Raw genomic sequence first — 72089 nt, forward strand, 5'->3', positions numbered from 1 at the left:
AAAGGGCAACCCCAACATAGAAGATATCCCTGTAATTAACGAGTTTCCCGATGTGTTTCCAGATGAACTACCAGGCTTACCACCAGATCGACAGATCGAGTTCGAGATCAACCTTGCTCCAGGCATGGAACCAGTTTCAAAGGCCCAATATAGGATGGCACCAGCAGAAATGAAAGAGTTGGCGAGCCAGCTACAAGAATTGTTAGATAAAGGAGTGATACGGCCAAGTACGTCACCATGGGGAGCACCTGTTCTGTTTGTCAAGAAGAAAGATGGGAGTATGCGACTATCATTAGATTATCGAGAGTTGAATAAGGTAACGATCAAGAATCGCTACTCGCTACCAAGAATAGATGACCTTTTTGATCAGCTGAAAGGAGCAAAGTGCTTTTCAAAGATTGACTTGAGATCGAGATACCATCAATTAAAGATCAAAGAAGAAGATATTCCCAAGACAGCATTTAGGACCAGATATGGGCATTATGAATTCCTAGTAATGCCGTTTGGATTGACCAACGCCCCAGCCGCATTTATAGATCTGATGAATCGAGTATTTAAGAAGTATTTGGACAAGTTTGTCGTGGTATTCATTGATGACATCCTTATTTATTCTAAGTCGGAAGAAGAACATAAACAGCACCTCTGGATAGCATTGGAAATACTTCGTCAAGAGAAGTTGTATGCCAAGTTTACCAAATGTGAGTTTTGGTTAAAGGAAGTTCAATTTTTGGGGCATGTCATTGGAAATGAAGGAGTTAAAGTGGATCCGGCAAAGATTGAGGCAGTTATGAATTGGGAGAGGCCAAAGACTCCTACAGAAGTGCGAAGTTTTCTAGGGTTGGCAGGATACTATAGAAGGTTCGTCAAGGATTTTTCGAAAGTCGCCATGCCATTGACCAAGTTAACCAGAAAGAATCAAAAGTTTGAATGGAGTGCAGAATGTGAGGATGGTTTCAAGAGTTGAAGCAGAGATTGGTAACAGCTCCGGTGTTAGTACTTCCAGATGACCAAGGAAACTTTGTGATATTCAGCGACGCTTCACATAAGGGATTGGGTCGTGTGTTAATGCAACACAGTAAGGTGATCGCGTATGCGTCAAGACAGTTGAAACCGCATGAGATGAAGTACCCGACGCATGACTTGGAACTAGCCTCCATAGTGTTCGCACTTAAGATTTGGAGACATTACCTCTACGGAGAAAAGTGTGAAATCTACACGGATCACAAGAGTTTAAAGTACATTTTCACTCAGAAGGAGCTCAATATGAGGCAGAGGAGATGGCTGGAATTGATCAAGGACTATGACTGTTCGATAAATTACCATCCTGGAAAGGCGAATGTTGTGGCCGATGCTCTAAGTAGGAAGGAGAGACTGAATATGATGACAACATCAAAGGAATTATCTGAAGAAATCAAGAGATTTGAACTGGAACTTTGTGATTGTGGAAAAGTTGAAGAAGTTTGTCGTGCAATGACTTTTCAGCCAACACTAGTGGAAAAGATAAAGAAATGTCAAGAAGAATTAATGGAAAAAGAGAAGAATCAGTTATCTGGAGAGGAGATTAATACTCAAAGGGATGAGTAAGGGATACTAAGGTTTTCTTCCATAATATGGATTCCTCATGTACCTGAAATAAAGAATGAGATCCTACACGAAGCCCACAATTCGAAATTTTCAATCCACCCGGGAAGTACCAAGATGTATCGGGACTTAAAGAAAAACTTTTGGTGGCCAAATATGAAGCGAGACGTAGCGGAATGGGTTGCGAAGTGTTATACTTGTCAGAAAGTGAAGGCAGAACATCAACGACCAAACGGATTAATTCAGCACCTAAAGATTCCAGAATGGAAATGGGAAAATATCGCTATGGACTTTATAGTAGGACTACCGCGAACGAAATCCGGGCATGACGCTATATGGGTTATAGTTGACCGTCTTACAAAGTCAGCGCATTTCCTTCCAATTAACGAGAAGTCGTCATTAGACAAATTGGTTCATCTGTATGTGCGCGAAATCGTACTAAGGCATGGAGTACCTGTATCAATAGTTTCAGACAGAGATCCCCGATTTATTTTGGAAGCAATTTCAAGAATGTCTTGGCATGAAATTGAATATGAGCACGGCGTACCACCCGCAGACTGATGGACAAAGCGAAAGGACAATTCAAACAATCGAAGACATGTTGCGCAGTTGTGCAATCGATCTTGCAGGAAGTTGGGACGATCACTTGCCGTTGATTGAATTCTCTTACAACAATAGCTATCATTCCAGTATCGGCATGCCACCATACGAAGCTTTGTACGGGCGAAAATGTAGATCACCAACAAGTTGGGATAAAGTAGGAGAAGGAAGGATTCTCGGCTCGGAATTGGTACAACAATTGCATGACTCAGTCAAGTTAATTCAGAAAAGGCTACTTGCTACTCAAGATAGACAGAGGAAGTATGCGGATCTGGCACGTAAGGATGTTCAATTCCAAATTGGCGAAGCTGTTTTGTTGAAGGTGTCACCTAGAAAAGGGTTGTCTAGATTTGGCAAGAAAGGGAAGTTAGCACCTAGATACATAGGTCCTTTTGAAATTTTGAGTCAAGTAGGGAAGGTGGCCTACGAATTGGCCTTACCACCTCAGTATCAGCACATGCATAATGTGTTCCATGTGTCATTGCTTAAGAAGTACAATCCTGACGCTAGCCATGTAATAGAATATGAACCAGTAGAAATTCAGGCAGACCTGTCATTTGTGGAGCAACCAGTCAAAATACTCGACTGGCAAGAGAAGAGTCTTAGAAATAAGTCAGTAAAGTTAGTAAAAGTACTTTGGAGGAACCCTAAGGTCGAAGAATCGACTTGGTAGTTAAAGTCTGATATGCGTTCCCGGTATCCTCATCTGTTCTCTTAGATTCTGGGGACAGAATCCCTTAAGCGGGAGAGGATGTTACAACGGCATTTCTGTGTAATATTAATTATAAATTTAGTACAACTTTAAAAGCCGAATGCCAATATATGCAACTATTGTATGCTTGTGTGAATGAGAACTCTACGTCTTAAATTTTCGTTATGTGGTATATGAATTTTCAAAGCAAAAGTTTATTTATTTCTTTCATTTTTGATTTATAAGGAATATTTTAAACCTTGAATAAATTTCTCTTTAAAGGTTATTTTGTTCACAAATTTCAAAAGTAGTTTTATAAAGTTTCTAAAAATCTAAATTATTTTATGGTATAAATTTTATAATTTTTGAACTTGTGTTTTATTTTACAAAAATAAATCTTTATAAATGTTAATTGTTATAATTAGCAAATGACATAGTTGTCCTGGCATGCAAATCCTTTCTATTCAATCCAAAAGGGCTAAAGAGACAATTACCACCCCACTAACTCTTATTTTTCTAGCCAAATTCCTCCTTTAACCTTGCATGCAAAATGATCCAAGTATAAGTGAAAGAGTAGTCATGTCAATTCCTATTTCCACTCACATTTGTCAAAACAAAAACCATAAAACAAGTAAAAGACATGATCATTTCACACATCACCCACACCACACTCTTTCTTCTCTCCCTCCTCTCTCTCACTCTCGGCTCCTACCCCCTCACTCTCGGCTTTTCAGCCGAAACCACCCCTCCCCATTTTCTTTCTTTCTCAATCAAGTTCCCACCTCCTACACAAGTAAATGTTACTTCACATACCATGATCACATATATTTCAAAGAGTTTTGAGTAGAAAGTTTAAGTTTTAAGGTTGCATGTTAAGGTTTTAGTTGAAACTCAAAGTACAACCTTGATTCTTGTGAGTTTAAGGTTGTTTTTTAGAGGACTACAAGGAATGGTGAAGTGCCAAGTCTTGAGAAGGAAACTCTTGATGTTAAATGGCCATTCCCTCCCATTTCATTCAGCCATGACCATAGGGGAGCCGAATGAATGGTTCTTGAGACCATTCTTGTTGCTTTGTTCAATTTTTGCATGTTTATGTGATAATGGCTTGAATTTTGTAGTAAAAATTTGATGAAACTCCTTGCATGCTAAGTGATCATCTATATATAGCTCATGCTAGGCTTGCATGTAAATTTCTTGGTAAAACATATTTAGAAAACATGTTGTTTGGCTTGCAAAACTCGAAGACATGCATGCATGTGGATTCACTTAGAATGTTATAAGATTTTGATCATTTGGAAAGATTTTATTAGTAAGCTTTAATTTCAGTAGGAATAATGTGTTAATATTGATTAATGCTTCTTGATGCATGGTAATAAGTCGTGTATATCTTTTATAAAATGCATAACTTGTTATTTCAAAAACTTGATGATTTGTGAGTTGTGAAATGTGGTTTCTTTTGTTTTGCCATGATTGCACCTTAGATAAGGTTGATCTCCACCAAGATTATTTTGAGTATAAGAGAGTTAGTTTATTAGATCACCATATTTAAGTCTTGGTTTGGGTATTGGGTTGTTGGTGGTTGAGTTTATCAAGTCAAAACCTTGGAGAAAGGGGAGTTATAATTTCTGCAGAAAATCAGTTTAGTACCCTGAGGTTTAGAGTGAGTTTTGACCATGTCATTGATGTGCACTTTGAGGCCCAAGCCACCAGAAGTTAGTATTGGGAGTATATAAAAGGTTTTAGGTGTTGGTTGGAGGTTTGCATGTCATTTGGTTAGGTGCACAAGTAGAATAACAAAATCTGTCCACCAGGGGACAGTTTTGTTGCAACTTAGAAATAGGGAGATTTGACTATGTCATGGGTAGGCCCTCATTAGGCCCTGTTGGACCTTAGTTAGAGGGAGTTTCAGAGAAGTTTTTTCAACCATAGTTCATAGGATATGATTTGGAACCATGTGTCACAAGTTAATTCAAGTTAGGGTGTTGTCTGCCCAGGAAAACAGGGGAACCATGGATTTTGAGCTTAGGCCCAAGAAGGCCCAAGTCAGGCCCTTGAGCCACATCAAGTTTGGGAGATGCCCTTAGGTCAGGAGAGTCTTGTGTAAGAGTTTTGAAGGAAAAACTATAGTTTAAGGGTGTCAAATGCACTCAAGAAACCATATATGTCATTCTGAAATTTGCACCAGTGAACACTTTCACTCATCACATAGTTTTAGAATACTTAGGAGTGAGGTCTTGGTTAACCACCATAGTTGTAAGATAGTATAAGGTCAGTAGAATAAAAGGCACAAGTAAGGGTCAATAGGTCTTGGATAGTTTAGTAAAGGCACCTCGAGTTAGGAAGCCAAAATTAGAAGACTTTGTCTAGTTTAGCGACCAAGTGACTTAAGTTGGGGGATCGAGATCATCCAAGCCTAGTGTTGCATTATGGTGTATATTGTGTTATTTGGTATTAATATATAATATGTGATTATGTGGCTATGTGTGTACAACTATAAATTAAAGGTGAATATAAATTAAGTGCATATAGGCCTAAGTGCCATCCGTGTTTAAATTCGGGTTGTAAATAGGTTAAGTTGGTGAGGATATATTATAATAAGGATTATTATTATTTATGTAGGATCTCGAGACGAGGGAAAACTTGTCATAAAGGTCAAGTGAAGCTCCAGTTGCTCCTACCAGTCAGACCAGACCAGCCTTTCTCAAGGCAAGTGATTCAACTTGTCCTTCATATTTACTGCTAATAGTTCATACATTGCTGCAACTATCCTGTGTCATTTGATATAATAAATCAAGCGTATCTTATGTTTATCTTTGAATTATATAAAAATGCCATGAACCCTCGAGTACGTATTGCAAAGTGGTCTTGTCATGATAGTATATTAAAGTAATTCGAATGCCAGGATAAAAGAAAGGGTAGTTATAACTCTTGGTTGATTCTCTTGATTAACATGCTGATGATTTCTAAGTATTGATATCTCATCCTGATACTTGAACCCCTATAGAATATTACCTTAAACCCTAAAAGCCAGATACTTATCAAAGTGATTCCTCATTGATTGATACCCCTATTTCTTATCCTGAAGCTTGACAATTCTGATATATCCTGAGTTAAAGATCATTTCTGCATACCTTAACACCCTTAGTATTCATGAAGCTTATCTTCTTGATGATCCAACACTTGAACCTAGATGAGAAACCATTGCTTTAAGCCCAATTTGGCATTACCCTTTATAATATCTAATAGCCTCACTAAATCCCCTTGTCCAATCTTTGATATATGAAAACCATTCAGTTACTTTAATAGAGTATAGTTTTGTGAATCATGGCCCTGAGATTCAGTATCATATTTCCCGTGTTTCGAGTTGATCTATAATCCCTTGATAAAAAAATGTTTACTATAAAAGAGATTTTGTTATAAATCGGCATCAGTTTTTGAAATAAATAAAATGTGGGTTTTCAGTCCCAAAGGGGGATAATTGTTTTCTTTGAATAGTGGATCTGGACTCAGACGCGAGTCCTTTCCACACTTATATTAGGCTTAAAAGTTGCCTAGGGATTCCCATTAATGTTTTAGAACACAGCGAGGTTCGGGATTACTTCGCGGCTAATCACCGGCTGTAATCCGTAGCGTCATAAAATAATTTTGATTAAGATATGATTTTTTGATACCAACAAAATGATGCCATCACCCAAAGTTTTATCTCTCATTATCATTGGTCATGTCCTCCCATTGACATTCTTTAATATATATCTTGATTTATGTTTTGTATCGTATTGTTTAGCACATGTTGAGCATTTGGCTCACTCATTGCTTTACCCTGATATTACAGCTAGAAGCTATGGTTAGATTCAAGCAAACTGCCCGTAAGACCTGTGATGTTGATGCCTATGTTCGAGCTCAGGTAGAATAAGTGATAGTAGTTTGTATGAGGACTCGGTATTTTAAATCAGTTGTAATAGATGGTAGTGTTGGGCTGTTCCAAACCCTAAACTGTAAGATCTTGGATTTGGGTATGTTTATTTATTATTAAATGTTGTAATAGTTATATTTAATTTGTTGTTTAAGTTGGGGTGTGACAATCTCAAAGTAACACAACTGCTCCACACACTAACACTGATGTTATTAACATGCTTAATTTCATGTGTTATTCTCTAGATACTGCTAGTCTAGGTAGTATTAAGAGAAAAGGACTTAGGAAAGAGAGGATTTATTTGTATGATGTTTTTATTAAAGTATTTTCTGTTAAAATTAACGATTTTGATGCAGTAAAATTAACTATTTTGATCTTGTAACTTTTGCATTGTTTAACATGCTCTATATGTTATTGTCTGATAAATACTTTGATTTTAGCAACTATGTCATGCTAGAAATAGGTTATAAATTAGGAAATATTTAGAAAAGGCATAGAAATGTGTATTATGCTAGATTTCTTATGATGCTAGCTAACCATATTTCAAAGGATTTATCTACTAAGAACCCAAACAACAAGCTGAATTATTGGGTTCAAGAAAAGAGAGTTCTTCTAGATTTGATCAGGAATAATCTAAACAGTGAGGTGTCCCTCAACTATCTTCCCATCATTGAGGCACCTCGGGTAAGTGAGGTAAACACTTCTATCCCTATATCTTCCCAACCTCCAACTTATTTGCCTTCAACAGTGGTTATGAAATATATGACAGTGTCCAAACAGATTCCTACCTAAGCCACTAAAACTAAAGTTTCCAAATCCAGAGCAAAGAAACCAACCTCTAGTATCTCTTAAAAGAAAATAGTTGTAAAAATCACCAAAGCACTTGAGGGGAGTGAACGGGGTGGTGAGAAAGGTAAGGGAAGGGCTGAAAATCAAAGAAGCCCCATGAATAAGGAGGGTGAGGCAAGTGTAACCCAAGCTAGCCACACTGCAGTCTCCCAACAGACTATAGTTGTTCAAAAGGAAGTTAGCTCATCCATAGTTTCATACTCCCAAAAGGATATGACTATTGAAATAAGCTCCCAACCAGGAGAACAGAACAAAAGAAGGAGGGACACTAAGGACCTAGCCCAAACTTACATTAGAAAGAAGAAAACCAAAACCATGAGGGAATCATAGGGTACACACACTATGCAATCTCAAGTCAAAGACTTGGTGTCTGCACTTTCTCAAAGTCAGCTTGATGTGGCTCCAGTAAATGTAGAGTCACAGCCCCACTATTTAATAATTGATACACCTCAAACACAAAGTTCTCCAACCATCTCCCTGAATGTGGACATGATTTCCACCTCAATTCTTGATTTTCCATCTCTTAAACTCGTGGAGGAGCCCAATAGTCAAACAAGTGATCATCATCTAATTGATGCTTTGTTGGATCACTTCCCATTTCTTTCTCAAATTTGAGACAAATATTTCATAACCTTTGACAATCACTGCACAACTTGACATTTCAAAATATTTTACAAGTGTAGATGATTTAGTAGTTGTTCAATCACTTCTAGGATTGAGGGAAGGGAGTGAACTGAGTGAAAGGCTGGGTTGCTCCCAGGCAAAAGGAGAAGATGAGATTTCATTAATGTACACTATTTCTTTCGGTATGGAAAAAGTAAGTGAGTGGAGTTCCACCTTAGTAGGTGAAGGTGAGGGTGTGAGGGTGGTGAGCTAGGGGGAGCCCCTGATGGAAAAGAAGAGAGATCAAGAGAGAAAAGTAGGTATTGGTGATATAAGGGTAGCATTAATTGCTAGTGAGTCAATGAATGTTAATGATGCAGAAAGGGAAAGACTATATCAGCAAGAATATAGAGCTGTTATAGATTCTATTTCCCTGGATGCTGAGATATTTACTCACCCTGTTACAGCCTATCAAACTTTGGCTGCTCAGGGCAATGAGGAGGCTGAGAGGACTTTGAACCTAGTTCATACAACTGCATCTATGGAAAGAGCCAAAGATGCAATTTCAACCTTGCCTCCTACAACTAATATTTACTCAGATTTTGGAGCTGACAATGATGATAAGTTTGATGATGATTTTGATGAAGAAGCTGGCACGAACATAGGGGGAGATGTCGGCCCTAATTCTACAACTACTACTCCTGACTGGATGTTTAGCAAAATGTGCAGCTCTCATCACTTCACCTTCACAGTCTTCAAATTGATCAATCAAACTCAAACAGCTCTAGCAACAACCACAAATGCTAATACAAGGTCACTTCTTCAAGCTCATCTAGAGTCCCACCAACTTCACAGAATTCAAAATCTATAATAGGATCTAGAGTTGGATGGTCTCAAACTTTCTATTGATGAAGTAAATAAGGATGTGCATACAAGGATGGATGAAAAGCTTCATGTAGCTACAATGAGAGAAATACAGCTAAAGCTCAGGAAAGAAAGTGACCTAGCAAGAAAAGTCTAGGCCTTGAGTGCAAGAATGTCCAATATTGAAGACTCAGTGGCCAAGATACTTCTGAATCAGGAAACTCAAACTCAGTTGCTTCACAACTGATGGTTGCACAAACTTCAACTCCTATACTTCAACTTGATAATAACAAATAGGGGGGAAGGATGTTCATGTTCAAGTTTCTAAAGTAATAGTTCAATCTATTACCATGCCAAAGCCATCAGCCAAGGGGGAGCTAGATAACATACACCTCATCAATCTGGCTACAGCTGAATTGAAGATTAAGGAATAAAAAAAGCAAATTGAGAAAAGAATTGCTCAAGTCTTTGGCTCAACTGCTCATCAATCAAAATATATGAAGCACATCACACGGCTGAAGCCTCTCATATCAAATGAGTTAAAGCAGCTGGAAAAAGGTGTGAAGGGAGAAACCTCAAACATCAATGATAAAGCCCATTGTGGTGCTCAAACCTAAGCCATCAAGATTCAAATTCACAAATAAGCACCCAATGAAGCAAGACTACTCACCTCCCAAGCCTGATGAGGAGAAACTCATGGGAAAGTCAATAGCAAGCTACAAATCAACCAATTACTCTACCTTAAGAAAGAGAATTACAAGAATCTACAGACATGGGAAGATGATCTGCATAATGAGTGGTCATCCTAAGTTTACAAAAGCCAAGAAAGAAGGGAATTTGACGTTAAAGACTAAATCAAATCCAAAGACAAAGAAAAAGCAAGCTACTGTTGAAGCTCAAAAGAAAATTGAGAAGCCTGCAACTGAATAGAAAATGGCTGATAAAACTCAAGAAAAGAATCCTGAATTGAAAACAGGGAAAATAATTAAGATGAAACCTGGTAGATGGGTAAGCAGAATTTCAGAAGAAAAGGAAAGTGAACCTTCTCAATATATGCCTACAAGTCAACCGACTATGCCCACTATAGAGACAGCTGAAATCAAGGTCAATCTTAAGGTCAACTCTTATGATAAACCTATTGTGCCAAAGGATGAACCTATAGATTGGGATAGTTGACCAATTCCTGATCTAAACATACCTCTACCAACCAAAAAGAGAACTTCAAGAAGGAAAAACAAGGGAATCAAGCCACCCAACCTCAAACCAAAGCCATTTCAAAACCAAAGCCTATTGTCAACAAGGATGATCAACTATACATCTTTGACATCAAGAAATTTTCTGACATTGAGCTCTATGTGGATAAACTGGAAGAGGTTAGAGGAATTATGCTACTTACAGACTTCCAGAGAGTTTATTGTTCAAATACAAGGGTGATAATAAAATAATATGGCCTCTCTACAGGATTCTCAATGAAAGCTACAGTGTCCTAGTCAAGGTATTTTCTGTAATGAAGAAAGACTTTGAATTCACCAAGGTTGTCAAATCAGAAGTACTCAAAAAGATAAGTTCAATCAGGCAAATCTGGAGAGATCCTAGTGCACTACCAAGAGTTTTAACTATCCCCAATACCGGAAATAGAGTGAACATGAAACCTTACTGGATTATGGAGTTTAGAGATGAAAAATATGTCAAAAGATTTTTCAGACTTGAAGACCAGCTTAAAATTTCTAGTAATGAAACTCTCAAAGAGATACAGGAGATGTTGGACATCAATGAAGAAAATGAAGTTGAATTTTATAGACAACTCTAACTTCAGATTGAGGAGAATAATGAGAGATTGGGGAAGAAAACAAGGGAATCAAGGAAAAAGAAATGATTTGCTCAGTCTAGAGGAGCACCTTAATAATGTCATGTAAACCTTCTTTAACTTTCTTTGTGCAATTCAATTTTATTGCAGCACTTTGTAATTTATCTACTTTTTAATATTTTATTTTTATAAGGTGTTTTGCTATCATCAAGTCAACCTGAATTTATGCCTATAATTCCATTAGACATAAATTGGGGGAGATTGTTAGAAATATGTTGTAGTCTTGATGATAATTTACCAAAACACCTTAAGTAGATTTATTAAGTGTCATTTGTAGCCTTCAACGAATAACCACAGTTATCCATCTGTTGAAGGAGTAGATTATGTAAATAAGTTTGAAGCACATTATGTACACTAAAATAGCTGGGGGGGGATTTGATAGTTTAGTAGTTTCTAAGTCATGTTGACTGCTAGAAAGATATACAAAATAGGTGGGTGAATTCAAAATAGAAAATGCCTTATAATTTTGTATAAGTGAAAGAGTATCAACTGCTATGGAAACAACTTCAACTGTTAATCTATAAAGCTTCAACAGATGACTCTACAAGCTTCAACAGATAAATCAATATGCCTTCAGGGGATAAGTCAAGTTGTCAACGGATATCAGTTAAAGCTATCAATATATACTATCAAGAAAGCTTCAATAGATGACACCAATATATTGCAACAGATAACAACTATGAAGCTTTAATGGATAATCAACAAAATAGCAGTTGATAAGGACTTGACAGAAGCTGACAGAGTCACATAGGTTGATTGTGAACAAAAGGAATGTGGTATCCTGTTTGCAAGTATTAGAAGAAAATGAAGTATTTCCATTTTAGTGCAAGACAAGCTCGTTCAAAGATGTTGTATCTAACTTGGATTGCATTGAACAGAGATGTGAAGAAGTATGTGCTTGGACCTAACTAATAGGAATATTATTTTATTGCACATGTAACTTGGTGATATATAAACCAAGTATAGCAAATAACTTAGTATTAAAAAATCAACTAGAACAAGAAGTAGAAAGCAAGTTGTATCTTTGGTACTCTAAAGTTCTAAGTTGTAAGATTCACTTGTAAGCAGCTATGTGCATTTTTGCGTCACGGAATTTTCTTCAATATATACATATCTGATGAAAAGATAAATCCACCAGAAAGTTTTAAACTTGTGTTCATCTACATTGTGTTTGTTGAATACTTTTAAGGTCTTATTTACATTCTTGCATATTAAAAATAAAGTTGTATATTTAAGTAAGAATTTTTTAGAAAAGTAAAGAGAAACCAGAATTCTATTCAAACCCCCTTTGATAATTCTATTGTGTTTTGTTAGGGAATAATAATCTCCTTTATTGTGTAGAGTAGTCAATCCATTCTTCTTGTGAGTAGCCTTTGGCAACTAGTCTTGCTTTGTTTCCAGTTATAATACCATTTTCATCTATTTTGTTCCTGTACACCCATGTTGTTCTAATGATGCTTCTATTTCTTGGTGCAGGAATCAATTCCCAAACTTTTTTTCTTTCAAATTGATTTAGCTCTTATTGCATAGTAGTTATCCAATCAGGATCAAGTAGAGCTTCTTCAGTTTTCTTAGGCTCAATTTGAGACAGAAAGCATGCATGTAGGCATTCATTTGCAGTGGCACTTCTAGTCCTCACACCGGCATTAGGATCACCAATTATAGTATCCCTTATGTGACTTCTATCCCATTTTCTGATGTGATGATTTTGATGACTAGAATTATCTTCAGTTTCTTTATTGTTGGCATGACTTGAAGAACCATCATATATTTCTCCCCCTGAGTTTGTGTTATCAAATTCAGGTGAGCTTCTTTCTTGAGATGAATTCTCATTATCAAAATTCACTGGTACACTTGTTACTTCTTCCACTCTATTGTCTGCATTATTTTCCATTTTTTCTTCAGAATCACTATTAAGGTTGAGATTATCAAATTTTAAAGCTTCAGCTTCATTTTCATCAAGGCATTCCAAGCCTGGATAATTATCATCACTAAATATCACATTTATGCTCTCCATTATCTTCTTTTGCTCTAGCACATAAAATCTGTTTCCTTTCCGATGAATATCCAAGAAAAATAGCTTCAAATACTTTGGAGTCAAATTTCCCAACATACTCAGAGTTGTTTTTAACACAAAGTACTTGCTTTTAAATACATGAAGACACTTAACTATAGGCTTTTTTTGACATGATTGAGTGGGGTAATTTGCCAATGTTTTTTGTGCACCAAATATCTATTATGAGTATAGCATGTTGTGTTTACAACTTCTTTTCAAAAACTGGTTGGCAACTTGGCATCCTGCAGCATTTTCCTTGCAGCTTCAACTAGAGTTTTGTTCTTCCTTTCAACCACACCACTTTGGTGAGGTGTTCTTGGAGCATAATATCTTGAGTATTGCCTTTGTCTTTACAGAATTTATTTAGTATTGCATTTTTGAATTCAGTACAATTGTCACTCCTCAATCTTTTGACAAAATTTTGATCTTCAACCAGCTTCTCAATCTTCTTTATGTGTTCAATAATAATGTGTGGAGTTTCATCTTTTGAACGTATACATTCCACCCAAGTGTACCTTGAGTAGTCATCCACCATCACAAGTGCATACTTCTTCCTAGATATGAACGTGAAATTTATATGACCAAACAAATCCATATGAATGAGTTGTAGTGGAGCATTAATGAAGTTAACACCTTTACTTTTGTGACTATATCTCTTCATTTTGCCTTTCTGACAAGCTTCATGTGCTAGAGGGTATTGATTTCTTTGAAGTTTAGGTGAGAGAGCTTCTTGTGCCAGAGTTTGTTTTTCTCACTTGATGCCTTGGTGTAGAAGCAACATATCATGTCCTTGTTTGCTGATTTCATGTCTGCAACAAACATGCTTCCTTTTCTCACTCATTTTAGCGCAACTTCACCAGTCTTCTTGCTTGTGATTGAGCAATCTTCTTTGTCAAAAATGACCTTGAAACCTTTATCTATAAATTTACTGAAACTTAGAAGATTCACTTTAAGACCTGCAACCACTGTTACATCCTCAATGACAACATTTCAATAAATTAAACTGCTATATCCCAGTGTGAATCCTTTGCTGTTGTCTCCAAAGGTCCCCAAAGGGCCAGACATCTCCTCAAACTGTGATAGCAGGGCTTTATCACCTGTCATGTGCCTGGAGCATCCACTATCAATGATCCACATGACTTTATTCTTCTTGCCCTGCACACAATGAGGTTCAAGTGTGTTTAGCTACCCAAACAGTATTAGGAACTTTCTTCTTCTTGACAGAGTTAGCAGAAGTAGAACTTGAACAATCAAAAGAAAAAGCTTTCTTAGTTTGATTAATATTTTTTCTTTGACTACAGATCTAAAACTAACTCCTTTTAGATCTTATCTCAACTTATGACAAATAGTCATAACTTTCATATTGCATGGAATGTAATCAAACTTATCACGAAAAGAATAGGGGTCATCATCTTGAGCTTCATTATACTTGCAGGCTCCATACTTTGGCTCACTAACAATATTTTTATAAAGATGAGTTAGGTGATTTATTGAGACACATCTTTGACATTGCTTCCTTAGAGTATCTGCAATATATGCATAGTTGTTGCTTTTGTTGACACCAATTTTTCCATTTCTTTTCTTCTTCTTTTCTTTCTTGTGCTTTCATTTTTTACTTCAGTTATAGGTTTCTTGATGAATGGACTAACTTTATACTTTTTCTCACATTCAATGTTGTAAGTAGGTTTGACATTTTTCTTCTCTTCATCTTCATCTGCAATTTTTTGCTTGATGATAAGCTCCTCTTCACTGAAGTTCACCTCACGGACTTTGAACAAGGGTACATTCACCTTTTTAAGCACATCAGGAACTTCTTCATTCACACTTTCCTTTCCCTTTTCAATTTGACTTTTCTTTTGAAATGAACCAGCCTCATAGTCTAATCCAATAGTTATGTTAGCACAAGGCTTGTTCTTTTCATGGTATTGACCAACCAATTAAGATGCATTTTTAAATGACTTAAGCCTATGATCATTTTTCTCAATTTTTTCTCTTAATACAACTTCAACTTCCTCTACACACTTCAGCTTATTTTTGAGATATTCATTTTTTTGTCTTATTGCTTCTAGACTAACAAGTTGCGGCTCTAGATCTAGTTTCTCAACTTCAGGTTTTACATTAACATTTGACAGCCTACTCACCATGCTTGTGTGAATGTGAAACATTTATACACTCATCTTTTCAATAGTTTCTTTAGATTGTGAAGCATTAAAATCAATGGTGGTTAGGATAGGTATTTCAGATTTTGATACAAATGACTCTACTTCTTCTAAATCCATGAGAGCATAATTTTCATATTCTTCAACATCATCTTCATCGTCTATGTCATCCCAACTCTTCCCTTCAGCAATAAAAGCTTTTTCTTGTTGTTTTCAAGCTACAAATAAGCCTTATCCTTCTTCACTTTCTTTGGATTCCTGTATTATGTGGTAAAGTGACCAAGTTCATTACAGTTGTAGCATCTGATCTTTGATCCGTCCGCTTATAGCCACCTTTGCCGGTTGCATTTGTCTGAGTTTTTCCTTTCCAGTTGTTGTAGGATAATTGACCTTTACCCTTGAAGTACCTAGGCTTCTTGACTCTTATGTTTGAAAATTTTCTTTCTAGGTAGGCCATAAACTGGTCTATTTCATCCAACTCATCAGTAGTGTAGTACCCATCCTCTTCCAACTCTAGAATGATTTGTTTTTGAGGTTCTTTGTTCTTCTGCTCAATAGCTTGAATAAATTGAGTCTGGGATTGAGTTTCATCTTCAGCTATTTTCTTGTCATTTTCTATCACGCCACTTGACACATCCAGAACATGTTCTTGACTCACTTTCAATGACTTTCTCTGCATCGTCTCCAACTCATAGGTTTTAAGAATGCCATACAAAACCTCCAAAGTTATTCTTCCTAGATCTCTCCCTTCTCTTATTGCATAGATCTTTTGTTCTAGATGATTAGGGAGAGTGAGAAGGAATTTTAGACTGACCTCCTCAGCTTCATAGTATTTATCATGAAGCTACAAGTCATTTATCAACTTGTTAAATCTTTCAAAAACTTCAGTAATGCCTTCTTTAGTTTTAGCCATGAAACTCTTATATTGTGAGACTAAAATCCTACTTTGGTTTGACCTCACTTCTTCAGTATCTTCACACAGAATCTCTATATTTTCGCAGATCTACTTGGCTGACTCACAGTTGATAATGTTGTTATACATGACATTATCCAGAGATTCAGTGAGAATGAGTTGCAAGCTACTGTCAAGTGAAACTTTCTCCTTTTAATAGATGGATCTTTAGGAGCAAAGTGACCAGGAATGACCATAACACCATTAGTTGCTTTAGGTACCCTCACCACAGGAATGAAGGGTCCATGGTTGAGAATTTTAAGATATAGTGGATGAACCATCCTGATGAACAACATCATCTTCTTCTTCCATCGGGTATAACTTACTTTGTCAAAGACAAGAATCTTCATACTTCTAAATTTATGTGCACTCATAATTCCAAGATCTAATATGTTACTTTCAGATTTTACTCTGATACTACTTGTTAGGTATGAAATGGAACATGGGGGGGGAGTGAATGTGTTTTTTGCTTTTCTTGATTATTTGAAAGTGTTTGTGGATTTTGGAACTTAATAGCTAGAATTAAATTTGCAGTAATAAAAGACTGAATGTAAAGACACAAGTAATTTATCAAAAACTCACTTAATTTATATTAAATTAAATTTGTTTGTGGTACAAATATGTATTCTTGAAAATAAGAACTCAGCTACTTTTCTTGAGAGATTACAATAATTTCTACATCTGTTTTGTTACATTTAAACAAAGGTCCCGTGACATGTTTTATAGATCAACATGCATGATTACATAACTTGCACTAAAATAGACTAACACAATTCCTAAAGCTCATTTGTCTATTTCTATTTCTAGTGCAGCATATCCGTATAGAATCTTCTAGGTCTGTGACCCTACTTTGTCCAGTTCATTTTGGCCCTGGATCTTGCATTCTTCAAGCTGTATTTGTAGATTTTCTAATTCAGTGATACAATTGTTTATTGACTAATAATCTTGAATCTTCAAGTTGTCTGTATTCTGAATTTTGAAGTTGTTGTTGATATATCTTTTACTGTGTAGAGAAGTCACATATCGATAAGTAAAATGACTTATCGATATCTCTACTTCTCGATAAGTATTATGACTTGTCAAGATCTCCAGTTCTCTACATAGACTTTTGACTTGTCGATATCTCCAGTTCTTTACATAGAATTTTGACTTGTCGATATCTCCAGTTTTCTATATAGACTTTCGACTTGTCGATATCTCTAGTTCTCTACAAACAGATTTTGACTTGTCGATATCTCCAGTTCTCTACATGGACTTTTTGACTTGTAGATATCTCTAGTTCCCTACAAGTAGATTGACTTGTCGATATCTCTTTAGACTTCTCTACAAGTCATTTTTGACTACTTGACATAAATCTCTATACTCCTTGATATGTGACTTATGATGTCTGACTTTGAACATTTTTCCAAAAACAACATTATTCAAATCCAAGCTTCTACAATTATTTCTGAGGCATGATCAGGATTGATCTTCTTCCAGGGTTTATTCCTTAGCTTGATGGTTGTTCATAGAAAAATTCTCCAATCTAATCTTCTTAGCATTTTGCTAGACTCAAAAAGTGAAAGTACAAAATACAATAAGATTATCATACAACTAACTCTTAGGTTGTTACAGTGACTTAGTCTTATTATGTCCAGGCATGTCTTGCACAACATATCTTGAAGGCGTACGATAGGCTGGAATATGGGTTTATTACAAACATGATGCACAAGTTTGGATTCCAGCAAATCTGGATTAACATAGTGATGAAGCTAATAAAATTAGTGTTATACAGCTTCACTCATAATGGACAAGAGTTTTTCAGTGTCAATCCAACTTGTGTCCTACGAAAAGGTGACTCTATCTCACCATATATATATAATGTGTGTCGAATGAATAAGTGCAATGATTAGAGGTAGTGAAAGTGTAGGCCTTCTACACGACTGCACTATTGCAAGAGGGGCACCTACGATATCACATATATTATTTGCAGATGACTGTTACTTCTTTTTCAGAGCTGTAGAAATGGGGGCAAATGTAATGAAATGAATTTTGAATAGATATGACGAGATTTCAAGACACGTTGTTAACTATAATAAGTCTATAGTTATTTTTTCGCCTAATACAAAGAAATAAGATCGAACTAAAGTATGTAGTCAGCTGGGTGTGTGTGTAGTAAGTAACCCATATAACTATATGGGTATGCAAATGATGGTAGGGAGACGTAAAGTAACTAAGTTCAAATTTTTGGAGGAGAAAATTGAACAAAAATTGCAGAACTGGGGAAATAAAGTCATTTCGAAAGCAGTGATTGTTACTTTACTCAAAATAGCAGCACAAACCATCCCCAACATCTGTATGAGTTTGTTTTTAATTTCAAGTGAGATCGTAGATAGAATTAAAAAGAGGATAAATAATTTTTGGTGGATTAAGGGTGGAGATACTAGTGGGATAAAATGGATGGTATGGGAGAGGTTATGTGAAATTAAGGAGGCGGGAGGATTGGGTTTTAAGAATCTGATTGATTTTAATATAGCGATGTTAAAAAAGTCTTAGCGGTTGATAAACAATGTCAACCCTTTAGTCACTCAATTAATAAAGGCCAAGTATTATCCAAACACAAATTTTTTGAATGCTTCATTGGGTGTCAATCCAAGCTATGTTTGGCATTGTATTTTTGAAGCACAAGCAGTAGTAAAGCAAGGTTGTAGGAGACGTATAGGGGATGGTAAGGAAACAAGAGTTTGGCACGTTCCCGGGTTACCCAATCTGAAAAATGGTTACCTTACAAGTGTCATGTATCTACAACTTGCAGAGGTGACAATTGACATCTTGATGAATATAGAAGGGAAAACATGGGATGATGAGATACTATGACTTGTGTAATTTCAGAGATGGGGAACTCATTTATCAAATGCCAATACCCATAAGAAGTAAATCGAACTCGTGGTTCTGGTTACCCGAGAGTAGAGGCAGTTTTATTGTATGGAGTTGTTATAGACTATTACGAGGTGAAGCTGTTTTCCAGGAGAAAGAAATGTGGACCAGACTGTGGAGTCTTAAATTACCAGGTAAGATATCAATTTTTTTGTGGAGAGTAGCAATGGGAGTATTGCCTATGACAAAGGCTTTGATGAAAAGACATGTTGAGATGTCAGCTCAGTGTACATGGTGTCATAATCATGTAGAGGATGTAGCACATGTGCTATTTCAATGTTGTTTTGCACTTAATTGTGGGAAAGTACATGATTGCATAATTTAGTGTTTACTGGTGATACGGAGACAGGAGTGGAGACCATAAAACGGGTGTTTCAAATAGCTAATAAGAAAGAGTGTGCAATTTTTGGTCTATTTTGCTGGGGGATATGGGTAAGAAAGAACAAATGGGTGTGGGAGAATGTTAGTATATCAGGTTTCAGTATTAAACACATGGAAATGAACTTGATGTCTAACTGGAATCAAGCTATAGTACAGGAGATACAACAGTAAAATAGGAAGGGAACAGCTAATAGAGTATGGTGTAGACTTGCACCACGATGGGTTAAAGTAAACATTGATGCTGTTTGCTATCTAGGAAGCAACTTTGTAGTTGTTGGGTGTGTTGTGAGAGACGAGTGTAGTTTCTTTCTCCGAGCTAGGAATAATATAATCAAGGGGGCTAGTGTAAAGTAATATGTAACCGAGAAAATATAACACAACATAAAATAGAAATATATAAATAATATTAAACTGTGAAGCATAGGAACCCTAAAGATGAAGATTGGATAAATACAAAGAATCAAAGGATGGCATTAATGCTCTAAGTCCGTATCCAGGTCAGGGTAAGAAGTTCATTAATATGTTCAAGCCTCCATGAAGAATAAAATGTTAAAGGACTTCCAGTATCAGTGAAATGATCTGATTTGAAGTATTAAATATCAGGGGCTCAATGAATGAAGTAATGAATAACCAACCAAGCTGTATCAGTTCAGAATTGCAAAGGAAATTAAATAAAATCAATTCATATTAGTTGTTTGTGAACCAGACCAGAGCACCAAACATCAGCATATCAGAAAGGATTTAATTTAGTTATACAGAAGATTTATTATTGATACAATTTCAAAAGATCAAGAGGTGAAAGATATGCTAAGTCAAAGGCTTGCCCTGTGATCGCAAGTAAAAGGAGAAATGACCAAATCTAGTGGTCGCAAGTGAGGGAGATGCATTTTCTTTCTAGTGGTTGCAAGACAGAAATATATTCCAAGATAAAAGGTCCTACTGTGGTCACCACTAAGTTCAGAATTCTCCAAGGAAACTTCTTGCCTTGTGGTCGCTAGTAAGCTCAAGGAGGATTGGTTTCTCCTGTAGTCTCCGGTAAAGAAAAAGATCAAGGAAAGCTAATTCTCGTGTGGTCACAAGTAACAAGAAAATAACTTAAGGTTAATTCTCCTATGGTCACAAGTAAATAGAAAAGAAAAGCAATTTAATTCCCTCTTGTCGCCAGTAAGATGTTGGCAATTTCAGTTGAACACAGAAACAAATGAATTATTTTGTGTGGACAAAAAGGTGCCACACGTCCAATTCTTTTGAAAGTCTACAAAAGAAGCAGAATGAATTTATTTCATTTAGTTATCTTCCTCATCAACAACTGTATTTCTTACAAAGCTCCATTGAAGTCTTTATTTATTTGAGCTTATAAACATATTGTTGTGCTGTCGAATTTATAATAGCTAATCATTTAATTGATTAGATTATAACAATCTCAAGGTTTATATTAATAAAATAATATATTTCTCTAATTATTTTGTGTCTATTTTAATTCCGTAAATATAACGAAGAACTTGGAACAAATCAAAAAAATTGTAGGTATCGTATTCAACCCCTTCTTCTACGATACTTTGGGACTAATAGCTAGATCACCAAGGGAGGCAGAAGTAATAAGCATGCTAGAAGCTTTTTCATGGGTGAAGAACTAGAAAATTAATAATTGTGTTTTTGAATCTGACTCCAAGCTACGGATTGATGCCATTGGTCAATAACATAGGAGTTCTTTGTTTCATATGATCGTGGAGGATTGTAATGAGTTAGTTAAACACTATGAGAATGTGTTATTTGAGTTTGTACTTAGACCTGCGAATACTGTGACTCATGTGTTTGCTCGTGCTACTTATTCTAGTACAAGTACAAAGGAGTGGTACGATACCGCACCTGATTTTATCTTGTGTAACCTTATGATGGATGATTATTAATATGAGCAAGTATATTTATTTCAAAAATAAAAGAACATGAATGAGATATAACTTTCAACTTTGGTTCAAATCCCATGTTCGTTTATGTTGGTTTTCCTTTTTATTCACAATCGTCAGATCATTTTTATAAAATGATCGAACACACTACGTTCAAATATTGAGATAATGCATAATTCAAACTCTTATATTTGAATTTTACATATAACGAATATTTATATTATTATTTATAAAAATATACAATGATTTCTTATTTCGATCCCCGGAGACAAGTATTTATCTATACTATTATATTAAAGACGAAACATTAAAAATTTGATTGTTGGTCCTTACTAATTCTATTATATTTAAAATAGGACACCTATATTATATTTCATATTATATTTAAATAGGAATCATATATTATATTCCTATATTATATTTAAAATAGGATACCCATAAAATAAAAAACAATTTTATATATAGAACAGAAAATAAATTGTTCATGGACACAAATTGTAATTGTTCCTGTTGTGTTCATGCAACTTAACATACATCAATTATAATTAGCTACCTTCATCGACTCCCCGAAATCATCATATTGCCCAAGTTCACAACCACCTACAACGACTCTCAGAATTCATATAATTGTCAAAGTTCAGAGGCCTGCAGCATCTATATCAATTAAGGTATCTTTACAAGCTCAATTATCTTCCTAATAATACTATTATATTGTTGTTTTCCATAATAAGCGAAATATGGTTTCGGTTGTTCGAATGGTTAACACCTTCCTCCTAAAAGTTATGTTAACACCTTCCAAAATAAAGTTTAAAAAATATATATATAATTTAATTAAAAAAATTGAATCATGGATCTAATATAACTACAAATTTTATGAATTATTATCCAACTTAATTTCTCATCACACTCAACTTCTTTCTTACCTCTGTTGTTAATAAATTTTAGTAATTCAAATTATAATATAACAAAATATTTAACAAAACAAGAAAAAAAATTGAAAAAACAATACCAAATCATCCACGTATACCATGCTATCGGAGGCTTCCACCTTTCTGTAGCCAAGCCACCGATAGGTTGTAGACTGTAGTAGAATTTTTTTAAAAAATTTTAACTATTTAAATTTTGAATCCTTTAATAATATAATACATATAAAATAATACGTAAATATTTTAAGTTCATTAATTTCAATAATATATAATTATTATTTTTAAAATTTATTTTTATAAATTATTAAAATAATAAAATTACAAATGTTATAATTAGTCTGTGAATTGCACGGATTAAAGGCTATACTATTTAGTTATAAAGTTACAAATAAAGTTAATGATTCAAAATTTTAAATCATATATTATTTTATACTATTTGATCTTAATTATTTTTGACAAATATGATTTATAGTCAAATGAGTATATGTTTTAATAAATTTTCGGGGTGAGTGGGGGTCGAATCGAGAATCTTAGACGACATAAAATAAACTCTAGACCACGTGAGCTATCTAACAGTAAATTATATATTAAAATTAAAATTAGGTAGGTATTAACTTTAGCGTTTAATTATTTACATTAAATTATTACTAAAACTATATATAATATAATAATATATATATATATATAAATTAACAGAAAACCATATATTGGCAAAACTATTGTAATTTTGTTTTTTAGCCAAATAAAAGGACAAAAAATCGTGTGTATGAGAAAAATAAAGGACACTCTATTTGAAGCCAATTAATGAGATTAATAATTTAAATATTTGTACTAAAATAGGAGTCTACAGACAGTTGTATAAAAAAACACACAACACAACACGAACCATCATCATCTGTTATTCTGTTATTGTAGCTTGCTCTGCTCCTCGTTTGTGTGGCGATGAATATGTCTACTTCAACACAAACCCACAAAAATGAATCCTCTTCTTCCTCTAAACCCACCAGGTTTCATCGCCCAAAATCCAAGTGGGTACCTCGAAAACCCCCTTCCAAATCCACTCCCGAGGTGGCTTCTTGCCAACAACATGAACACAACAATTGTATTGGAATTGTGAAAGATAAAGATTATAATTCTAATAATGATGATTTGGATGTGAAGATGATTTCTAATAATAATGATTCTTGTTTCGAAAAGAGGGCTAGTAGTAGTCATGTTGATATTGTGAAGGAGTTGAGGTTTGATCATACAGAACAAGTTGGGTTGTCTCAGGAGCTTTTGTGTCTCAATGATCAATTGCAGCAGGATGAGGTAACTGCCTCCCCCCCCCCTCTATTTACCATTCCTTCATATGTTTGTTTGTGTGTATTCCTACTAATATATGGTCCTCACATTCTTCCTTTATTACTATTTGATTACAAAATTAAACCCAACATACCTAGTGGAAGTTTGGTTCGGTACGGAGAATGATAATGAAACATAGGCAGGACAGAACCATATAATGATATAAAGATGAGAGCTAGTAATATATTTATCATTACTCTCTTTTGGTTAGTAATTTGGTATGACCATTGCAATTAGACATTCACAAATAGTAGATTACAAAACAAGAGGCTTGAAAGTGAAGTATTATCTTACCCTCTGGTTTGGATAATAAAGTTGGCGATGTATAGAGTGAGACTGGGTTAAGTATAGTTGGAAAGATGAAAATCTGATCTTCTATTCAGTAAGCCCAAACTTATTTTGAGACAACTTATGTAACCACAATTTGTTTTTGAAACTCTAAACCAGAAAATTGTTGTAGAAAAATTGAGGATAACTTGGATTATTCTGAAGTCTTGACAAACAATTTCAGATTGAAACAATTTGGTGGTTATCCAAACTTTTCAACCGGATAAAATCAGAATATAAGAACAGAGAATGATGTATTTTGTGTGAATTCAACAACCAACCTTTTGTTTTTTTTATATAGATGACCAAATATGTTGCAAGTATTATATAGGTGTCCAAAAGACATGTCCTAAGACACATCCATACATGTCCAAAAGACATGTCCTAAGACACGTCCTTTGAGGTATGCAGTCGTGTCTAAAAGACATATCTTTTCACATTAACACCAACCCCCGCCAATACCGAAAATCATAATAAACTCAAACAAGCATGCACTCCGCACTCTCCCGACTTGTTTGTTGAAATATTACAATCACATTGGTCAACTAGTTAATCCAATTACACTAAAATATCTAACAATTCTCCCCCATTTTAGTGTAATCCATGATTAACTAAACAAAATCACAACAAACAACAAATTTATGCATAAATGAAATATGATGACGATTGAATTTCATATTAGTATATTACACATCCCAGATATTCGAATATCAAGGTATCACAATTGATTGAACCTCTGTTATTCATAATGAATACATGAAGATAATATACACATAAATTTACATTCTCAAATGTTCTCACTTGACACTATCTTTTACTAGCCTTGTGTCCTAATCCTTCATAAGCATAATAAAGTCAAGTCCTAACTTCTTGAAGCGGCTAAACTTCATGCTCACATAGGTACTTTTATTCTTGCACCTGCATATGCAATTTTTCAAAAGAACTATTAAGAAGATAAACTTCAACCTCCTCAACTTGCAGGTCTGAACACATACCTTGGGATGATACTATTAATGTGTTTCAATCTCTAGATGTTAAGCTCTCAACATGAGAAATTTTAGATGGACTTTAATCCCACCCCTACAGCCGATTTGTACACAAGATCTCTTCTCAACCCTTTGATCAAATGATCGGCTAAATTATGTTGAGTTCTTATAAACTCCACTGATATAACACCATGCATGATGAGCTCTCGAATCATGTTGTGTCTAACACCTAAGTGTCTAGACTTGCCTTTGTACACTTCTCTATAAGCATTAGCCAAGGCAGACTCACTATCACATCTGATAGATATGGGAGATATCGGTTTAGGCCACAATGGAATTTCATAAATCAGATTTCTTAGCCATTCAGCTTCTTTACCAGCAGCTGATAATGCTACAAACTCATATTCCATTGTTGAGTTAGGAATGCAACTCTGTTTTTTTATGCCCAAGAAATAGCACCTCCCCCAAGAAGGAATACCCAACTACTCGTGGAAGAATGATCTTCTTTATCACAAATCCAACTTGCATCCGAATGACCTTCAAGAACCGAAGGAAATCCAGTATAAGTTAAACCATAATTCATGGTTCCTTTTAAGTACTTGAACACTCGGCTTAAAGCTTGCCAATGATGTGAACTTGGTTTGCTAGTAAACCTACTAAGCTTACCAATAATATAGGCTATATCTGGCCTAGTGCTTATCATGGCATACATGAGGCTATCAATCGCTCTTGAGAATTCAAGTTGAGATGCTACAACTCATTTACTAGATACTAGCTTAAGACTAGGATCAATAGGAGTGCTAACTGGAGAACAATTATTAAAGTTAAATCTTTTCAGAATCTTCTCAATATAATGAGATTGAGAAATTGAAATACTATTTTTCGTACGCTTGATCTTTATACCAAGAATCACTTTAGCCTCTCCCAAGTCTTTCATGTCAAAATTAGATGACAAAAATTTCTTGGTTTTATCCACTTGATTTTGGTCAGTACCAAAAATCAACATATCATCTACGTATAAGCAAATTATAACTCCTTTACCAGAAGCATCAAACTTGCTATATACACATTTGTCTGCTTGGTTAAGAAGAAAATCATTAGACAAAACCACACTATCAAATATTTGATGCCAATCTTTTGGTGCTTGTTTAAGACCATACAAAGATTTCTTCAATTTACACACCTTGTGCTCACTACCAGGCATAACAAACCCTTCCGGTTGTTTCATATAAATCTCCTCATCTAATTCACCATTCAAGAATGCATTTTTTACATCCATCTGATGAATTACAAGGTTGTGTATAGATGCAAGTGCTATCAACAACCTGATAGTAGAAATCCTAGCAACAGGAGCACAAATATCAAAGTAATCAATCCCTTCTTTTTGCCTAAAGCCTTGTATAACCAATTTGGCTTTAAATTTTTCTATGGTACCGTCCATTTTCATTTTTCTTTTGAAGATCCATCTGTTTCCTAATGCTTTACAGCCAGGAGGTAGATCACTCAATTCCCATGTGTTATTATTCATGATAGAATCCATCTCATCCTGAATAGCTTCTTTCCAGAATGCAACATCCCTTGATGTCATTGCTTCATTAAATGTTTTTGGATCCTCCTCAATAATAAAACAATATTGGTACTCAGACTCAATCTCAACCTCATCTCTTGAACCTTCAACCAAATAAAGTTGAAAATCAGGTCCAAATGATTTGTTTTTTCTAGCTCTAAAGCTTCTCCTTGGTTCAGAAGGTCCATGAACATCTTCAGTTTGAACCGGGTTCCTACTGAAAGAATTCTGAATCATGTCTCTTGGTCTAGGTATAGATGTAAATCTATTTTCATCAAAGTCAGCATCTCGATAACCATATTCACAGATACATACTCATTAGATTCTAATACATAGAACCTATATGCAATGGAATGCTCAGCATACCCCACAAAAATACAATCTAAACCTCTCACCCAAATTTCTCCTTTTGGGTTCAGTGAGCCTTACAACTAATCTACATCCCCAAACTCTCAGAAAACTCAATTTTGGTGGCTCTTTATACCAAATTTCATAAGGGGTAAATTTATTCCTTTTAGTAGGAATCATATTCAACAAATAACAGGTTGTTAACATTTATTTCAAAAAAAAACAGGTTGTTAACATAGCCTCACCCCAAAAACCTTCATTCAAACCCGAATAGGATAACATGGAATTAACCATCTCTTTCAAAGTCCTATTCTTCCTTTCTGCCACACCATTTTGTTGTGGTGTATAAGGAGCAGTGGTTTGATGTATTATACCAGTAGATTGAAAGTATAATGGATCATAATACTCACCTCCTCTATCAGTACGCAGATTTTTAATCATAGCACCTTTATGTAGCTCTACTTCTTCTTTATAGATTTTAAATTTATCAAGAGCTTCATCCTTAGTATTCAACAAATAAACATAGCAATATCTAGATGCATCGTCAATAAATGTAATGACATATTTTTTATTTCCCAACGAAGGTGTAGCATGAAAATCACATAAATCGCTATGTATCAGTTCCAACACTTCAGATATTCTGTTTACGTCCTTGAAAGGCTTTCTGGTTATCGTAGTTAACATACATGTTTTACATTTCTCATTGTTTATATCAATAGCAGGTATGAGACTCATTTTAGACATATCCTTTATTCTTTTATAATGTACATGTCCCAGTCTAGCATGTCACAATTTAGATTTATTCGAATTATTGCTAGCACTATTAGAAGCCATACAAGCAGATTCATCATCAAATGAGACATTAACATTCAACATAAACATGCCATTACATAAATAACCAAAGCCAACAAAAGTACCATGCTTTGACAAGATATACTTGTCACTTTCATACACTTGTTTGTAACCACAATTATTCAATACAACACCAGACAAGAGATTCTTTCGAATTTCAGGAACATACAACACATTATTTAATAATACATATTTTCCAGAAGTAAAAACAAGCTTTACATTTTCTAGTCCTTTTATTGGTTCAGTTGCAACATTTCCCATCTTTAACATAGATCCATCTTCGATTGGTTGAAAATCTTCTAACCAACGAAGATCTTTACACACATGACTTGTTGCTTCAGAATCAATCCACCATGCAACATTATCATCCTGCACATAAAATGCCTCAGAGATTAGTGACACATAATTCTGCCCAGAATTATAATTTTGTACTAAAATCAGACCTTGTTGCTTTTGTGGATCCTTAGATCCACTTGGACCAGCGTTATGATTGCCTTTACCAACCCGACAATCCTTCTTGAAATGACTAGGTTTGCCCCACTTCCAACATGCCAATTTTGGTTTTTTGTTGGAAGAGGTATTGTTATTTCCTTTAAACTTCCTCTTTTTACCATTGTCTTTGTTTGAATTCTTAGAAGATCCACCATCTTCAACCATATTTACAGAATAGTTACCGACTTGATTCTTTCCCTTAGGATTATTCTCAATTTCTTGAGCCCTTAAAGCCTCTTCAATTCTGAAGTGACTTCCAAGTTCAACCAAAGTCATCTCTTCCTTATTATGTTTCAGGGTGTGTTTGAAATCTTTCCACGAGGGTGGCAGTTTGTCTATAACACTAGAAACCGAAATGGATTCATCCATTTTCATGTCGTGTTGAACAAATTGTCCCAAAATCCTTAACAGTTCATTATACTGTTCCATGACCGGTCTAGTATCAACCATTTTATAGTTAATAAAATTACTAACCAGAAACTTTTTGCTAGAAGCATCTTCAGCCATGTACTTGGATTCAAGGGAATCCCACAATTCTTTTGCAGACTCAACATTTTGGTATGTATCAAAAAGAGAAAAAGACATATCGTTCAAGATGTGACCCCGACAGATATAGTCATCATTCTCCCATTTGCAGCGTCTTCTAGTCTGTTCTACAGTTTCCTCAATCATTTCTGGCATTGGAGTACTCAAAACGTACACAACTTTTAATGTGGTTAACAAGAAATGCATCTTCTTTTGCCGTCTTCTAAAGTCATGTCCCTCAAACTTGTTTAGTTTTGCAAACTTGCTAGTCATGTCTTTTACAGATTCGTTGTTCGCCATCTTCAAAAAACAAATTTGGTTCAATCTTTGTTGTAGAAAAATTGAGGATAACTTGGATTATTCTGAAGTCTTGACAAACAATTTCAGATTGAAACAATTTGGTGGTTATCCAAACTTTTCAACCGGATAAAATCAGAATATAAGAACAGAGAATGATGTATTTTGTGTGAATTCAACAACCAACCTTTTGTTTTTTTCTATATAGATGACCAAATCTGTTGCAAGTATTATATAGGTGTCCAAAAAACATGTCCTAAGACACGTCCATACATGTCCAAAAGACATGTCCTAAGACACATCCATACATGTCCAAAAGACATGTCCTAAGACACGTCCTTTGAGGTATGCGGTTGTGTCTAAAAGACATGTCTTTTCACATTAACACCAACCCCCGCCAATACCGAAAATCATAATAAACTCAAACAAGCATGCACTCCGCACTCTCCCGACTTGTTCGATGAAATATTACAATCACATTGGTCAACTAGTTAATCCAATTACACTAAAATAACTAACAAATTTTTTTAAATGAATGCTGCTTTTTTTAAATCATCATCTGTGGCTCTGCAATGTAATGTCAAAGTTGAAGTTCATGAGTTATGCAGGAGAACTTATGCAAAGAATGATTTATGATATTCCCGAAAAACTAATCACAAGTTCTTCTCCGAAATGATATTAAAATAAAACTTGGGTGATTTAACCGCAGAAGAATCACTATCCCAAGGATTTCTTAACCGCATAAGAGAAAAAAACTAAGGATTGCAACCCATGAAAGAGACCCAAGTCTATATTCAATAATATTCTGATAATCAAGTCTTATAATATAAACCCTTGTAATATAACCTAATATATACTGAGGCCCGAAAAATAATTGGACCTAATATATAACCTACTACATAATTGATAAACAACTAGCGCCACAACAAAATTATGAATAAATGCACTAATTTCTTTCTTAAATATAAAAAACTATCCACTTATAAAATTGGAAGTTCGCTTTTGTTTTCAGTCCCATCAAGTGGACTCGTAACAAGAGCCTGATTATTTCAATTTTGTTGAGGTATCAAGGACCTCAAGGGTTGCCTCTGCTGTCCATTTTGACATATTAATTCAGTTGAATATTTTGTTTATAAGAGTCTAGTTTATTTGAGTTATCATCTTTAAGGAGTCATTTGTTAGTGGGTGAAAGGGAACATATGAACTGAATGGTTCTACATTTGCTCTTCAGCTTGTTTGGCTTCCACGTTTGATTGGACGACTCAATAAAACATCTGGAAACACACCCTTAAAATCTGTGCTGAATGGTTCACATTATATACTGTCTTGTTTTTGGTCAATGTTTATTTTATCTCCCTAAATTTTTTTCACTTTAAAGCATGCCTGCATATTTTTTGAGAGTATCAAAGCCTCTAGTTTTTATTCTTTGGTAAAAAATATGTTCTTTTTGTATGTATAAACATGTTCAATTCATAATTTTTTCTCTGCGAGATTAATTTTGTGATGGTGTTATCACGTTAAGAAAATGGGTAATTATATTAACTTTTGTCTTTTACGTATGATGCGTTTTAAAATATTATTAAATTGACTATTAAAGAAATAATATTTTTTATATAATACTAATTAAACATATTTAATATAGCTTTTTTGTTAAATGTTGTTATGTTATTTAACGTGGTCGGATACGTAAGTACAATCATTCAGAAGTTATAATTTTGTTAATCAAATGACATTATTCAATCAACATTTAGAATTAGTATTCATTGAAAAATCTTAGTTTTCCAAAAATGGTGTTCATATTTAACAAAGATCCCTAACTCTGCAATTCAATGTTACGATGAGCTTGAGTTCACGAGTGTACTTTAAAGGTTCCTGACCATCTACATTTTGTTGAGAAATTAAGGGTCTTAAGCTGCTAACCGTTTTGACAATATTGACTAATTTGTAATATTTTATCATAGGACTCCTTTGATTGTAGCATAATTAGTGAAGTTCTGTCAGAAACGGAGTTGAGTAGCGAGAATCTCAATTGGAAACAGTTATAACGTAGAAGAACTTAGGGATTCAATACATGTTCTCCTAATTTGCTGAATGGGAAATCATTGCTCATTGGAATCGATTAGAAATGGCTCATTGTCTTCCTCCTCGAAGTTACTCCTCATCCTTGATATTTTTCTTTCCATGCGTCCTAACCAGATTATTATGTTGCGTATGTTACATAGCATTTATGCAATTCACATGTAGGATAAGGTACTAGCAATTACAAGGTCTCTGCATTTGGAAATTTAGCAGAGTGGAATTGGATAATCGTGGATTACAAGAATGCATTATGATAATTGAAGGCCTTTCACAGTCAAACTGAACTAAGAAAAATTTACAGCCTTCTATCCGGCTATCCTGTTAAATTTCCACTTGTGAGTTAGCCACATAAAAATGTACTTTTCTTCTAACAGTTACAATATATAACAATTCCAAAAATGCTTTGGGTAAAGGGAGATTAACAGTTAAATCTAGCATGCTAACTAGTATGGACATTAAGTTGGTGATCCCCTGCTTATCTTGTATTTGCCTTTACACTTTTGCAGTTAATTGCGATGGAATCGATTTTTGGAGAGAATATAGTCGTTTATGACAAGCTGAGTGGGTTACGATGTTTTCAGGTCTCCTATAGTTTCCTAAAATTCATCTTAAGGGTTAATAACTCCTGTATGTTTCTAACATTGTTGTTGGATGATTGTGTTGCAGATTCATGTTCATATCGAGTCCCTAAAGGATATTACCGTCTCCACACAATTTAATTCTTCTAGTCATGTTCAGATTTCGTCTGATGCGACATCTGAATTTTTATACTCTTTTAAAGTTCAGTATCTTCCGCCAGTTGTGTTAACATGTTTATTACCTAAATCATATCCAAGCCATCTCCCGCCTCATTTTACTATGTCGGTTCAGTGGTTGAATTCTTCTAACATTTCTAGTCTATGCTGCATGCTGGATTCAATTTGGAATGAGCAACCAGGTCAGGAGGTTATATACCAATGGGCAGAATGGTTACAAAGTTCTTCTCTGTCTTATCTTGGTTTCGAAGAAGAGATAATACTTGGTCCTTATGACAGAATACACACTGCGGACAAGCGAGCGATTTCAAAATGTGTCTCGCCTGATGTTGATATACCTTCATTGAAGAGTTACAATGATGAGCAATGCCATGAGAATTTTGTCAAGAACTTCCATCAATGTCATATCTGTTACAGTGAATATCCAGGTATGTTATTTCTTCAAATTATTTCCATACCCTTAGCTGTAAATTTCCTAGACGTAGTCAAATGTTCTAATAATTTTTTGTTCAAAATTTGATTATAACTAAAGCCAAATGGAAGTTCGTGGTACTTCCAAAAGCTACGCTGTTTGCTCTCACCATGAATTTGCCTGTAGGCATGAAAATTATTACTGAACTGATATATATTCCATCAGTTCCGACCCTGTTAGATTCTGGACCTAGTCCAATATACTGGATTTTGTTTTCTTGCATTAATTGTTAATAGTAAGACTAGGTTTCAATGTAGCTGTATCATCTTTCCTTTACATATTCATTTGCAATAAAATATAGTATTTCTGTGTTGCTTCCCCCATTCAAATTCAATCAGTAGTCCAACACAACGAAACTTAATCACGATGTAGAAATCATTCACTTTTGGCATTGAACATCATATCTGCCATACACAATAACGAAATTTTGATTTGCATTTTCTCTTTCTGTTTACAATTAGGCCTCCAGCACATGGATGCTCCCTGGATGTGTATACTTCTTTACATATAAAAATCCTTGTTGGATACATCTGATGTTATCCTTATATGTAAAAAAACTGTTACTTACTTGAAGGTTAAATAGATATTATGAGAGAGAAAACGAACTGCATGCCAAACTGACTGATTCTAGAAGTATTACCAGGAAGTTATTACGGTACTTAATAAGATGTTATGCTGATGAAAGAAATATTTCATTATATTTTTGACATCCTAAATGTTAAGAACTGCATAAGAGTAGTAGTATAAAAAGTATTATTAGTAAGGACTAATAGTCTATTGCCAATTAGTAGTTGCAGGACTAGTAGCAGAAGTATAAATAGCTGAGACGATTGCAATTTTCATTATGTTTGAACTATTATCAGAAAATGGAATATTTTTTCCACCAAGTCTCTTTCTCTCTCTAGTTTCTCTCTCTATAACTGAATTACTTCTTCTCAAAGCTTTCTCAGTGTTCATTTCTTCTTCTAAACCTAGCTATTCTCTGTGATTCTCTACTATTCTCTGTGAGTCTCTACTGTTCTGTACTTAATCGAGCCTAGATCTACTGATTTCTGCAATTAAAACACACAAAAATGCAAAAACATATACATTTCTGCACTATCAGTTTAGAGTTCCTGACAGATTTGTGCATATCTAGCAGATCAAGCTACTGATCTCAGTAATCTTAGTTGAATTCAAGGAGTTGAGATTCCTGCACATCAGGTGTTTGATTACGGGTCTCACTAAGTTGATTTCTCTGTTTGTTGAAGTTTAGTAGTTATTTACTCTAGTATTACATAGATCTAGTAGTTTTGTTTGATAATATTGAGAAAACCACAAAAATATTAGATCTGTAGTAGTTTTACTGCACTTTAGTTGTTGTGTTGTTGATTGTTGGTTGATAGAAGTACTGTGAAACTTAGGAGTTGTTTACTTGTTGATTGTTGAGAAGTGTGTGAAGTTGTGTTGAAACTGTTGAAGGATGAGTTATAAGAAGAGTTATACTGCTGAGACTTCTCATCAAGGTACTTTGAGGATGTTACGACAGGATATTCAAGGTTATATGATAGGAACTGATGAGAAAATTGGAAAGCTGCAACAGCAGATTGAGATGCTAGTTGTTGGAATGAAAGGATTGGTTAATTCTAAGCACATAGATGAGGAGTATGAAGAGGACGATGCAGATGTGTATGATGATAAATTCTCCACTCCTCAAGGTAAATGAATGTTCAGGAATCCTTTATATGCTGCTTGGGAGAGAACAATTCAGAAATAAAGACTTGAAACTGGATAATGATTATCAAGAGGAGAGATTCGGGAATAGTAGGTATAGTGATCAGCAGAGCCTAAAGCACTTGAAACTCAGCTTTCCTGTCTTCAAAGAAGGTTCAGACACAGGGGAATGGCTGAGAGATTGTGAAGAATACTTCACTATCTATCAAGTAAATGACTGGAGAAGAGCTGCAATAGCTGCTATGCATCTTACTGGTGTTCCAAGGTCATGGTATAAATCATACATGATTGGACAGGAGTCAATAACTTGGAACCACCAGTTTTGTGAAGCTTTTTTAGCCAGGTTTTGGGAAATTGATACCGATCTGGTGTTTGACAAATTCAACAGGTTGCAACAAACCAGTACAGTGGAAGCCTATTATGATGAATTTGAGAGGTGTAGGGGTCAAATTCTGAAGAAGATTCCTGGATTAACCATTGAGTACTTCATGGAGAATTTTGTGGGAGGATTGCATGTGGAAATTAAGGGAATGATTAGGTTATTGGACCTAGTACCTTGGAGCAGGCACTTAAGTTGGCCAGGTACTATGAGAGTACTTTAAGTTCTCAACCTAAGAAGAGTAATAATTATGGAGCTTATAAAAGAAGTCAGAACTCATTCTCCATCTCCAAAGATGCTAGTGTGCCAGTAAGCCAAGGGAGTACTAAGGGATCTTCCATCCTCACAACACCTAAGTCTACAGAGACAGTTAATTCTAAACCCAGGCCCCTGACATACTCCCAAAGGGAAGAGAGAAGGCAGAAGGGTCTCTGCTTCTATTGTGATGAAAAGTTCATCGAGAGACATGAGTGTAAGAAACCTCGGGCCTTCTTGATGATAGCGGATGAAGAAGTTCAGGATGAATATCATGAAGCTCCTCAATATGATGAAGTCCGTGGTGAAGACAAAGATGATTGGAAGAATCAGGAGATTTTGCTAGCAGCTACGGGAGTACCAGTATACCAGCAGTTGAAACCCATACAGTTTGAAGGAAGTTACAAATGCCAAAAGCTGAAAGTATTGGTGGATGGTGGAAGTTCTCTAGATTTGGTGAATTCTTTGACTTTTAACAGGGATAAAATGAAGACTGAGATAAGAGAACCAATGCAGATACAACTTACAAACGGTTCTATTGTGGTAAACAATCAAGTCTGCACTGCATTTAAGTGGATTTGGAAGGCTTCTGAGTTTAGTACTGAAGCCTGGTTGGTAGAACTACAAGAGTGGGATCTGATACTTGGCATTCAGTGGTTGGCTCAATTGGGAAACATACAATTCAATTATGAGAAACAGACAATTCAATTTCAGTGGCAAAACAAAGAGATTATTTTAACTGCCGACTCCACACTGAAGATTGAAGGAGCTTGTCAGCAAATGACATCAGTGGTGCCACTTTAGATGGAATAGTTAAGTGAAAGTTATGAAGGAGATGATGAGCTCAAAGATATAATTTCCAAGGCCGTTGTAACCAAAACTTGTCCACAATTGTATTATTGGGTTAATGGATTGTTGCACTATAGAGGAAAATGGGTTATTGGTTGTAAGGATGGTTTAAGGAAGCAAATTTTTAAAGAGCTATGTGGCGCCCCAAAACCCGGGGTCAGGAGTCTCGGAAGCCACGACATCCAAACACACACAACTCACACTACAATATGTAAATACTCACGCTTCACGACCCCACACTTATCACACACACACACTTACAGGTTATTGTCTTGGAAACGAACCATCATAACTAGAGAAATTTTATTACAACCCAAAAATAATTAGTCTTACCGGGGAGTGACCTTTAGGTAAGGCTAGTCTGCCGACAAAATATACGTTTCTTGTTTCTTACTTTACAAAAGTCATACTTATAAATAAGCCGAACTATAAACAACTGAAAACTAATCCAGCTTATTCTGACTGCCTGCGGTACAGCACCAAATAATCTACGGAACAGCGGTTCATTTCCTACCCGTTTCCTGGCTGTGGTTCTTATGACAGGCATCTTGATTCACTGTTGTGTTGTGTCAATTTAAGAAAACAAGTGTGAGTTATAATGCCCAGTATAATAATGTACAGTATAAAAATGACTGTATGATAACATCATATATGATAATTATGTTTTATTCGAAAATAGTTTTCCTTGGTGATACACACCTTCTTATGAAAACAATTCTTTAAGGGATTTTAATATCCTGCGAATACCTTAATAGTAATCCCAGCACCTAGGCTTGGGTTACGGTATTGCATCTCAATTCCAATTTGAAGAATTAGGACACTCGTTGGAGCCACCGTATACGATGATCAGTCGTAATACGATAATAGTAACCTTTTCTACTAGTAGAAGGACGACATCTTCGTATCCCGGTTATCACCCTTGCCGCATTCGGGCTACGTGTCCCATTTTCGGGTATACACATACTTCACAAGTTCCTGAGTACACTGAGTACCTTCGCCTGCGGTACCTTTGGTAGTCCATCTAGCACACATAGTACCAGAGTCTACCCCTCCCTTGTCCTTTAAAAGAATCCTATCAATCTCGAGAACTCGAACCACATCGAAGTTCCCCAAGCGTTTTGCTTGTTGATAGAATCAGCTTATCTCTCTAAGATATAAGTGTATATATATATGTATATACGTACTTCCGAGAATTTCGGAGGAAGTACTAAGGATGTGTGTTGACCGTTATCAACAGATAATTAATAATGGGGAAAAGTTTCTCCTTGAAACTATATTCAAAATATTAAATAAGTCGGGATAATATTCACCGACGATTGGAAATTATTCGAATGATATTCTGAAATCAGAAAGTATATTTTAAATGAGGATCTATGATTTTTAAATCAATAATAAACCCTTTAATGAATAATTGAATGATAATCGATAAATAATTAAACCTCGAATGAGTTTACTCTCTAAAAGAATATTTAAAATAATATTCCTCAACTAGTTTGTGTCTCCATAATTAATAATCTTATAGTGATTAATCGGGTTTGAAATAAATAATTGTTGGAGTATACTACTCCCATAATAAGGAATAAATATATAGTATTTATTATTCGAACAATAAAATATAGTTGAGGGAATATGATCGTTGGGAAATCGTTTTAATAAAAGTTCGAGGTGTTTTAATGTTTCGTAAGTGTCCCTTTAAAACGTACTATTATGGACTTATAACCGTCCTATAATATCGCCAAAATGATTCCCGGGTTTTATCTTAAATCCCGACCGACTCTCGGTCTTATATAATACGTCACGCTGAAAGCGAATAACATTTTACGATATATACTTTATCGTACAATATCGCTACATTATGCGAAATTTCAACAACTACGTGTCATGGCAAGCATGATATTTATGCAATGATAGTAAAACAATCATTTCACAAAACAACAGTAAAAATGGAGTTGGGTTCGTAAACTTGCCTGGGTATCTCGAGGTGGAGGATGCTCTAGGTTCCGCTCGGAAATCTATAAACATAACACAATTCATTTTGTTAGATCCCATTCTAATTTACGGCGACTCGCACTCATGTGCTACTCATTATGCACCCTCTCAACTTATACTACCCTTATTATTCCTTTAAGTCATATTCACATTATGGTCACTTCATTTTCCTAAGTATCGTAGGTTCATTCTCATTATCGTCTTCGGCTCCGCTTATGGATTCTTACGGTTTCTACTTGCGCGGTCTCGGCTTCGATATTTTTATAAAATTGAGAAATCATTATTTTCACTTGAAATTTTTATGGCAGTTAGGAAACTCAATATGTTACTCTCTGTAAAAATTTCATGATTTATGAACACTTTTAAGTCTATCCTTTGTATTTTCAAAGTTTGTAATTCGTAGCAGTTTTTGTCGCGTAAATCACTTTTACTAAAACGGTCATAACTTTTGATCCATAAATCGGAATCAAGCGATTCAAGCGCCTAAACGATCCTTATAACATTGTCTATCCTAAACAAGGGTTATTTTTCAAGAAACTACAGTTTACAACTTCGGGACTTTCTGCAGAAACTTGAAATTACGATTTGTTGGTTTAACGAAGTTACGTTTACGATCGGGGTTTCGTTTACGCCCTAACTCTTAACACAACCACCAACAATCATCATATCATCATCAACACACAAACTCCTCTCAAGAACATCATGTTCTTGAGGCAACAACAACCAACCTTAAATCTACTTAACTTAATCATCAAGATTTCATCAATAACACTCATAACACTAGGTTTACTACCACATACTAAGTGGATCTTAAAAATGAATCTTAAATAAAGTTGGGTCAAAGATTTTTACCTTTCTTGAAAGCTTGAGATGTGTTCTTGAGGATGGTGGAGGCTTGGAAGTGCTTGATATGATTTTTAGAACCTAAAACCACCATTGAAATCAAGAAACCAAAGAGAGGTTACTATTCATACTATTCACTAGTGAGTTTCTTGAATTTATTTCACCCATCAAACCTTGATAAAAAAAGATGAAAGAATTTTTTTACCTTAGTTTAATTGCTAGGAGGCTTGAGAATTAATTGGAGGATTTAACAAGAGCTAGAACTTGGAGTTTTGAATTTGAATTCTTCCCCTTTTTTTCATTAGGGCCGAATGGAGCATCAAGGGGGGTATTTATACTCCTCTTGGTTGCTTAACTTGGTTGATTTGCTAGGTTGCTTCTAGGAAGATGGGTTGATATCTTGCAATTGATTTTATTCTCCTAGTATAGCATTCTAGGTTGATTCTTGGTTGCAAATCTTAGGGACAAATCTTTGTAGCTTGCTAGCTTACAAGCTAACTACAAGGTTTAGCTTCCTTAGCACACTATTTTGCTAGCTAGCTTGGTCATCCTATGGTTAGCTCACTATTTGATGAAGTAACCATGGTTACTTCCTTACCATGGTTTAGTTAGTGCGTTACGTTTATTTAATCGTTTACGCGTTCGCTCGGTTGCTTAAATGTTCTTCGTAATACTTACTCGTAAATGGTTCGCGATGTAATTCCTTTCGTATTTATTCCTTATATTTTTATTTATCCTACTTGAATATAAATCCGTAGTGTTTTAATCTCGTAATTATATTGTGATTCCCGTAATCCTCGATGAGTTGTAAATACGGTCGTTTTTCAAAGTTCGTTTTCTTCGAAAACTAATAGCGTTTACATACACTCATTTGACACGTATAGTCGTAATATCAACTCCGAAACTCATTTTCTCATGCACCTCGTAGTGTGGGCTCAAAAGTTTTTCCCGTCCGTCAGGGTTACTATTCATTAAACGTTTTACAAGGTCTCAAAAATTCGAGTTATTACAAGCTACATACTAATGGAGTATGGGGACAGTCTGGGAACAGGGCTACCTTCAAAAGAATTAATGAGTATTTCTATTGGAGCACTATAAGGCAGGATCTAGGAAAATGGGTGAGGGAGTGCAATATCTGCCAGCAAGTTAAAGGAGAACATGTTCACAGCCATAGGTTGCTAAAACCTTTGGAGATTCCTCATGAACCCTGGTCTGATATAGATATGGATTTCATAACAGGGTTACCAAAATCTAAAGAATTGAGGTCATTTGGGTGGTTGTGAACAGGTTTAGTAGGTATGCTCACTTTGTGGCTCTGAGTCATCCTGTTTCTGCTGAAGGATTAGCTCAGATTTTCTTTGACCAAGTCTATAAGCTGCATGGTTTACCCACATCTATTGTGAGTGACAGAGATAGCCTATTCTTAAGTGAATTTCGGCACACCTTGTTTAAAATCTCTGGCACCAGGTTGAATATGAGCTCAGCATACCATCCCCAGTCTGATGGCAGTCTGATGGCAGTACTGAGAGAGTTAATCAGTGTGGAACACTATTTGAGAAGTATGAGGTCATGGTTGGTTTTGAAGGAGGAAGGGATGTTACGAACTGCATAAGAGTAGTAGTATAAGGAGTATTATTAGTAAGGGCATATTAGTCTATTGCCAATTAGTAGTTGCAGGACTAGTAGCAGAAGTAATATAAATAACTGAGACGATTGTAATTTTCATTATGTTTGAACTATTATCAGAAAATGGAATATCTTTCCCACCAAATCTCTTTCTCTCTCTAGTTTCTCTCTCTATAACTGAATTACTTCTTTTCTAAGCTTTCTCTGTGTTCATTTCTTCTTCTAAACCTAGCTGTTCTATGTGATGCTCTTCTATTCTCTGTGATTCTCTGCTGTTCTCTACTTAATCTAGCCTAGATGTACTGATTTCTGCAATTAAAACACACAAAAACACAAATCATATACATTTCTGCACTATCAGTTTAGAGTTCCTGACACTAAACCACCTAAAATATTCATATATAAAGCGAAAGTAAATGAATAAACCAGTATTCTTTGTCAAATACCTAAAGCATTACATTTATTTTTCCTCTTTCTTTTCAAGAGATGATTTCTTCTGCAATCATATTTGCGATATTTGCAATTTCAGATATAATAATAAAATCATAAAGGTTTGGGGATTGTAAAAATTAGATAGAGCAGCCGTAACTGTTGACATTATTTCACTCATTATCCATTGCATTTTAAACTCATGATCCCGATCTTAATGTTGGTTTTCAACCTGTTTGATGTGATCTTATTTTATATTATATATTCTGCACTCATTTTGCATGGGTCTATCTTTTTCAATATTCAAGTGAAAACATGTATTTTAAGAAGAGTTGCTACTGTAGGTATAAAGCAATCAGTATGGTTCTAATCCTAACTATATGTTATAGAAAAATATCCAGCTGCACTAACCAGATTTCTGTTAGCTTTATGTCAGGATTGTAACATCCCACATCGATAATAATAAGAGTATTTGGGGCCTTTATAGATACAAGTCAACAACTAATCCCTCTGACGGTTGAAAAACTTTTTTCAAATAGTAAAAGTTTTTCTGTTGTGAACATATATACATATATTTAATTTTGTACTTTAATGTTTATCAGGTGTAGAGTTTGTCAGATTGACATGCCAGCATTTCTTCTGCTGGAAATGTATGGAAACATATGTTGTCATTACTGTACGGGAAGGTACAAAGACCAAGCTTTTGTGCCCGGAAGAAAAATGTGAGGGTGTGCTTTCATCTGGTTTATTGAAACGATTGCTTGGTGATGAAGAATTTCAACGTTGGGAGACACTAGTCATGCAGAAAACACTCGCCTCAATGTCTGACGTGGTGTATTGCCCCAGATGCGAAACAACTTGCTTTGCAGATGAAGATCATGATGCACAATGCTCAAAGTGCTTCTTTTGTTTTTGTGCACTTTGCAGTGAAAGGCGCCACGTTGGAACTTCTTGCATGACACCTGAAATGAAGCTCCTTGTTTTGCAGGTAAAATTTATGGTTGAGATTTTTTTTTGGAAACTTAAAGTATGCTGCTATTGTGCTATGTTTGGTGCCTCTCTCTATGAGTGATTTTTATTTTCACCTTGACCATTCTCTGGGCATTTGTTTGACGAGGCAGTGTAGATTGTAAAACGACTATTGTTCTTCTTTAGCCATCTTCAGGCTAATAATTAAACAAGGAGAACTTAAAAATATTAACTTAATAATTGTCTTATGATTATGCTGAGAGCAGATTTGAAATGCAGAATTATAATTCAACAAATTCCATTACAGTAAACAGTCTATCATTGTCTGAAGTCCTGACCCTTTTTAATTTCCATATTCCTTTAGTTGTTTTTAATTTGTGGAACCTTAAATTGGATCCTGTTTGGCATGAGCTCCAAGAGTTCTTAGACTTTAGTAATTAGCCATCAGAATATTACTTCTTTTTGGTCTCAATGTTTATAAGTTGAGTCTTATGAATTATGCTACAGATTGTAACACGTCTCTACAACCATGCGAAAACACTTGATTAATTTAGCATGACATGAAAGTCATAATCCCTGTATTATCTTTATTAAGATTTTGTACATCATAACCTAATAGCCCTTACCATTCCTTTTCAGAATTGGTTTTTATGAGAAAAAAATGTTAGTTATAGCCGGCTCCTTAGATTTCTTTACGTTTATATTCTTATAGGAGAGACAAAATTCAACTCAACTTGGGGGTGAACGAAAGCGTCGTGAGAAAGAAATAATAAATGAGATTCTTAGTGTCAAAGAAATACTCCGTGATGCCAAACAATGCCCGTCCTGTAAGATGGCAATCTCACGAACTGAAGGTTGCAACAAGATGGTGTGCAATAACTGTGGGAATTATTTCTGTTATCGCTGTAATAGAAAAATCGATGGATACGAGCACTTTCAGTATGTTACTTTCTCTGAAAAGTTTGCGACTATGATGTCCATTTGTGCTTTATTTAACACTCAGCATGTAATGGAAAACTAAGCAATTTGTTACTTTTGAAGGGGGGAATGCGAACTTTTCCCACAGCAAATGATTCAGGACTGGGAACGGGCAAATGCACGAATGGTAGAAGGCCAGATTCTAGCTGACCTTTTTGCTGGTCGGGGTCATCCATGTCCTCTTTGCCGTCAAGTGAGCGCAAAGGTAAGTATATATAATCTTACTAATTTGGTTGTGTTTCGCGTGATTCAAGCTTTAAAGAAGCTTTCAGTCTTATTTACTCCCCTAACTGATGAAGTGAAGAATAAATGAAAAAAGTATATATCTTGATATTTTTAGAACCAATTCATTGCATTGTCCAAATTGATAAATGTCTGCTTTATTGTTACTCAATTTTGATATCGCTATGGTCTATGGCCTTACCAGAAATTCAAGATGATTTTAAACCATCAACATACAAAATTGCACATGCTAAAGAACCACTAATATCTGTCCGCTATAAAATGAATCCATGAAAATAAACAGACTCATATTGTGTATTTAAGCAAAAAAAATTATTGGTTTCGTCTTTCTGTTAGCGTAGCTTGGTGATGAGCTGAAGCAGTGTTGCCCATAATCTGTTCCTCCCTGTTTCAGTGGTGTCAAAGGTGCCTCGCGCAGAACTTACATCTGAGGAGTCTTTGTCTTTTCTTATACTGCTGTATATTTGGTGCATAGAGGCCACCGATAAGTGCTTAGAAGAAAGACGATATTATTGCCAAGCTAGTTTGGTAGTACACTAGAATTACACTTGTTCTGAATGAATTAGGAGGTTGTAAATTTGAACTAGAGGTAAAAGGGAACGATGAATGATAAGGTCAGGCAGAAGATAAAATAAATTTGCAAGGACTAAGGAGGTCCATATTTGGGCTGAATAGATTGTTTTTGGGTTGGTTGAAATCGAATGATGGTGAGAATACAAGGAAAGAGTGATGGAACAAGTAAAGGTGAAAGGATAAAAGACATGAGAGGAGTGAGAAAGAATGAGAATGAACATTCATTTGTAAATTGCGTGATATTTGTAATTTAAATCTAATGGAATTAATGAAGGTATGTAATGTCAACTAAATACTGCAAGGTCCATTCTGTTCCGTATAACCAAAATACAGTGTATAAAAAAATTGCGGAATGGACAAATGGCAATTGCGACAAATTTGTCGTACTTAGTGCACAAGGTTTCACATCGTATGGTGTAGTCCCATGTACACAACTTTATCCCTTTTTTTTCTTCGTAAAAAGGTTGTCTTAAGAAATAGCAGATAGCACATAACTTCTTAAGTTTTAAGTAAATAGTCTAGAAGATAGCAGTGTTCAATTCTTTCTTATCTTGCAAACTGGATACAACTTTGGTAAAATGGTAAAGTAAAAATTTGGGGTAAAATCTGTCATGTTTGATTGCATCTCTAACTTAATTTTTAGTGCAACTGCTTCAATATTTAGGTTTTTCTCTGTGCAAAATGCAAAATACCTTTGAATATACACCATCAGAAAATATGTTCAAATTGCCATTTTCACATGTTCAATAATTTTACAGGTAGGCAACAATAATCACATCTTCTGCTGGGCATGCAGAAACCATTACTGTTATCTTTGCAAGAAGATTGTGAAGCGAGGATCAAATCATTATGGGCCCAAGGGGTGCAAGCAACACACTGAAGGATAGTCTTCACAACCAGTCAATGTTGTATAAAAAGGCATAGGCCATGGTGTGGCAGTTATAACTAAGGTGATGCGCACCTTTTATACTGCAAATGAGACATGTGGTTCAACAAGTATGCTCCTTCAAGGATCAAAGCTTTTAAGTTTGCAATAGCTTGATTGCATGTATGCTAGTTATCCATCAGTATATGTTATATAGATAGAAAGATGTGTTTAGAGATGTTTAATAAGGTTTTCCGTAAGAAGCGGGTCAATTTGCTTATTTTGGAAATTTTGAGTACTGGTTGAACATATTAGAGATTGATCAAATCCTATTCATATTAAATTCCTATATACAAAACAGCAACAGATATGGTTCCATGAAGACATGTATTATACTTTACATGGTTTTTACGTTTTACCTCGTAGAAATTTTAATCTATCTATACCTAAAATTACTATGGTTATACCTAAATTTTTCCAATTGTTCTAAGAAGTATCCAACATCTCCTTATAATTTATGGTAATGAATGTAGACTAGAACAAGATAGTGGCTAATGGCTAAAATGATGCCACAGTGCGGTCAAATCTACTAGAATCATATACGCCTTACATTGGCCAAAATATTGGAAATCTAATTTCAGTTCTCTCTACTTTGCAAGATCTACAATCAGAGATTTGTCCTTACAATGCTTTTTAATCATCTGCGTTAACATCACCGACCTCTGGTTTGACAAAGAACTCAATATAGGCAATACGGCTTGGTTGCAGATAGCCAGCTGAGTCTGCGTGGGAATGTGAGTTGGATGGTTTTGCAACTGACACCAGGTGCTGAACTTTCAACATTCCACCTCGTCCAATTGTAAACTTGCTTCCTCGATTTTCTTTGATAACACTGCTTGGAATGTTGGAAGTTGTTGCACGAAGGAACTTATACTTGTACCTACCACACCAGGGAAATAATTAGAGATATGAGTTGTGAGCTGGTGCTTCTAATGAAGTGACTCAAAACCATTACCTGTGGGATTCCTGGTGATCACAATGGAATGCAGTTAACAGATCAGTATTTGCATAATACATTAAATCAATCTGCAAGAGAAACCATGTGCGAAAACTGCTATAAAGGTTAAACACCTGGCTAAATATGTTTTTATTCCTTTTTCATTTAAAGGAAGAAAAGTTCAACCTGCAAGTCTCCGTGACCTTCACCTTTAAATGTAACAACTGGAGGAGCTGGTTGGAGGCTTACTTGGATGCTTGAGCCTGGCCATTCCAAGTCATCAATAGCTTCCTTTAGAGCTGCTGACTGCAGGTTAATTGCTATTGACTTTAGAAAAGTGAGTGTGCTTTTAAGACTATCTATAATTCAATAAACAAAGAGTGAAAAATATCTGGGACCCCTATTAATGCTAACACCAAATTTTACTGATCGTTTAACCGACCAGAACAGGAAAACTAAAACTAAGTTTTCTCTAAAATATAGGAATGTCTTTAGCGATTTATTAAGTATATGAACAAACATCAAAAGGGGATTCAATCATTTTACGGAGTATAATCGGAAGGAAAAACTACCTTCACAGCCCATAAAAACACCAAATGACTACGAAGACAAACTCTGGTGAAAAGAAACAACCAAGTAACTATATCTCAATTTACAACAAACCAGCTCAACTATATTCTGTTTTTGATTATGCAATGACGTAAAGCAGGATTTTCGTATCATATTCCGAAATATTCTATCAAGAACATAAGTAAAACATATTGATAATGTAATTATAACAATTACCAAGACACAGTAGCCACTAAAAGACTAATGAACATCATTGGTTATTATAATTCTCAATAAAATGAACTACTTGTGATGCCTCTCAATCTACTACATACACAATTTTTAAAGATAATAACTAATAATATATCGGGAATCTACTTTTCACTGGGTACTGATTACAAAAGAGATGCACCTTAACAGTAAAACTCAGAGGAGTGCTTCCTGCAGGCTCAAAGTTGTAGTCCCATGAAATTGTTTCAGGAATTCGTGTCCTGATCTCCGCGTAAATACAAGCATCTAACGAGTCAACAGACCTAACCGAAGAAGATAAAAACTGACGATATGTAAAGGGATGTAATTGATGTCAATATCAAATTTACAAATGGTACCATTACTAATGTAGCATGAAAAATTACGTGACAGGCATCCGATCAGGTACTTCTAAAGATACAAAAAAGAAATAGTTATACGTGTGGCCAAAGCAATGACCGTTTATTCATTCTCAAACAATAAACTTTGACGTCCAATACACTAAAAAAAGAATAATCTTTAAACAACCAACGGCAAACTATGTTCATATGTTGACATGTTGTGGTGGCAGATATAATCAGAACACGTACAACATAATAGGAAAAATGCACAGAATTGATTAGCATCAGAATGCAGCGAATTAATTAGCATGAAAATGCACCTAATTGATTAAGTAGTAGATACAAACATCTAACTGTATGAGCTACAAAATAAAAAATCGATCTAATTTTACAAGACACATAAATATCAGCAAATGAAATTGGACCAACTCACATAATTATTCATATCAATTCCCTTAACTTGATAAACAAACCTAAAACTCGAAGAACAAACAGTAATATAAAACAAAACGAGAAACAAGGAAGGGGAAAAAAGGGCATGTACTTGAGAAGAAGCTGCATATCAGGGCCAGGATATCGAATCTGGATAGTGGAGGAATGAGCAGGAAGGGAGAAAGTGTTGAGAGAATCAACAAAGAGTCCCAAACTAACACCAAAGCGAACACGAGCTTGAGCGCTATACTCGTATCGAACAAAAAGCTACAGGAATCGAAATGATGATAGAATTGAACAATTGTACATATAAAAATTAATGGGTAAGAAGAATTGATAAGAAGAAGACCTCTTTCTGAAGATAGACTTTGGCTTGAAGACAAGAGGAATCTTCAACTACTAGAACAATACCATGCTCGGATAATTCAATAACTGCATCCTATTTTTTTATAAAATAGAATTTTATTAATTAAAGTAGCCCAAAAAGTAAATAGAAGGGGTGGGGGGTTAAGGGATGTACCTGATGGCGTTTCCAACGGACGGAAGAGAGGGCATCCACCATGCCCTGTACGTTATCTATCTCACACTCTAGGTCTGCTGATTCTCCATCTACTTCCCACGACCTCATCTCTCTCTCCTCTCTCCTCTCTCCTCTCTCTCTCTCTCTCTTCCAATCTCACTGTTTTCCCGCCTACAATTTCCCTCCTTCCTGCGGACCACAACACGAGGAAATGACGAAAAGATTGCCTTTATATCATCGTAGACACCCACTATTCTAAAATTCGGCGACTAACCTGGGTTTTTAAAAAATCCATGAGACCGTGAATCCGGACTGGATCAAGGTAATCCGAACCAAGAAAAACCGAAACTGTTAAAACTGTTTTTAATAGTTCGGTTAACCGTATTGTTTACGCATAAATGGTTTAGTTATGGTTTTCAATAAATTAACACCGTTTAAACGAAATCGGACCATTATATAATAATATATAAAAATTCTAGTATATACATACGAGTTATGATTATAAATTATGGTTTTGTGTATGTGAGTGTATATTATATTAAAAACATCAAATTACTTTTCAAATAAAAACTTAGTTAATTGTTAATATGTCGTAGTTATACTCTAGTTCATATACTTAATATTATTTAAATTAAATTAAAGTATATGAAAGTTATATATAAACTAAATATTTGTAAATATATATCACACACTTATATGTAATATATAATAAATTTTATATTACATTGACTTAAATAACTGTTTGGTTGTAAGTTTAATAAAAACAAAAGAAAGTAAATGATTAAGTTCAAACCGTGGTTCGGAACCGAACCAATCCGTTATTTTATGGTTTGGTTTGGTCTCGGCATTTAATTGGTCCGATTTGGTTTTGAATTTCAAAAAACCGTTATTACTGGTTCGGTTCGAAAAAACAAAAATCCGGACCAAACCAATCCGTGAACACCCCTAGACTAACTGTTCCGTAGGAAATCGAACTAATTAGCTGAAAATGGAGTCAAAAATCATTTTTTACGAAAATCGGATTAATCGGTTAAAAATCAGCCGCATCGGTAAAAATTTGAAAAAAAATATTAAAAAAATTAAAAAAATGTAAAACAGTATAAATTTGTAAAAATATTAAGAAAAATAATAACATCGTATACATATTGTTAGGTCCAAAAGGTACATACAGAGATGGGTGAATGTATATTTTTCGTTTTTATCAAATTAATGCAGCGGAATATCAAAACTAAAACGAAATAAACAAACATAGAGATTCAGGGTAAATATTCTTTTTATTCAAAAGTATAAATACCCGGAGGGTTTGCTTACAACTCCAAATAAAAAGTTTCGAAGCTACAAATATAAAAATAATAAAAGCAACAAACTATAAATCAGGGTTCTTCTTATCACTCTAAAAATCTAAAACTCTTATCAAAAGGTATTATATACAATCAAAGGAGCTTTAAATAATGAGTGTTACAAGTTTGTAAGGCTTTAAATGCTGTGAATCAAATTGGACATGATTTTTCCTTGTCAAATCAAGCTTTCAAGAAATGCTGAAACAATTTTGTAAGAGTTTCGAACTTTGTAAAAATGGAAAGATACTTTTACAATCTGCATTGTTGGATATATATGAGATGTCATGTCTAATATGTTTCATGTTTAGTTTTCAGATCTTAACTAACAGAAAATATCAGTTCTTACTGGAAACAGGACTTACTAGAAGTCAGGACTTAAGGATATCAAGACTTAGATTATCAGAAGATAATATCAGAAGATGGGTATCAGAACTTAAGTACTGGAGGACTAACAGTTAAGGAAGGAAGCTGATTTACAGGAAAGAAGATCGAGACTAATACAAGAAGAAGAGATGCATGGAAAGAGTTAGAGGACTAGAAGAATTATATAAGATATCTGGTTGATATATTTTAGGAGACATAATTATATTCCATATCAACTAGAAGTTATCTTGTAACTATGTGTTTATATAAACACAGACATAGGTTTACTCTAAAAGAGTTACGATCATCGAGAAGATCATACAATTGTAACCTAGCATCTCTCGTGATATTTGTTCATCACTGAGATAGAACAGTTCCATTGTAACAAAGTTTATTATATCGAATACATCTGTTTTCTGTTACTTGTGCTTTAAATCGATTTGATTGTATTCTACACTGTATTCAACCCCCTTCTACAGTGTTGTGTGACCTAACAAGTGGTATCAGAGCCCATCTATTAACACACATACAGTAAAGATCCAAAACAATCATGTCTGAAGAAGCAGAAAATCCAACCAAGCCCGCCAAAACTGAAGAAACTCCAAAGGCTCAAACCCATAGTCGATATGAGACTATCAGGGTTCCCATGTTGAGACCTTCTGAGTATTCCATATGGAAAGTGAAGATGGCTATGTTTCTGGAAGTTACAGATCCAGAATACCTTGACAGAATTTATGAAGGACCGCATAAGCCAACCAAGCTCTCTGTTGTAGTTGCAGATCAGCCAGCAAAGACCATACCAAAGGAGAAAAGTGAATACACAACTGAAGATATCTCATCTATTGCCAAGGATGCAAAGGTAAGGCATCTGCTGCATAGTACCACTGATAATGTCATGTCAAATAGGGTAATTCAATGCAAGACTGTAAAGGAGATATGGGATGCTTTGGAGACAAGGTGTCAGGGAACTGATGCAATCAAGAAAAACAGGAGGACTATACTCCTCAAGAGTATGAGCACTTTGACTCAAGAAGTGATGAGTCATTAACTGACTTATATGACAGGTTTGTCAAACTCTTGAATGATCTGTCATTGGTGGACAAGGAATATGACATTGAAGATTCAAATCTAAAATTACTTTTAGCTCTTCCTGAAAGTTGGGATTTGAAAGCTACTATTATAAGAGATAATTATGCTCTTGATGAAACTACTCTTGATGAAATTTATGGAATGCTCAAGACTTATGAACTTGAGATGGATCAAAGAAGCAAGAGACATAGGAGAAAGTCAAGAACAGTTGCTCTTAATGCTGAGGAGGAATCCCCCAAAGTGGCTATCTCAAAGAAAGGAAAAGAAAAAGCTTTCATCATAAAGTCTGATTCAGAATCATCAAGTTCTGATGATGATGATTCAGAAACTGAAAGTCTACCTGAAGTAGATGCTGATGAAGAGATGATGAAGCTGTGTGCTCTTATGGTGAAGGGTATCACAAAGATAGCCTACAGGAAATTCAGAATGGGAAAGAAGTTTTCAAGGAAAGGTAGAAGTTCTGATAAGAAGGGCTTCAGAAAATCTGAAGGCAAAGGAGGAAAGTCTGACAGAGGAGATTACTCAAATGTCAAATGCTACAACTGTGGTGAGAAAGGCCACATATCTCCTGACTGCAAGAAAGGAAAGAGTAATAAAGGCAAGGCTCTTGTCATAAAGAAGAAAAGATGGACAGACACCTCAGATTCTGAAGATGAGGAGAACTATGCCTTGATGGCAAATGCTGATAGCAGTTCTGATGCTGCTGAGTTAAAGGTACCTCAAACAACTTATGTCTTTCATACTGATGATATTACTGAGTTGAGGTTATATCTTAAAACCATGTTTATTAGCTATAGAGATCAAACTTTAACATGTGAAAGATTAACTTCTGAAAATCTTGCTTTTAAAAAGAGGAATGATTATTTAGAAAAAGAGTTAGTTATGTTCCATCAAACTCAGAAGGATAGAGATGATGCTTTCTATGTTAGAGATGAAGTGCTAAAAATGAATAAATCTCTAAAAACTGAGTTAGAAAAGGAGAGAGAGATTATCAGGACTTAGACTAACTCTGGCAGAACAACTCAGAATATACTAAGTTGTGAGAACTGGAAAGAGGGCTTAGGTTATGGAGATGAGAAAAGTGAAAAAGGAACTGAACAAGTTAAGCGAATTAATTTTAAACAGACTACTAAGCCAAAGGTAAATCCTGTTAAATTTGTAGCTAAAACTGTAAAGTCTGATTCTAAAAAGATGAAAGAGGTTGAGACAGAAGTGAGAGCAGAGTCAACTTCTGACAAATTAGAACTGGATAAACCAACTGAAGTTAACATAGGCTTCATGACAAAGAAGCAACTTAAACATAAGCTGAAAGAGATTACCACTGTAAACAAGGTAAAGGCAGCTAGGAAAAATAGGAATGGAAAGGAAGGAGTGAATAAAAGCAACAATTATATGCATGTTCCTAATGCTCCTAGAAAGAAATTCTATAAATGTGAAAACTCTAACCATCTGGCTTCTTTTTGCAGGAAGAATAAGAATATAAACTCCTTACCTTTTAAGTTAGGAGTTAAGAGTCAGTCGGTTAGGTTCAAGCCACAAAATCCTTATTTTCATTGTGGTAGTACATGACATTCCATTTATACTTGTAAGGAATATCATAGTTTGTACTATGATTATTATCAGATAAAACCTTCTTTGAAGAAAGTTGCATTAATTCCTTCTAGTGTAAAGTATGATGTAAAGTCTGATACTGTTAATACTGATCAGAAAAATGTTAGCATAAACTCTGATGTTAAATCCGCTGCAAATGTTAACAAACTTAAAAAGGCCAAAGAATCCAAGTAAGTCTGGGTCCTTAAAACTAACCATTAGTGGTCTTTATGATTGCAGGACAACATGAAGAACATCCTAGTTCTGGACAGTGGATGTTCAGGACATATGACTGGAAATACTGTAACACCCCCAAATTCGGGGTCGGGGATCCGGGTTGTCACGAGTTCCATTTCCCTTAATAACACTCAATCTTAATAAATAATCAACTACTCTGTACTGTGACCCCACAATAAACACACACACCACAAGTTATAGTCTCAGAGATGAACACTCAAAAATAACACAAGTCCTTATGTTCCACAATTATAAACCGTTACACCTTAAAAAGGTTCTGAATAAATTTACATATTCCTTGCCATTATTACAATTCATATTATACATAAGTCTGGTTCATTAATAGTTGAAAACCTAGCCTATTGGTAGCTCCTACCTCAGCTACGGCGGCATCAACGCTTTCAGAAGACTGCGAAATGTTTTCTAACCGCTTGCGAATCGGGAGCTTGGTCCTGTTCATCTTTTCTATCTGTTGTTGTGTGATGAAAGAAGAAAGCAAGGGTGAGCAGCAAGCCCACCAAAATAATATGTATAATGATTAACAATATATGAGCCTTCTCATAGTACTCATGAAAGTCTTGGTCAAAAGAAATGAACCAAGTTTGATATCTTAATGCGATGAAGTCGCAAAATATTCAGTATATATACATATATACTTTTCAAAATATGGGAAGTCATCTTCCCTGCATAATACACACAGAGTTCCAGTGTATAACTGTATAAAAATATCGTTGCAAGGTGATCTCATATATCTAACCTTGTCTCAACGTTTTTCTGAAAATCTTTGATATTCATAAGATAATCATTAACTAGATATAAGTTGAAAATATGAAGTTACAAGATACCCCAATATACTTATATCTTTTCCAAATATTACTTGAACTACCACCGTTCAAGTTATAATCAGTTCAAAAGTTCATCACATAGATGAGACTACAAGACAAGATTTGAATAGATTCAATCTTTGAATATCATTATAAATAATGAAGTTACGAGATACTTCATTAAATCCTGATATATATATACACCTATATATATACATTTCATACACTCCTTGAAAACCTCTGTTATGAAAATTATAAACAGAGTTGCAATATCCAATGAATTTGGAAAGGAGAAAACTTTGGCATAAACCTGATATCTTGCTGATCAGGCAAAGATACCAATAAGTAACCTTTTCTACTAGTAGATGGACGAATTCCCCACTGGTCATCACCCTGGTCGCAATAGGACCTTATGCTGGACTGCCACTCAGCCACTTATGCATTTGATGGACTCCCACTGAGCCACTTACACTATCATGGACGCCCACTGAGCCCATGTTGCTTATGCCGACTCGATAGATGGACTTACTTCCCGAACGTTGGGTAAGTAATCAATTCATTTACCAAAACTGCAACCTTGTTGTGAATATAAAATACACCATAGAGCCGGATCCCTCAGGTTTTGAGCGAGTATTTAAATCCCCTTTAAAAGGAAGATCTTAATTATAAAAATGAGTTTTGGGATCCGCTCTAACTTTTAAAAATCATTTTGAAGACTCGAAAACACTTTAAAGAGTGTTTGGAGTAATGCTGATTTAATGAAGTAAATCAGCCCCAATATATTAGAAAATATATGAATATTATTATTTAAATAATATTCCCATAATGATAATCCTTATAAAAATAATTGAAGTAGAAGTTGTAAAACTTTATACTTGAAACGAGTATTAAATAACCAAAGATATACTTATTCGAAAGTACTATCTTTATTTGAATAATCAAAAATAAGTTTGATTATCGACACCTTATTCTTTAATAAAATAAAGAATATATCTCAGCAAATAATCGGAGTCATAGATCCTCAAATGAATATTCAAAATAATATTCAATAAATAAAATAAAAGGAGTCATAAGTCCTCAGATGAATATTCAACTAATATTCATTAAATAGTATAAAGGAGTCATAAGTCCTCGAATAAATATTGAAGTAATATTCATTAAATAAAATAAAGTGAGTCATAAGTCCTCGAATGAATATTCAAGTAATATTCATTAAATAAAATAAAGTGAGTCATACATCCTCAATTGAATATTCAAATAATATTCATTAAATAATATAACTGAGTCATAAGCCCTCGAATGAATATTCAAAATAATATTCATTAAATAAATATTCATTAAATAGAATAAAGTTAAAGTTATCGAATAAACCTTATTCGATTAATAGTTTTGAAAACTATAACCATATATATATAAATATATATATATATATATATATTATACTCGGGAACATCGACTCCCGGTTTAGAAATATGTTCACCTTTTGATCCCCTATACTAAGGGTAAACTCGAATACCGCTTATCTCTAGCATAGGTATTATGCAACTATAAGCATTTTAACCAACAGATATATAATTCAAGAATATGAAACATGCATGCATATATACCATATCACATGCTACAATATATCGCAAGAATTTGCTAATAACAAATATGCATTTATCGCAAGATCATGCATATACATATATACATCACAACAACAATATAACGGGTAGAAAACTTGCCTGAGCGACTGGGGGTTACAATGGCTCGGGACGAGTCTGGTAACCTATAAACAACAAGTAAGTTGGAATTAAACCAAAGTCACTTGTAAATCTATACTTTAACCGAATTAGACTCTAACGCTCGTTTTGCGCTTACTGATTCTCTTAAGTCGCTCGAGTACCCTCGGCTCCACCATTTTTAATAAATTAACCATTACGAGTTTTAAGGCGATTCTTTTGCGAGTGTCTTACCAAATACCTAATCCACTTATTATAAATGTTTCATACTCTAATTAGTCATTTAAGGTCCTTTACCAAGGTTTCAAAGTAAGGCGAGGGGTAAGGGTTCGTTCGCGAAACGTCGTTACTTAAAACGGCCGTTTCTCCTAAACCGTTCATCGGAATCCAACGAACCACATATCAAAACGAAGCTCGTAACATGAACTATCTAATCATGGCAATGGTAAAAACCTAGCAGTGAGTTCAAGGGTTCTGATGTTAAGAACAAAAGCAGTCTAAGGTAAATCGGGCATTACGACGGCTATGTTTACGCGATTACCAATATTTATACCACTCCAATTCCTTACCAATTCACTACAAACCACCCAACCATCAACAATACATCAAACAAAATTTAGATCAAGGCAAAGTCAGTCCATAATCTCAAGGTTTTCCAACTCATTCAACCACAAACATGATCTACTAACCATAACTTAAGATTCATTAACCATTAACCAAGATTCATATCCAAAATCACCACAAATCCAACCAAACTATCTAACATACATGGATCTTGCTATACATACATGGATATTTCTATATATACATTAATCCATCCATAAACTCATCAAAACTCAAAGTTCAAACTATAAGTTAAAGGTGAAAGTTGTTTATACCTCCTTGAAGCTTCCTAACACAACCCAAGAGCTTTGAATGCCTAAAAGAACCTTGATCCTTGCTTGTATAACCTTAACATTTCATAAAAATGAAGAAAACTAACATTAGTTCTTGAAAGTTACTATTTATCATCACTTTTGATGATTTTTTTGCCTAGGTTAAGAATGGAATTTGGCTTCCAAACTTCTACCATGCATTCACTAGTAGGTAAGGAAGCTATGGTAATTACCTTGTGATTTTAGAGCAAGAGAAGCTAAGATTTGGTTTTTGAAGAAAACCAACCGAGAGTTTAGGTGGGGAGAAGAAGAGAGCTTGCTTGATTCTTGAATTCTAAAGTTTGTGAAATGATTTGCTTGGCTAGGATTAATCCTTGGTAAATATCTTCCTTTAACTTTAATAAAGTGATGACATCACCTCCATTACATCATCACAAGGACACTTGTCCAAACCTTATGGTTGGATGATGTCACAACCCACTAATCCCATCTGATTAGTGCTTAATTACTTGGCTAATGGTCGTTATCTGTTTTACGGTTCGCTTAGCTTTCGTTCTCGTTTATCGTTTGAGAGATCATACCCGGGATCTTATTACTTGGGTTCCCCTAAACCTTTCTCAATATTTTATATTCCTTTTATGATCCTCTCTTATAATCCTTAAATTTAAATCCTTTTAATCATGTTACCTTATACTCAATTATTTCGGTATCTGGTGGATTTTCGGGAAAAATCAAAGTGTTCGGATTTGGATTCTGACAATCTTTACATACACTTATATACCACATAGAGTACTAATAATATCTCAGAAGATCAATAAAAGAACCCCTACATAGTGTGGTATGAAAAGTTTTCTTATTCAGTATAATCAGCAAAATCACTATTCATAAGGGTTTAAAAAAAATCCAAAAATTGGGGTTATTACAGTCTCCCCTCCTTAAAAGGATTCCGTCCTGGAATCAGATAGAAAATGAATATGGATACTTTCTTAGCATTACACTTTCTAACTCTCAAGTAAATTTTCCCACATTGTGGTTCTTCCATCAAACTCTGAATAGTTTGATAACCCTTCTCCTAAGCACTTGTTCCTTTTTCAATCTATAACCCTTCCTGGTTGCTCTATATAGGTTACGTCTGGTTGCATGTCTATGCGCTCATATGCCCCTATTTATCTGGCATCCTAATTACACTTCCTTAACATTGATACGTGAAACACGTTATGACTTGCTACATGTTCTGGGGTAAGGCTAGCTCATATGCTAACTTCCCAATACTTCTTAATATATCCAAGGGTCCGACAAATTGTGGACTTAGCTTTCCTTTCTTTCTGAATCTCATCAATCCTTTCCAAGGGTTTCCAAGGGGATACCTTTAACAACACTAGGTCCCCTACTTCCTATTCTTTGTCCTTTCGTGTCAAATCGACATACTTCTTATGTCCATCTTGGGTTACTACCAGTCGTCCTCTGATTAGATCTATTATATCCTTGGTCCTTTGGACTACTGCTGGTCTGAGCATCTTGCGCTCTACACTTCATCCTAACATAAGGGAGATCGACATTATCTTCCCTCAAAGATCTCATAAGGCGACATCTCGATAATGACATATGATCTATTGTCGTAAGAAACTCAATCCGTGTTAAGTGATCATTCCAATTTCTTTCAAGTCTATTGCACAGACTCTCATTATAGCTTTTAGCATTAGAGCTTTTGCTTCTCAATACCCATTCTTTTCCAGTTCGTAATCGCTACTACCTTCCGTTCCTAATATTATACTGGTTATACTTTTGCTCGTTAGCGTTCTATAACCTTTTAATAACCTCTTCAACCTTAGTATCACGAATGTGTTTCCATTCCGAATACCACCACAACTTTACTACTTTTTTTTTCAGCTGCTTCTATCTTCGAAAGCTTAGTCCTTCATATAGAAGTAAAAGAATTTATTGAGAGATCACTATGATCATGAACACTTGTTATATCGCATAGTTAGTACAGAAGGTGGCCAGCCTTTAGTACTTAACAAGCAATTAAACAACATGTGGTATCCTACTAGGCTTCTATCACACAGATAGATAGTCATTCGGCAATACCTCCCCTTCTGGAAGGGTTGTTCTTCTCAACTTACATGAAATGAAAATGAGAGAAAAGAACGAATTGAAGAGAATTGTATATATAAAAAAAAATATACTGCCACAAAATATCTGGCTTGGAACCTACCTCTGAACTATAGAGGTTTGTCATAGGAGAATAAAACATATATGTATTTATATCAACATCAAGTATTACAGCATCATATTTCACATGCCTAAATATTTTTGCTATTCCGTCCATCATTCTATGGACCCATTTTCTTCCTCGAGCTTATACACCATCACCTTTGAAACTCCCTCGATATCGAAAATCGAATCTGGGATCTCATTCTAGACATCATCGTTACTAGAATTCTATGCTTGCACCGCAACCTTCCTCATATAGTAATACGACTCTCTTTTGATAAGGAGGAATAAATATTCAATAGGTAAATAATCTACTTAATTAGTCTATTCAATGATAACTTATACATCACCACGACCCGATTAGTGGTACTCAATCTCAACATTCATTACAATACAACTCTCACAGTTGTTATTGTCTCATTATTCATAGACTTATTGGAGCATTACTATGGTCCACCACTGACCTACTGTAGTCATTCATTTTCCATGAAGTCTTAATAGCTAACCATACGGAGTCCATACATCTCGTATCTAATTCTTCTAAGGAGGTAACATGATCACCGTTCATGATTCATGAAGAACACTCCTGAACTTGACGTACTTACATGACATGAAGCAGATAAAATTGCAGAAGAGTTTCAATCAAAGCAACGATAGCAGGTTAATACCATTCTTACTCGTATGCCTTAAATAGAAGACTTAACTCAAGGGTTCGTCTAGTCCTTTTTGAAACATGGTCCTGGCTTATCTCAAGATAGTATCTTCTGAGATAGATAGCCCGCTCATGGCGATTACACGAATTAAACCTTTACCAACTACTATTACGGTTGGGTATTGCACAGTCATCAGAAGGAATGTCAATCTTCCAAACCATAATACAACCTTCATAGCTTTAACCATCATCACTGTATTCCTTTGGCACAAGCGCCTATAATTATCCTCTTACTTTTAAAGTGTCGGCCACCTCTTTGGCCTTTCCTAATAGTAAAATTTCCTTACAGTCAATGTCATTTTAACCACCTCCAAATAAATTTTCTACCTCATTTCAATCACAGCTTATGTGAAGATGTTTTCCTTAAAATCTGATGAGTAAAAAAAAAATATCACCATTTTTCCATAAGTTATTGCCTCAGTCTTTAGAGGTTAATCACTGTCATGACTGACTCTCAATCATACTTAGAACATCTTTTATCTTAAGTCTTAATTGCCCTGAACAATTTCGACCATTACTGGTTCGATCCATACTTTATCGTGGTTTAACACGTGCCCCACTTGGCATCATTATAATTACGTCATATTTCCTTTATTAACATTTTTATTCTTGAGAATTTCGAATATTTCCTTTCTTCCTGTAAAACCTCTAAGGTTATCCTTCAATCGTTCCTCATGTATTCCCTAGATACAGGGCATATCAAAATACCATTTACTAATACTAGAACCATTGTCTATATACTTCTGAAAATTTCTCCACTGATTCTTAAAGGTTGTTGTTACCTTAACCCTTTCCAAATCATACTGTCAAAACTCATACTGTCCCTATTAAGGGTGAAATGCCAACCTTTTTGCATTCCCCCAAGATTCATTTTAAGTTACCGATGTTTTATCCTTAATTCCACCTTTAAAAGGTACATGCATCCTTTCATGGATAAATCAAGTCATATATCCCTGATAAGGGTGCCTTATTCAATCATTCCCACCTCGATAGTATATGCCTAGTTTCACAATAACATCTGTATTCAAAATGAGGTCAATCAATATGGCCTCCAAAAGATAACAACGGTTATCCGCTTTTCTTGCCTAATTTGGTAATGATAATAAGGATGTTCTGGAAGATATTGGTCGTGTTCAACGTGAACCTCTTCTTAATAATTCCTTATTTACTTTTGTTGTTTATCTCAACAGTCACCTCAATGTTGGGATATCTTTCATACATGGCGTCTCCCTTTCTGGGTATCAAGCCACCGGTCTTACACTTCACATTCTTGAAGGTCACTTCCTTCATCCAATTTTTCCTAATTTCTTATTTTCTTGTCTCCTCAGTCTATCTGTGTCTCAATATTTATCCTTCGAACTATCTCAAGGTTTCCTCAAATCCTCCCAACTTACAGGGGATAAAATATATGTATCTCTTATTCCTTCAACCATCAATTTAACTCATGGTGAATCACCCTCATCCTGACGATTACATACTTTTCTATTTCTATTGCTACGAGTCTTTAGGGTTTCCTCATACCCAACTCCTTTATCTTTCCTCACACTCTACTGCCTTTATATTCCTTTCCACTTCAGTTTCTTTTTTTTTTATTTCCTTTCTCTTATCATTATTTCATAAACCAACACAACATAAGCATTGATTTCAAACATCCTGTCATTCTGGATTCGTGTCCTCAGAACGAATCTTGACAACTTTTACAACTTAGATTCATAATTCATCATACTCTTCTGCCTTTGTTCTGGCTCTAAAGCTTTTACACTATCTCCATAACCTTGGGAAATACCTTCCTGAAAACAATTGACTGAACTTAAATCAGTTTATTATAATCTCTTGCTCCGTGCCTTCCTTTGCCTTTCACCAGCGGGTGGCCTCTCTCTTAGGAGGGTAAGTGATAAAAACATTCTTTTGTGATTCGTCAATCATTTAGAATCTTAAATGATTCCTATATTTCCTTTAGCCAGGCTCTTGCCTCGACCGGGTCAGCTTGTTCCTTGGAACTCTGAGAGCTTAGCGACTTAAAGGTCCTGAAAGAATTTCTCACCGCATTATTTCCTCAGGGTGGTGGTTGGGGATAATAGTCTAAGTTCTGTCTAGAAAGGTCCATAAATTGTCGTATAGGAGTACCGTCTCGGGTCTCATTTCCTTACTCGACTTATGTTTCCTTAGTCTGAACGTTCCCTCCTCCTCCCCATAATCGGGGTCATCCTACATGTTTTTAATCCTCATTTTCCACTTCATTATGTTATGGGTTCCTTCTATCTTGATGGCGACCTCCCTGACTATCACGTTCAGGGTTTTGCTCTAAATCTTATTCCTCAAACTAGCTTTCATCTAAGATCTCATCTTTAAGCTCTTGAACATTTGGAACCCAAATTCTGTAGGAATACCTCATTATTCCCTTATCATCTTTCTTGGTATTAATCTCTTATTTATTTGTTGGCTCTATGCCTTCATTCATCACCTTTTCTGCCATAATATGTTCTTTTCCAATAATTCGGGTTGTATTGCAATCTCAAACAGCTTTTCGGTACCGGCTCCGGTTACCTTCACATCTATTTCCATTTTCTCAAAATCTCTTATAAACTCTCCCAAAGATATTATCATCTTGAGTCTCTCCTTTTTACTAAGGGCATCAGCCACCACATTGGCTTTCCCCGAATGATAAAGAATCTCCCAATCATAATTCTTGATTAGCTCTAACCACCTCCTCTGGCGCATGCTGAGCTCTTTCTGCCTGAAAATGCACTAGAGCACTTATGGCTTGTGTAAATCTCGCAGTTCTCTCCATACAAGTAGTGCCTCCAATCTTTAGGGCAAAACTATTGCCACGAGCCCAAGCTCATGGGTGGGGATATTGAATTTTATATTCCCTTAATTGTCTTGACACGTACGCGATTACCTTATTGTGCTGTATAAGAAGCACCCTAATTCCTTATGCGAAGCGTCACTACACTTCACAAAATCTCATTTTCCATCCGGCAACGCCAACATAGGGAACGTCACCAACCTTTGCTCTGGTTCTTAAAAGTTGTTCTCGCATTTCTCTGTCCATTCGAACTTCTCAGTCTTACGAGTAAGCCGCGTTAAAGGGGCTACTATCTTTACAAACTTGAACGAACCTTCGGTAGTGACCGGCCAATCCTACCTCTGGTAGTTTCCCTAACCATGGTTATCAATTCCTCAATGGTCCTTTATTCATTCTTGTCAGGATCCTCCATGGGATCCTCCTCAGCAACTGTCCCTTCTAGGACAACATCCTCAACCGTTACATCCTCAATATCAACATCATCCGGTCCTGCGTTAGGACGCTCTATCGGATCCACAATCCGATCTCCAATTAGTAATAAAACATCATCGCGCTGTTACTCCTCAACCTCAGGGTTCGGTGTCCCGCTACCATATACGATAACGAACTACGCTTCTATCACGATATTTATAAGGGTTCCCATAAGGGTTTTAACTGTCAGTACTACGTTAGGTAGCCCGACTATGAACTTGGCAAGAGTTCTTATTATCTGAGTGAACTTATTATCTTAACGTCGCATCATCTCTGAGGTTTATAACGCTTAGCTCTGATACCACTTCTGTAACACCCCCAAATCCGGGGTCGGGGATCCGGGTTGTCACGAGTTCCATTTCCCTTAATAACACCCAATCTTAATAAATAATCAACTACTCTGTACTGTAACCCCACAATAAACACACACACCACAAGTTATAGTCTCAGAGATGAACACTCAAAAATAACACAAGTCCTTATGTTCCACAATTATAAACCGTTACACCTTAAAAAGGTTCTGAATAAATTTACATATTCCTTGCCATTATTACAATTCATATTATACATAAGTCTGGTTCATCAATAGTTGAAAACCTAGCCTATTGGTAGCTCCTACCTCAGCTACGGCGGCATCAACGCTTTCAAAAGACTGCGGAACGTTTTCTAACCGCTTGCGAATCGGGAGCTTGGTCATGTTCATCTTTTCTATCTATTGTTGTGTGATGAAAGAAGAAAGCAAGGGTGAGCAGCAAGCCCACCAAAATAATATGTATAATGATTAACAATATATGATCCTTCTCATAGTACTCATGAAAGTCTTGGTCAAAAGAAATGAACCAAGTTTGATATCTTAATGCGATGAAGTCGCAAAATATTCAGTATATATACATATATACTTTTCAAAATATGGGAAGTCCTCTTCCCTGCATAATACACACAGAGTTCCAGTGTATAACTGTATAAAAATATCGTTGCAAGGTGATCTCATATATCTAACCTTGTCTCAACGTTTTTCTAAAAATCTTTGATATGCATAAGATAATCATTAACTAGATATAAGTTGAAAATATGAAGTTACAAGATACCCCAATATACTTATATCTTTTCCAAATATTACGTGAACTACCACCGTTCAAGTTATAATCAGTTCAAAAGTTCATCACATAGATGAGACTACAAGACAAGATTTGAATAGATTCAATCTTTTAATATCATTATAAATAATGAAGTTACGAGATACTTCATTAAATCCCGATATATATATACACCAATATATATACATTTCATACACTCCTTGAAAACCTCTGTTATGAAAATTATAAACAGAGTTGCAATATCCAATTAATTTGGAAATGAGAAAAGCTTGGCATAAACCTGATATCTTGCTGATCAGGCAAAGATACCAATAAGTAACCTTTTCTACTAGTAGATGGACGAATTCCCCACTGGTCATCACCCTGGTCGCAATAGGACCTTATGCTGGACTGCCACTCAGCCACTTATGCATTTGATGGACTCCCACTGAGCCACTTACACTATCATGGACGCCCACTGAGCCCATGTTGCTTATGCCGACTCGATAGATGGACTTACTTCCCGAACATTGGGTAAGTAATCAATTCATTTACCAAAACTGCAACCTTGTTGTGAATATAAAATACACCATAGAGCCGGATCCCTCAGGTTTTGAGCGAGTATTTAAATCCTCTTTAAAAGGAAGATCTTAATTATAAAAATGAGTTTTGGGATCCGCTCTAACTTTTAAAAATCATTTTGAAGACTCGAAAACACTTTAAAGAGTGTTTGGAGTAATGCTGATTTAATGAAGTAAATCAGCCCCAATATATTAGAAAATATATGAATATTATTATTTAAATAATATTCCCATAATGATAATCCTTATAAAAATAATTGAAGTAGAAGTTGTAAAACTTTATACTTGAAACGAGTATTAAATAACCAAAGATATACTTATTCGAAAGTACTATCTTTATTTGAATAATCAAAAATAAGTTTGATTATCGACACCTTATTCTTTAATAAAATAAAGAATATATCTCAGCAAATAATCGGAGTCATAGATCCTCAAATGAATATTCAAAATAATATTCAATAAATAAAATAAAAGGAGTCATAAGTCCTCGGATGAATATTCAAGTAATATTCATTAAATAGTATAAAGGAGTCATAAGTCCTCGAATGAATATTCAAGTAATATTCATTAAATAAAATAAAGTGAGTCATAAGTCCTCGAATGAATATTCAAGTAATATTCATTAAATAAAATAAAGTGAGTCATACATCCTCAATTGAATATTCAAATAATATTCATTAAATAATATAACTGAGTCATAAGCCCTCGAATGAATATTCAAAATAATATTCATTAAATAAATATTCATTAAATAGAATAAAGTTAAAGTTATCGAATAAACCTTATTCGATTAATAGTTTTGAAAACTATAACCATATATATATAAATATATATATATATATTATACTCGGGAACATCGACTCCCGGTTTAGAAATATGTTCACCTTTTGATCCCCTATACTAAGGGTAAACTCGAATACCGCTTATCTCTAGCATAGGTATTATGCAACTATAAACATTTTAACCAACAGATATATAATTCAAGAATATGAAACAGGCATGCATATATACCATATCACATGCTACAATATATCGCAAGAATTTGCTAATAACAAATATGCATTTATCGCAAGATCATGCATATACATATATACATCACAACAACAATATAACGGGTAGAAAACTTGCCTGAGCGACTGGGGGTTACAATGGCTCGGGACGAGTCTGGTAACCTATAAACAACAAGTAAGTTGGAATTAAACCAAAGTCACTTGTAAATCTATACTTTAACCGAATTAGACTCTAACGCTCGTTTTGCGCTTACTGATTCTCTTAAGTCGCTCGAGTACCCTCGGCTCCACCATTTTTAATAAATTAACCATTACGAGTTTTAAGGCGATTCTTTCGCGAGTGTCTTACCAAATACCTAATCCACTTATTATAAATGTTTCATACTCCAATTAGTCATTTAAGGTCCTTTACCAAGGTTTCAAAGTAAGGCGAGGGGTAAGGGTTCGTTCGCGAAACGTCGTTACTTAAAACGGCCGTTTCTCCTAAACCGTTCATCGGAATCCAACGAACCACATATCAAAACGAAGCTCGTAACATGAACTATCTAATCATGGCAATGGTCAAAACCTAGCAGTGATTTCAAGGGTTCTGATGTTAAGAACAAAAGCAGTCTAAGGTAAATCGGGCATTACGACGGCTATGTTTACGCGATTACCAATATTTATACCACTCCAATTCCTTACCAATTCACTACAAACCACCCAACCATCAACAATACATCAAACAAAATTTATATCAAGGCAAAGTCAGTCCATAATCTCAAGGTTTTCCAACTCATTCAACCACAAACATGATCTACTAACCATAACTTAAGATTCATTAACCATTAACCAAGATTCATATCCAAAATCACCACAAATCCAACCAAACTATCTAACATACATGGATATTGCTATACATACATGGATATTTCTATATATACATTAATCCATCCATAAACTCATCAAAACTCAAAGTTCAAACTATAAGTTAAAGGTGAAAGTTGTTTATACCTCCTTGAAGCTTCCTAACACAACCCAAGAGCTTTGAATGCCTAAAAGAACCTTGATTTTTGCTTGTATAACCTTAACATTTCATAAAAATGAAGAAAACTAACATTAGTTCTTGAAAGTTACTATTCATCATCACTTTTGATGATTTTTTTGCCTAGGTTAAGAATGGAATTTGGCTTCCAAACTTCTACCATGCATTCACTAGTAGGTAAGGAAGCTATGGTAATTACCTTGTGATTTTAGAGCAAGAGAAGCTAAGATTTGGTTTTTGAAGAAAACCAACCGAGAGTTTAGGTGGGGAGAAGAAGAAAGCTTGCTTGATTCTTGAATTCTAAAGTTTGTGAAATGATTTGCTTGGCTAGGACTAATCCTTGGTAAATATCTTCCTTTAACTTTAATAAAGTGATGACATCACCTCCATTACATCATCACAAGGACACTTGTCAAAACCTTATGGTTGGATGATGTCACAACCCACTAATCCCATCTGATTAGTGCTTAATTACTTGGCTAATGGTCGTTATCTGTTTTACGGTTCGCTTAGCTCGTTCTCGTTTATCGTTTGAGAGATCATACCCGGGATCTTATTACTTGGGTTCCCCTAAACCTTTCTCAATATTTTATATTCCTTTTATGATCCTCTCTTATATTCCTTAAATTTAAATCCTTTTAATCATGTTACCTTATACTCAATTATTTCGGTATCTGGTGGATTTTCGGGAAAAATCAAAGTGTTCGGATTTGGATTCTGACAATCTTTACATACACTTATATACCACATAGAGTACTAATAATATCTCAGAAGATCAATAAAAGAACCCCTACATAGTGTGGTATGAAAAGTTTTCTTATTCAGTATAATCAGCAAAATCACTATTCATAAGGGTTTAAAAAAAAATCTAAAAATTGGGGTTATTACAAAAGCCCTGCTATCAGATTTTGTGGAGAAAGCTGGCCCAGAAGTTTCTTATGGAGATGACAACATTGGAAAAACTCTGGGATATGGCAAGATCAATCTTGGGAATGTCATCATTGAAAAAGTAGCTCTTGTCTCAGGACTTAAACACAATCTGTTGAGTACAAGTCAAATCTGTGACAGAGGTTATCATGTGAATTTCTTTGAAGAACACTGTGAGTAATAAGTAATTCAACAGGAAAAGTGGTTCTGAAAGTATACAGGCATGGTAACATTTATGAAGCCAGACTTTCAACAAGTACTGATGGTTCTGCAATCTGTCTGTTGAGTAGAGCATCAATTGAAGAAAGCTGGAATTGGCACAAGAAACTCTCATTTAAATTTCAACAATATAAATGAGCTTGTAAAGAAAGATCTTGTGAGAGGATTTCCAAAAACAATATTTGCTCCTGATGGCCTTTGTGATTCATGTCAGAAGGCAAAACAAAGAAAATCTTCTTTCAAGAACAATACTGAGTCATCAATTCTTGAGCCTTATCACCTACTGCATGTTGATCTATTTGGTCCAGTCAATGTCATGTCTATTGCAAAGAAGAAATATGTTATGGTTATAGTGGATGAGTTCACAAGATACACTTGGGTGTATTTCTTGCATAAGAAGACTGAAACATCATCTACTCTAACCGATCATGTCAAACAGCTGGATAAATTGATCAAAGATTCTGTTAAAATAATAAGAAGTGATAATGGCACTGAGTTCAAGAATTCAATCATGGAAGAGTTCTGCAAAGATCATGGAATCAAACAGGAATTTTCTTCACCTGGAGCTCCACAGCAAAATGGAGTTGTAGAAAGAAAGAACATGACTCTCATTGAAGCTGCACGGACTATGCTTGATGAAGCAAAGCTGCCAACCTATTTTTGGGCTGAAGCTGTACAGACTGCTTGTTTTACACAAAATGCTGCACTCATAAACAAGCATGGAAAAACACCATATGAGATGGTGAAGAAAAAGAAGCCAAATCTGAAATATTTTCATGTATTTGGTTGCAAGTATTTTGTTCTTAAGACTCATCCTGAACAGCTATCAAAATTTGATCTAAAAGCTGATGAAGGAATTTTTGTTGGATATCCACTTTCCACAAAAGCCTTCAGAGTCTACAATTTGAGAACAAGAGTTGTCATGGAATCTATCAATGTCTCTTTTGATGATAAGAAGATTACTGGACTTGAAGATTTTAATGATCATGATCAGCTGAGATTTGAGAATGAAGATTTAAATTCTGATTCTAGAAATTCTGATGACTTAAATCCTGATCCTGTAAGTTCTGATGGATTAAGTTCTGACGTCGTTGAAACTGTGGTAATAACTCTAAAGGAAAATGCACCTGTTCAGGGGGAGCAAGCTGAAGAACCTACCACATCTCAAGACTCTCAAGAAGCATCAGAACCTGTCACTGGCTCTTCAAGTTCAGATTCATCTAGTTCTGATGAACCAAATTCTGATAATTTTGGAAGCTCTGATTCTTCAACTCCTGAAAAATCAAATTCAAATTCTGAAGTCTGAGAGAGCATAACTACAGGGGGAGCATCAGAAAATGCTGATGGAGACAGCATGGATCATGGGGGAGGATCCAGTTCTAGAGATCAACTTCCATCTGCAAGGAAGTGGACTAAAGCACATACACCTGATTTAAGCATTGGAGATCCTAAAGCAGGTGTCAGAACTAGAATTGTAACTTCAAATGAATGTCTCTATCATTCTTTTCTATCTCAGTATGAACCAAAGAAAGTGGAAGAAGCTCTTCAAGATGCTGATTGGGTGCAAGCAATGCAGGAAGAGTTAAATGAATTTGAAAGAAATAAAGTCTGGACCCTAGTGCCAAGACCAAAGAACAGATCAGTTGTTGGTACAAAATGGGTGTTCAGAAACAAAACTGACAGTGATGGCATAATTACAAGGAATAAAGCAAGACTGGTTGCTAAAGGCTACTCTCAACAGGAGGGTATTGATTATGATGAAACATTTGCACCAGGTGCTAGATTAGAAGCCATAAGGATCTTTTTGGCTTATGCTGCTCACAAGAAGTTTAAAGTCTTTCAAATGGATGTAAAAAGTGCTTTTCTCAATGGAGAATTGGAAGAAGAGGTATATGTTGAACAACCTCTAGGCTTTGTAGATCCTAAATTTCCCAATCATGTCTACATGCTTGACAAAGCACTTTATGGCCTTAAGTAAGCTCCAAGAGCATGGTATGAGACTTTAGCTCAATTCCTTCTGGAAAGTGGATTTCATAGAGGCATAATTGACAAGACTTTATTATACCTCAACCATGGAAAGGACTTATATTGTGTATATGTTGTGTACTTGATGATTTCATGAATAAAACACCTTGGTAGGTTTTACTTAGTGAAATTATGTAGCACTCGACGGATAAGATTTATAGTCCCGACGGATGACTCATTATAGTCCCGACGGATGACAACTCATTATCCATCGAGTGAGTAACTTATGTAACAATAAGTCTGTAGCACATTTCTGCATACACCATTGTATAGATTCTGTAAGTAGTATTCAAGTCATGTTGTGTTTAACTAGATATGCAGAATAGGTTGATTAAATGTACATAGATGATGTCTTGTAATTCTGCATAGATGAAATGAAGTCAAGTGTCAGATTGTTACCCGACGGATAAACTACAATGAAGTCGACGGATGATCAACTAGACAACCCGACGGATGATCAATGACTCGACGGATGATCAATGACTCGACGGATGATCAATGACTCGACAGATGATCATGAACCCGACGGATAAAGAATTCAAATATTTGTTGACAGTGACAACACAGTCACATGCGTCGAGGGGATGCAAATGGAATGTGGTAGCCTATTCAACTGGGTTTTTGAGAACAAAGAAGCATTTCCATTTCCATGCTATTATGAAGATATTCAAAGATGCTGGAATAGAGTAATGAAGAAGCATTATAATAGACTAGATAATTTTTGTTTTATTATTTTGTCTTATTACTTTGGAATCTTGGTGATATATAAACCAAGAAGTAGCAACTAAGAAACTATCGATCTAAGCAGAAAAGCAGAGAAACATTTGTAAGCAGAATTCTTAGCATTTCTCTGTAGTCTTAGTTGTTCAATTGTTGTAAGCAGCTGTGAGCATTTTGCAATAGGATTCTCTCGATATATAATATATATCTCTGGTGGAATCATTCAAATCCACCAGAAAGTTTTTAAAGACTCTTGTTTTTAATTACTTGTGATTTGATTCATTTAAGTTTTTATTCCGCATTGTGCTAATCAATTCACTTATATATATATATTTGAGTCAGAACAATTTTATTTCAAGAAAAAGTTTCAAGAATTCCATTCAACCCCCCCCTTATGTAATTCTTGTTATATTGTTAAGGAACTAACAATTGGTATCAGAGCAAACTCTTAACTTACAAAGAGTTTAAAGATCAAAACAATACAGCAAGATGAACAAGAAGGATGTTGGAGTCAAGTTCCCTTTCCTGGATAAAGATAATTACCATCATTGGAAGGTAAAGATGCATCTTTATTTGCTTTCTCAAGATGAGGCCTATGTTGACTGCATAGAAAGAGGCCCTTATATTCCAATGAGATCTACAACAGGAAACGAGCCATTAGTCACCAAGCCAAGGCATGAATGGTCTGATCCTGACATTGAACAAGTCAGGAAGGATAAAAAGGCCATGAATATCCTGTTTAATGGAGTTGATGCAGAAATGTTTGACAATGTTATCAACTGCAAAACTGCCAAGGATGTTTGGGATACAATACAGATCATATGTGATGGCACTGAGCAAGTTAAAGAAAACAAGATGCAGCTCTTGATTCAACAATATGAGCATTTTCATAATGAAGAAAGTGAGTCTCTCACTGACATTTTTAGTAGGTTCCAAAAACTACTAAATGCTCTTAAGTTGCATGAAAGGGTCTATCAGACAAAAGACTCTAATCTGAAATTCCTTAGATCTCTTCCAAAGGAATGGAAACCAATGACAGTCTCATTAAGAAACTCACAAGATTATAAGGAGTTTACTTTGGAGAGACTGTATGGCATCCTGAAAACCTATGAGCTTGAAATAGAGCAGGATGAAAGGATGAAGAGAGGAAAGAATAAAGGAGGATCCATTACAATAGTTGCTGAGTTGGAAAAAGAGAAGGAAGTGAAGATGGAAGCTGTTAAATCAACTTCAAGGGTCTGTGAGAACAAGGGCAAGGGGCTTGCAGTAGAAAGTGAAGATTCTTTGAGCCAAGATGACATGGAGGACATTGATGAACACCTAGCATTTCTTTCCAGGAGATTTTCCAAGCTCAAGTTCAAGAAGAACTTTGGAGCAGCCAAGCCAAATAGAAACATGGTGGATAAATCAAAATTCAAATGTTTCAAATGTGGCTTGGCAGGGCATTTTGCCAGTGAGTGTAGGAAGTCAGATTCCAGCAAGAAAAAGTTTGAGCCTGTGGATTAAAGTAAAAATACTTTGAACTGCTCAAACAAAAGGAAAGGACTTTCATAACACAATAAAATGACTGGGTAGCAGATGGACTGGATGAAGATGAAGATGTCAGCTATGTCAATCTATCCCTAATGGCCAAGTCTGATGAAATAGAGACAAGCTCTTCAAGTAATCAGGGAAACAGAAAGAATCTTTGGTACTTGGATAGTGGTTGTTCAAGACACATGACTGGTGATTCTACCCTGCTCACAGAGTTCAAGGAGAGAGCTGGCCCAAGTATTACTTTTGGAGATGACAACAAAGGTTATACTATGGGATATGGCTTGATTTCAAAGGACAATGTCATCATTGAGGAGGTTGCCTTAGTGGATTGTCTCAAACACAACTTGTTGAGCATCAGCCAGCTTTGTGATAAAGGCAACTTAGTAACCTTTAACTCAGAAGCCTGTGTTGTGACTAATAAAAGAAGCAACAAAGTGGTTCTCACTGGTGTGAGAAAAGGAAATGTGTACCTAGATGATTTCAACTCAACTAATGCAGAATCTATTATTTGTCTTCTCGGTAAAGCAAGTCAAGATGAAAGTTGGCTATGGCACAAGAAGTTATCCCATTTAAACTTCAAGACCATGAATGAGCTAGTAAAGAAATAACTGGTTAGAGGCATTCCTCTAGTGGAGTTTTCTAAAGATGGACTGTGTGATGCCTGCCAAAAAGGGAAGCAGATTAAAGCATCATTCAGGAAGAAACTTGATTCAACAATTGAAAAGCCTCTGCAACTGCTTCATATGGACTTGTTTGGACCAATCAATGTGTTGTCCATCTCAAGGAAAAGATTTTGCCAAGTAATTGTAGATGATTTCTCAAAGTTCTCTTGGACATATTTCCTAAAGTCTAAAGATGAGGCTAGTGAAATCATCATCAATCACATAAGGCAAGTCAACAATCATCCTGATTTCAAGGTTTGAAGAATCAGGAATGACAATGGAACTGAGTTCACGAATTCTGTCATGAGAGCATTTTGTGAGGAAAATGGGATTCTGCATGAATTTTCAGTAGCAAGGACTCCACAATAGAATGAAGTAGTGGAAAGGAAGAACAGATCACTTATTGAAGCTGCAAGGACAATGCTTGAAGAATCTAAACTGCCAACCTATTTCTGGGCTGAAACTGTGAATACTGCATGCTACATTCAGAATATTTCTCTGGTTAATCAAGCAAGATGCATGACTCCCTATCAATTGTTCAAGAACAAGAAGCCAACTCTAAATTTTCTTCATGTCTTTGGCTACAAATGCTATATTCTGAGAAATCAAACTGACCAAAATGGGAAGTTTGATGCTAAAGCAGATGAAGGAATTTTTGTTGGATATGCTGTTGGTAAAGCATATAGAGTCTACAATCTAAGGACCAACATTGTTGTGGAATCAATACATGTTGTGTTTGATGATAAAAAGATTGAAGGATTGAAAGATGGAGATTACCATGAGAGCCTCAAATTCGACAATGTGGAGATGGTTAGTGATGACAGTGATGATGAAAGTGATCAAGAAACATTGTCTAAGGATAATGCAGATTAATCTACTACCAATGAAGCACAAAACTCAATATATATTGAGTTGCATAATGCTTCATCCGTCGGAAGGCAATCTGCGTTATCCGT

General features: G+C 35.3%; 2 protein-coding genes across 6 annotated transcripts; one reads left to right on the forward strand and one right to left on the reverse strand.

Annotated features, from left to right (window-relative positions):
• The first annotated feature begins 23111 nt into the window (after positions 1–23111).
• Positions 23112–44412, forward strand: LOC141677297 (uncharacterized). Of its 3 annotated transcripts, none has more exons than XM_074483162.1 (7): positions 23112–23576; positions 31589–31663; positions 31749–32265; positions 40995–41380; positions 42074–42300; positions 42403–42544; positions 43952–44412. In XM_074483162.1, the coding sequence occupies exons 1-7, from the start codon at positions 23208–23210 to the stop codon at positions 44033–44035; spliced, it is 1800 nt and encodes a 599-aa protein (XP_074339263.1). In that variant the 5' UTR covers positions 23112–23207; the 3' UTR covers positions 44036–44412. The 3 variants fall into 3 exon arrangements, with proteins under 3 accessions (XP_074339263.1, XP_074339264.1, XP_074339262.1); XM_074483163.1 differs by lacking the exon at positions 43952–44412 and adding an exon at positions 42977–43879; XM_074483161.1 differs by having other exon boundaries at positions 23114–23576; positions 43914–44412.
• Positions 44413–44572: 160 nt separating this feature from the next.
• On the reverse strand, positions 44573–47373 carry LOC141677298 (uncharacterized). Of its 3 annotated transcripts, none has more exons than XM_074483166.1 (7): positions 47109–47373; positions 46938–47027; positions 46701–46855; positions 45979–46099; positions 45267–45323; positions 45036–45046; positions 44573–44960 (listed from the first exon to the last, which is right to left on the reverse strand). In XM_074483166.1, exons 1-7 carry the CDS (start codon positions 47214–47216, stop codon positions 44714–44716), a joined length of 789 nt encoding a protein of 262 aa, XP_074339267.1. In that variant the 5' UTR covers positions 47217–47373; the 3' UTR covers positions 44573–44713. The 3 variants fall into 3 exon arrangements, with proteins under 3 accessions (XP_074339267.1, XP_074339266.1, XP_074339265.1); XM_074483165.1 differs by having other exon boundaries at positions 45036–45106; positions 47109–47372; XM_074483164.1 differs by having other exon boundaries at positions 45036–45106; positions 45204–45323; positions 47109–47369.
• Between the last annotated feature and the right edge of the window lie 24716 nt (positions 47374–72089).

Source organism: Apium graveolens, chromosome 8, assembly GCF_009905375.1.
Source record: "Apium graveolens cultivar Ventura chromosome 8, ASM990537v1, whole genome shotgun sequence".
NCBI lineage: Eukaryota > Viridiplantae > Streptophyta > Magnoliopsida > Apiales > Apiaceae > Apium > Apium graveolens.

Coding starts and splice junctions, on each gene's coding strand:
- LOC141677297 (XM_074483161.1), top strand. CDS start 23,208: ATGAATATGTCTACTTCAACACAAACCCACAAAAATGAATCCTCTTCT. Junction 31,664..31,748: donor GTGGGTTACGATGTTTTCAG/GTCTCCTATAGT, acceptor ATTGTGTTGCAG/ATTCATGTTCATATCGAGTC. Junction 32,266..40,994: donor CTGTTACAGTGAATATCCAG/GTATGTTATTTC, acceptor AATGTTTATCAG/GTGTAGAGTTTGTCAGATTG.
- LOC141677298 (XM_074483164.1), bottom strand. CDS start 47,216: ATGAGGTCGTGGGAAGTAGATGGAGAATCAGCAGACCTAGAGTGTGAG. Junction 46,100..46,700: donor GATATGCAGCTTCTTCTCAA/GTACATGCCCTT, acceptor TTCTTCGGTTAG/GTCTGTTGACTCGTTAGATG. Junction 44,961..45,035: donor GATCACCAGGAATCCCACAG/GTAATGGTTTTG, acceptor CTGGTGTGGTAG/GTACAAGTATAAGTTCCTTC.